This window comes from Benincasa hispida, chromosome 5, assembly GCF_009727055.1.
Source record: "Benincasa hispida cultivar B227 chromosome 5, ASM972705v1, whole genome shotgun sequence".
NCBI classification, from domain to species: Eukaryota; Viridiplantae; Streptophyta; class Magnoliopsida; order Cucurbitales; family Cucurbitaceae; genus Benincasa; species Benincasa hispida.
In genome coordinates this window covers 27,737,642-27,809,730 of record NC_052353.1, presented here as the reverse complement: position 1 = coordinate 27,809,730, position 72,089 = coordinate 27,737,642, and the positions used below count along the sequence as shown (strand labels likewise).

At 33.2% G+C, this 72,089-nt stretch overlaps 1 protein-coding gene and 2 long non-coding RNA genes across 9 annotated transcripts in view; 1 reads left to right on the top strand and 2 right to left on the bottom strand.

Moving 5' to 3' along the window:
• Positions 1 to 260, bottom strand: part of LOC120078111 — a 3,006-nt gene extending 2,746 nt beyond the window's left edge. Inside the window, exon 1 of the long non-coding RNA XR_005481923.1 lies at positions 1 to 260. This exon is cut by the window's left edge and continues 2,187 nt beyond it. This is a non-coding gene — a long non-coding RNA (uncharacterized LOC120078111).
• A 20,742-nt stretch (positions 261 to 21,002) lies between these two features.
• LOC120078201 (heavy metal-associated isoprenylated plant protein 35-like) lies at positions 21,003 to 23,959 on the bottom strand. Its single transcript, XM_039032424.1, has 2 exons — positions 23,509 to 23,959; positions 21,003 to 21,407 (listed from the first exon to the last, which is right to left on the bottom strand). The coding sequence occupies exons 1-2, from the start codon at positions 23,858 to 23,860 to the stop codon at positions 21,280 to 21,282; spliced, it is 480 nt and encodes a 159-aa protein (XP_038888352.1). The 5' UTR covers positions 23,861 to 23,959; the 3' UTR covers positions 21,003 to 21,279.
• Positions 23,960 to 48,278: 24,319 nt separating this feature from the next.
• On the top strand, positions 48,279 to 62,442 carry LOC120078270. Of its 7 annotated transcripts, XR_005481968.1 has the most exons (5): positions 48,279 to 48,807; positions 52,713 to 53,142; positions 53,276 to 53,737; positions 57,404 to 57,697; positions 61,751 to 62,439. It is a non-coding gene; the product is annotated as an uncharacterized LOC120078270 (long non-coding RNA). The 7 variants fall into 7 exon arrangements; XR_005481971.1 differs by lacking the exon at positions 57,404 to 57,697 and having other exon boundaries at positions 61,751 to 62,442; XR_005481967.1 differs by lacking the exon at positions 61,751 to 62,439 and having other exon boundaries at positions 57,404 to 57,870.
• The last annotated feature ends 9,647 nt before the right edge of the window (positions 62,443 to 72,089 follow it).

The window sequence follows — 72,089 nt, the reverse complement described above, 5'->3', positions numbered from 1 at the left end:
GTGCGATCATAACAGCAAACAAACAATTAGGAAAACAGATGAAACAAAAACAAGAGCATAAAAATTGGAAGAACAAAGTATGGATTTTGGTAGCGTTGTAGTTGATCGCAAAGCAACAGCGAAAAGATCTTCAGAGATTTGGAAAGATCAATGACATAGAAAATTAGTTTGAACAAAATGAATCAATGTCGTAAGCCGCGAAGAACAAGCATGGCTGATTCGATTGAAGGAAAAAGAGAAAAGAAATGAAGCCAAGCTTTTCATACCTTAGCGGCTGCGCCATTAAACCGTTTAAATAGAGTAGGGTTTTCATCTTTCTAGGGCAACCAACCAACTCTCTCTTCACAATTGAGAACTCAGAATGAATGCTTTAAACAAAGGCAATTTTTTGTTAAATTACAATGTTAACGGAGAATTTTTCAAAAATAGAAAAATAAACCAAACTATTTATATAAAATAGTAAAATTTTAATCTCTTTGACCAACACGGATAGAATCTAGTGTTATCATTAATAGAAATTTATAGAAGTCCATCAGAGTCTATTAGCTTTTTTTTTCGCTATTTCTGTAAATTGTTTGTCATTTTCATTTTCTTTTTCTTTAAGATAATTTAAATTTCTTGCTTTGACTATGAAATTTGGATATTGTTTTATTTTAGTCCATAAATTTTTATAGGTTATAAGTCCATTTTAATTCCTAAATTTTCATAGAAGCAACAATTTAATCCCTAAACATTGATTTGTACTGATGATCTAGTCTTATACTTTCAATTTTGTAACAACTTAGTTCTAGAACTTTACTATATAATAATTTAGTCCTTGTAATTTAAAATTTGTAACAATTTAGTCTCTATGATAAAAATTAGTGATAATATTTTATGAGATTTCTTACCTAACTAAACCGATAAACTAATTAGAGACTCAATATTTTTATAAAATATAAAGTCTTCATCATAAAATAATAAAAATTAAGATCTAATTTTGTTGAATTTTTTATGCTAGGGACCAAATTGTTACAAATTTGAAAGTATAAAGACTAAATTGTTACTAGAGTTTAGAAACTTTGTTATAGGATTGAAAGTACATTGACTAAATCGTTACAAACCAAAATTCAATAACTAAATTAATACTTTCATGAAAGTTTAGAAACCAAAAGGTTGTTTAACCATTTTTAAAATATCTAGTCCTAAAACTTTTAAAATATTTGATTACTTTTAGTTGTTGTAAGTAAAATTGTGTAAACTAAACTCTACCTTAATTTTTTTAAATCATTTTTTTTAAAAAAATAAACATATGCTGCTTATTGAGTTTTTGTTTTCTTAAAAAAAAAAAAAAAAACTAATAATAATGCTTGTTGATACTTATTTGTCAATCTGTTTATACCAATATTGATCGGCTTATTTGTCAATCTGGTCATCTAAATTACATACCACCCAATAATTCTATTAATAAGTTTACAGAATTTTGACAATAGGGACCAATATAAATACTTCTTAAGAGTTTAAGGATTAAGACAAATGTTTTGAAAGTTTAGAAATTAAAATATAACAAAATTCAAAGTTCATGTATCAAAATATGATTGAAACCAATTTTCTTTTGGACCTTTAAAATTATAAGGGAAAATTATAGAAAATATCAATGAACTTTGTGCTTTGTTTCAAAAATATCCCATATCTTTCAAAAGTTACAACAATAACCTTAAACTTTTGAAAAATGTTAAAAAATACTCTCCCCTTAGTTTTAGATAGAAACCATCTTTATTTCAAAAACATCTCTTAACTTAAAAAAATTTCAATAATATCCTATACTTTCAAAACAAAGTTAAGGAATTCCTTTATCATTAGTATAATGGACAGAAATTGTTAGAACCCGTTTAAAAAATGTCTCTTAACTTTAAAATATTGAATTAATACCTAGTTCTTAGAAAAAGTTACAAAATGCATGCACTTACATTTATCGTTAGTATGTGGATGAAAATTGTTTATCTACATTCATCACCTCTCTTTTCATCATATCTTTGTCCCCTGCTTCAATTTATGATCTAACATTTTCTTATTTTCTATTTCTTCTTCAACACCCTCTTATTCTCCTTCTTTCATTCCTCAATTCTCTAAGATTGCCCCTTCAATTAAGGTATATAGGATAGCAAGATGAAATAAAATAATGAAATTAACAAAGAACTTAAATAGTTTAATAAGGTTATGCATGGGTAGTTGATATGTATTAATATGTCATTTGAGTTTAATACATAAAGAGGGAGACACAAAAAGAATTTGGGTCATCATTTGAGAACAATTAATAGAAGGAAAAAGAAAAGAAACATGTGCACTATAAATTTTTGTACTAATGAAAGCTTTGTTTATCTTATTAACAATTCAAATTAGTCTATTTGTTGTAATCAGTTAAGAAGGTTCTCTATGTTCGAGATAATATTCTTTTGTTGGCTCTTTTAATATTTGACATATCATCACTTTGTTCAGTTTTGAGAGAAAATTTTGATTTGGAACTTTGTGAAATTTTATATTTTAACTTAAATGTTGGGTTTTGTTTGATTACTAAGACAATGAGGTAATAATTAAACAAATGGAGAAAAAAATTAATGTATCAATATGAAAACAGGATCATATTGACCGGTATGAATATTCTTTAAACTTTTTTTGAAGGGTTAAGGGTATTAATGTAGCTTTTAAAAGTTCAAATATATCTTTAAAATAAGGTACTAATGGTTCTTTTCATATACTAACAATAAGGATATTTTTAACATTTTGTAAAGTTTAAGGGTGGTGTTGAATTTTTTAAAAGTTAAAAGACATTTTTTAAACAAAGTATTAATGCTTTTCATCTAAAACTAAATTCTAATAATGTTGTCTAATATTTTTTGAAAGTTGAAGGATATTTTTAAAAGTTTAAGGATATTTTGAAACAAATTACATAGTTCAAAGATATTTTTTATAATTTACCTAAATTATAAATTTATTCTTTGGATTTAAGAATTTTGTAAAGTTCAGATATTTTAATAGAAAGTTTAAGGTTTAATAAGACATCAAATTTAAATTTAAATCTAAATAATTAATTGATTTTTAAATTTAAAATTCAGGAATCTATTAGACACAAAATTTAGAATTCATGGATTTATTAAACACAAAATTGAAAGTTTAAGCTCAGTAGGCATAAATTGCAAATTTATATTTAGACCCTACTTGATAACCTAGTTTTTTATTTTTAAATCTATGCTTATGTCACATCCTTTTTCGAGATTACCTTTTTCACCCAGAAGGAGGTGTGAAGACAACAAATACCACTCTTTTATGATACGTACTGTCCGTTCTAACCTGTTTTACCTAACCTTACAATTAACTAAAGATAAATTTGAAGGATCTCTTATCCGAAGAGTTTCATGAGCACGTTCGGATCGCTCCGATCTCATTGTGACCGAAATACACATTATACATTCAAAACACACGTCTCTTATACACATCTAGATGTGTATAAGAGACAGATCTCATTGTGACCGAAATACACATTATACATTCAAAACACACAGTTAAGTAAACAAATCTTAATTAACGGCATGCTATGAACAACAAAATAACAAGGGAATGAGTGTCATACCAGTTGAAGACAATCTTCAATCTTTGGAACTCAACGCAGTGGAACCTCCACGCGATCTACCAACGCCCAACAGCAGCGTCGACTACATAGCACGAACAACAGCACAACACAAATGTTGTGGGGATGATGCCACCAGAAAAGAGCCTCGGGTATTCTCGGAGTGAAAACCCAAAGCGTGGTCTTTGGTGAATTTGGTAGAGGAAGGAGGAATACCAGATCGTGTAGGCGATAAGCAAGTGGGAGAGAAGAAGACACTATCACATAACAAAATGCTTATCGTTTGAGAGAAGCAACACGATCGTGTAGGTTTTACTTAACGATCGTTTAGGAAATAGTATACGATCGTTTAGTAAAATCGGCACACTATACAATCGTTTAGTAAAATCGACACACTATACGATCGTTTAGAGAAGCTATCTGATAATGGGCAGAAACGCACGTTATCATAGTGCTAAGTTCTTAAACAATGTTGGATTTCGTTGATGAAATATGTCAACTTGCATCCATTAAGAATCGTTTTCATGATATTGCGGTCGCACGCGTTTAGCGTATTAGAATAGTTGATTTTTGTATTTTTGTGTAGAATATGCGTTAATGCAATGCAAAGATTGCGATCATAGGAATTCATTGGTCGAGTGCAACTTCACTGCAAGACTTTGCATTGATCGTGCTTGCAAACATTCGTCCAAGAAGGATCGCCGCAACTTCGTCTGCGCAACATGGTGGGTGCATCTGAGTGAAAGGCCAATTAAGAGTGATGGGACAGAAAGCTGATGATAGTCGAATCCAAATTAAGTTAACAGCCAATAACGGTCACAAAATACATTCAACTTTATCGGTGGTAATTATTCGGCGCATCAATCAGGAATTAAAGCTGTCCCATTTATACAACCAGGAGAGAGAAGCTGCCTTTCACCATGGATGCTCTATAAATACCAAGGGCATTCTTCAGAGAAGGGGTTAAGTAGTTGATTAGTTTACCGTTTAGTTCACGCTTCTGTTAATAGTTTCCTTTCCATTTTAAGGCAGAGCAAGAGAAGAGTGATGACGCCAGAGATCGCTCAGGGCAACTCGAGAGAGAACCTTGGGGCGTAAGGGCAGAGAGTGGGCCAACTCTCGCGAGAGCGAGATTATATTTTGAGCACGAGTAGAAACGGTGTAAACACCTGGCAGTAAGAGATTGCTACCAGGCTCTTTATTCTATACTTGCATTGTTATTCTATACTTCATCTTTATACTTATACAATGGAAGTTCTATTTCTACATCTGTTCACTCTCTTAATATGCATGAGTAGCTAAACTAGTCGAATGGGTTGAGAAGAACTAAGCTAACATGACCTAGGAAGCTCTTTGCTTGTGATTGTCTTATTTTATGTTGTGTAAAATACTCTTTAGAGTTACTCGAGAGAGAGTCTAAAGAAAGAACCTAATGTCTCGAGAGAGCTAAGTTAAAATCTGGACTCGAGAGAGCAATATTAGAACTGCAAAAACAAGAGATAGGGACTTAGAGATAAACTCTGTTTGTCAACCTGCATCGCATGCATCCTAGAGATGGAAATGATATTATCTGGTCGCATATTTGTGTGGATGTCATGTTATCATCGCATAAATAGAAATAGAGGTTTAGGTGTAAACCCTATAGACTTGTCGCATATATCGCATGCGTTCTAGCCTTAGAAGCCGTGGTATTCGCATCGAGAGGTAGTTTACTGCTGTATGCATGTTGCATGATTGCATAGCATGAACGCATTCTAGGGAGTGTTAGCCGAAACCCTTCTCAACCCGTTCACCGCATATTCATCACATCTCCCGTTTATCAACTCTTTTCAAACTCCGCCGCATTTATTTACTTTTTATCAACGCAACGAACAAAACCAACACTTTATTTATTTATCCGGTTTCCGTTAAGTCTTTATAAAAATTACCAACGCAATCTGTTTTCACAAGTCCCTGTGTTCGACCCTGGACTTACCAGGAAACTCAGAGGAATTTATACTTGGATTCCGTTGGAGAAACTTGAATGCACAACACAATTCTATCAATGTAGAACATCCATATTTCCACTTCATAAATACAAGCATCACTATCTGATCGTGTAAGAACAAGTGTGCGATCATTTAGGCACGAGGTGGACGATCGTTTAGGCGCGAGGCGACTATCGCATAAGCTCTCGATTCTTTAAGCGATCGTTTACTTTCACCAACGCGCGCTTCACTTTTTCTTTTGGACGATCGATTGAACTCACTAATCAAAATGAAACAATTTCATTTTAATTTCATCGGTTACAATCACCTACTCATTCCCACTAACCCATGTCCAAATGTGATTGTTGGGTTAATTATCATATAATTAACTAACTAAAATATTAATAAATATAATCATATTATATTTTTAACCTATAGTTTCATATCACATATCTACTATAGTTTTTTCTCCTCTACTTGATATAAATCATATTTATATCTAATTTCCTTCATAATAATGTATCTCATACATTTAGCCTATTATATCATATATAATTAACTAGTCCAATTATATCATATATAATCGAACTTCCTCTTGTCAATTTGAACATTTCAAATTAACCCAAACATTGGTTCTCGACTTTATCTGAACTGCCCAGGGGACCTAATGAACCTGTGGCTCGAAGGTCCAACGGTCCGTGAATAGCTGACTAAACTCTTTAGCCACGAGATCCACCATCTGTTAACTATCAGGCATTTCACTAAAGACCAACAACTGAACTCTTATTATCACAGATATATTTCTCTGTCCATCGAATATAACAAATCATAAGTACGATGACCTTTCACATATGCTCGTAAGTACAGCTGGGCCAAATTACTGTTTTGTCCCTGTAGTTACATCTCACTCCTTAAGTACCATTGATTCTTCTAATGAACAATACAACATAGTCCAACTATGTATAAACACCTCTCGGGCTAAAAGAAGGTATATGGCACCACATCGTTCAAGCCTCGGAATCAGCCCTTAAGAGAACTATCTATCTACTTACCCTTTCCTTGGGGAATGAGTGAATTCCATCTTGTGTAGCTGAGTTTCCAACTCCCAAATCAGACGAATCCCCAAAATGGTAGGTTTGAATCGGCGACCTGGCCACTCACACCCATACAAATCAAAGGACCGCCTTCAATGGCAGGAGTTCCCAACTCACTCAGAATTGAGGTCATGTTACCTATGGTCATCCTAGTGAAGTGAAGTCTCTTTCATGAATGGTGTTATATAATAAGACGTTAACACTTCATGGTTAGGACTTATACAAACTTTTTGTATAGGACGCCTCCGCTCACATGTCCCCAACACAAATAATTAGGATCAGACCATCTGTGACAAGTCACAACACTTGTGACCATTCCACAATGCGGGTCGCATCCGTAGCGTTACCAGGATAAGGTTTTTCTCCTATATCTATATACTACAGTCCATTTTGGTTATCACTCAAGACATGATCCACTTGTATGTCACCACATACATGCTTGAGTCACATACAGATAACCAGGGATTTTATGTTTATTGGTTTGTGGTAAAGCAAATAAAACAAGTAACTGAGCAAAATATAAGATGTGAAGTAAATATCATATATTATACAACACAAGCGTTCGTACAAATTATTTACAAACTACAGGACACGAGACTTTAGGGCATTAACCCCAACAAAATTAACTTAAACCTTTTTATTACAAAAAACTAAATGTTTATACAACTCTCATACCTACTATAACTTAAACAATTCCTACTCCTAATTTACAGAAACTCATAAACAGTGGACTTAAATCTTGAAGTGTGGCAGACCTCGACTTCGCGTGACAACCGAAACTCCTTCGCTATTTGGGAAACCTAGTGAGTGACATTTTATGAACAACCTTTTGTGTTCAAAACATTTTTGAAAACTTATAACAATGCATGCTTTAAAACTTAATTAAGAAACTCTTTTCGAATGTATGAAATAGAGAAATACCTTTTAACAAATGTTTTAGAATCTCATTCAAACACATGTTTAAACTTCTCGATAAAGCATTGCATGAAACTTAATTAAATGTGTTAATGTACATATATTTAGTCTATGTGGTTAGAGAGGTTAAAGAGTCCTTAGGTTTGGTTGAGTTTTTCTAGGGTCTATTCTTAACGATACAACAAGTATAGAAATACATTCTTAACATGGTATAGAAATACCCTCTGCTCGTTTTCCGTCCATTTATCAGATGCATGTCAGCGTGCAAGGTCTGTTCTCCATTTGCTCAAAGTTCGCACAACCAATCAGTTCATGCCCAGATCTAGGCATCCCGTACGTGCCCAGATCTTGTTTGTGCAGCCCGATCAGAACCCACCCAACTCCACTGGCCAAGTCGGGCATCTCCGTTCTCCGTTCGCGCCTAGATCAAAACTTCCCAGATTTGCTCTCCGAGCTGTGCGTCTTCGTTCTTCATTCGTGCCCAGATCAAAACTTGCTCACCACTCCAGCTGATCCACCGTGCGTGTCTATTCTCTGATTCACCACTCCAGCTGCATCTCCATTTTTAGATTTGTTCTTACCAATCAAATCTAATTCATTCTCTATGCACCAGATCTATGTTAGCTAGCATAGGTCCCCGTCGTCAACCGTTGATTCACCAGCCATCAGTCATTTAACGTAGGTTCAATTGAACTAGTATCCCTGAACGCTCCGCACCAACTACATCGAGTCGAGTTGATTCTTGTCAAGCTGAGCCAAGCTAATTTCTTTAAACCGAGTCGAGCCGATCCGTAGAGACTGAGCTAAGCCGATTTGGTCAAGCTGAGTTGCTAAGCCAGTTATGAGTTGAGCTAATTCTGCCAAGCCAAGCAGCTGAGTTAATTTTTTTCTCCCCATCGTTGAGCCAAGACTTCTCCCCCAACTGCCGAGCCATGTGGAGAAAGATCATGTATTTCACCCTATTAGTACTATCCTTGATGGAACAAATTACCTTACTTGGGCCTATCAAATGAATAGTTTTTTAATTGGGCGTAAACTGTGCCGCATTGTCATAGGTGATATTCCTCAACCAGTTAGGTTATCCACCGAGGATGATAAGAAATTTGTTGAATGGTTAGAGGATTGGAATAGTAAAAATCATCAGATCATCACTTGGCTCGATAATAGGTCTATACCAACCATTCATGTTCAATTTGATGTGATTGATGATGCCAAAAGTTTGTGGGATTTCCTATCTACACATTTTCAGTTTGTTGGTTTAGCCCATTATTATCTATACAACACTCTTGTTAACCTTACTCAGGAGACTGGTTAATACGTTAACGACTATTTGGCCACACTTCAGCCAATTTAGACATAATTGGATCAAGCTAAAATCAGTGCTGATCATCTTTGTCTTATTAAGGTTCGTATAGGGCTTCGTCTAGAATACGAGTCTATCTGTGTTGCTTTAGTGCACTACAGTCCTCTTCTGTCACTAGACACAACAATTCAAGAAATTCTGTTTAAGGAAAAATGCCTCGACCTCACTTCTTCTAAGCAATTTGAGGTTGTTCTCGCCAGCACTCATATGCCTAGTACTTCTAGAGCTCCCTTCTGTAAAAACTATAAACTTACTGGGCATAAATTTGTTGACTGCCCAAAAGTCGAGTGCAAATATTATCACAAACGTGGCTATATTTTGGACAATTGTCCCACATGACCACCTCGACCTCTGGGACATTCTTCAAAGTCAAGGCACTTTAAACCTTGTTGTGCCTCTACTATGCATGCTGCCTCCTCTACTGAGTCTGAACCTTCTCCATCTACCTTTCAAATGAGTGACTTATAGGACTTGCTTAAACAAGTGATTTCATCTAATTCCTCCGCTCTTGTTGTTTCCCCAGGTAATCGGTGGCTTCTTGATTCTGCTTGTTGTAACCATATGACTTTTGGTTTTTTTTCTGACTACATCCACTCCTGCAAATCTCTTCCTCTCTTTTATGTTGCGGATGGTATTGTATGACCATATCCCATATCGGCTCCATTGACACTTACACGTTACAGTTCTCCAATACTTATTGTGTTCCAAACCTGACCTTTAATCTTACATCAATCGGACAGTTGTGTGATCTTGGCATAACTGTTTCTTTTTTTCTATTGGATGTCAGGTTCAGGACCGACAGACGGGACAGACAGTTGGCGCGGGTCGCAAAATGGGATAATTGTTTGAGCTCACATTACTTCATTTGTCTCATTGTTCTCTTTCTGCTCTTGTCACTAACTCTGCTATATATCAGTGGCATCTTCATCTTGGTTATGCTTCTTCTGAAAAATTCCGCCATTTGATTTCTATTAAAAATTTGAATAATGTTTCTAAGTTTCTTCTGTTTGATTGTGTGAATTGCAAACTTGCTAAACAACCTGCATTATCCTTTCCCCAGTCCAATTCTATATGTGATCAACCTTTTGACTTAATTCACTCTGACATTTGGGGCCCTGCTTCTACTTCTACTATCACTAAATATCGTTATTTTATTTTGTTTATTGATGATTTCTTTCAGTTTACCTGGATATATTTTCTTAAACAACGTTTTGCCTTGATATATTGACTTTGCTAATATGATTCACACTCAGTTCTCTCGTACAATCAAAACTCTTTGTACAGATAACGACTTGGAGTATAAAGACTTCGATCTTTTTTCTTTTCTCACCCAACAAGGTACTCTTTTTTAGCACTCTTATCCCTATACCTATCAACAGAATGGGTGAGCGGAACGTAAACATCGCCACATTCTGGATTTTGTTTGAGCTCATCTTTTATCTGCCTTTTGTCCCCCAAAATTTTGGGGAGAGGCTGCTCTTACTTCTATGTACACAATCAATCGTCTTCCTTCATCTGTTCTTCACAATGTTTCTCTGTTTGAACGATTGTATGATACTCCTCATGATTACTCTAATCTCAAGGTTTTTGGTTATGTCTGTTTTATTCTTCTCCACCCCCATGAATATACAAAGTTAGAACTACATGCGCATCTTTGTTGCATCCTTGGCTACGGAACCGAGCACAAAGGTTTCCATTATTGGGATGCTCTTTCTAATAGATTGTGCATCTCTCATCATGTCACTTTCTGGGAGCATACAATGTTCTCTAGTCTCTCGATCTTTGATGCTTCTCTTTCAGGTCCTTTTCTCTCTCTTCTTGATGGTTCCATTGATCTTTTTCCTTCACCTGCATCTTCTGGTAATACTGAGCTTGAACAATTTGTGACCGTCTCTATTGATCCTGATCTGTCATCTGTCTCACCTGTGGAGTCTGAACCTACTTCTGACCTTGCTTCTCCTGTTCGACACTCCATTTGGGTAAGGGCACCTCCCACTCACCTTCAAGATTTTCACTATCTTTCCACTATCAGTTCCTTGGTTGAACCTACATCTTTTCATGAGGCGAATACTAGCAAGATAGGAGTGATGAACTTCAGGACTTAGACAAGATGTGCACATGAGACTATGTTGACTTGCATCTTAGTAAGAAACCCATTGGTTGCAAGTGGTTCTACAAGATCAAGGCTCACTCTAATGGTTTTATTGAACGTTACAAAGCTCGACTGGTGGCAGAAGGATACTCTCAGGAATATGGGATCGACTTAAAGAAACTTTTGCACCTGTGGCCCAGATGACATCCATTCGGAGTCTCTTAGCCATTGCTGCAGTCAAACAGTGGCCTCTATTTCAGATGGATGCCAAGAATGCTTTCCTTAATAGGGCTTTATCTAAGGAAGTCTTTATGCAACCACCCTCAGGTATCTCTCCACCATCTAAGAAGGTGCGTTTCCTTCATCAATCATTGTATGGGTTGAAGTAAACCTCATGGGGCTGGTTTGCAACTTTCATTTCCACCATTGTTCAACTTGGATTTATGTCTAGTTCTCATGACATGACACTTTTTACGCGTCAGATAGACCATGGTATTATTATTATTATTCTTTATGTTGATGATATGATTATTACTGAAGGTGATCCTCATGCTATTTCTAATTTGCAACACCACCTTGGCGAGCACTTTGAGATGAAGGATTTAAGGTCACTTAGTTACTTTCTTGGTCTTAAGGTATCAATGAGCTCTATTATCTATTCATTGTCTCAAGCGAAGTATGATTTGGACTTATTGGTGCGTTCGGGATCACTGACTCTGTTAAAGTCCCGACACGTATTGACCCTAATGTTCATCTGACTCCGTTTAATGGTGTTCCTCCCAAAGATGCTACTCTCTACCGTCAAGTTATTGACAGCCTTATTTATCTAACAATGACTAGTCCCAAAATTACATATGTTGTTCACATTGTAAGTCAGTTCATGGTGCCTCTCGAACCATTCATTTTACTATTGTTCTTCGTATTCTTCGTTATGTCAAAGGGACTCTAAAATATGGCCTTCAATTTTCATCTCAGTCCTCTCTAGTATTATCCGGCTACTCTGATTCTGATTGGGCTGGTGATCCTACTGATCAAGGTTTTACCTTAGGTTACTGTTTCTATCTTGACGACTCTCTTATTTCTTGGCGGGGTAAGAAATAGAATGTTGTCTCTTGTTCTAGTACGGAGTCTGAATATCGCGCCCCGGCTGATGCTACGTCAGAGTTATTGTGGCTCCATTGGCTTCTTGTTGATATGGGAGTTCCTCAGTCGTCTGCCAATATCCTTCACTGTGACAATTATAGTACCATCTAGATTACTCATAATGATTTTTTTTCATGAGCACACCAAGCATATTGAGAATGACTGTCATTTTTTTCGATATCATCTCCAGAGTAAAACTCTTCTTTTACGAGTTGTTTCTACTACTGAGCAACCTGTCGATATTTTCACCAAGGCTTTGTTCCTTGGGCACTTCCTTCCGCTGCTTGACATACTCAAATTGATTCCTACTTTACCACCTTGAGTTTGAGGGAGGGTGTTAATGTACATATATTTAGTCTATGTGGCTAAAGAGGTTAGAGAATCCTTAGGATTGGTTGAGTTTTTCTAGACTCTATTCTTAGCCTCTTGAAGTTGTATTTATACCCCATACTTCCTTGTACAATACAACAAGTAAAGAAATATATTCTTAACAAAACACATGATAACACATGATAAAACAACTATCAAACCTGTACCCGAACATTTTTGGGTTGGACCAACTTAACACACCCAGGCACTGAGGTGGAACCAACTCAACACACCCAGTCATTGAAGTGGAACCAACTTAACACACCCGGTCTTTGCTAATGTGGAACCAACTCAAAGAATAGAAGTTGTCATACGTACATGCAGAGCTCAAGTATTTTATCTTGGTACTAAATCTATTGGTTTGAAAACCTCTCCCTTAAACCATCACTTTTCAGAAGATCGCATGAGAATTTAAAACAAGCATTTGTATTTGAATTCATAACACATGTTGACAAAAATCATATTTATCAAATATAAACCTTGAAATAACTCATAATCATCATTTATCATCAAATACTTGTAAAACATTGCTAAAATACATTTTTCTTTTATGAAGGGTCATACACAGTTGGCCGGCAAGGATTTCTCTTTTTCCAAGCCTTCCAGGCTTCCTAGTTTCTTCTTGGATTTCCTGTTTCCCTCAAGCTCTAGATTGTTATGAATTTATCCAATTTTGTCAAAGAATCCAAGATTATGGCTAAAAAATAACCTTAGAATACTTTTTTGGCCGTAAATTTACCTTACCAACTCCAACAGATGCAAATCTAGGCTTCTGATGACCAATAGCAAAAGTGGGCGCAAAGATGACCTTTCCAGACCTGTTGGGCAGATAGTGTGCCCTGTTGAACATATAGCCAGCTTCCCCAGCTAGGTTCAATGCATAGTATCACACCCCCTCCCAGTTTACCCTCTAAAACCAGAAGATGATATGACGACAACAGTTACCGACCTAGGTGCCGGCACGTACTGCCTAACTTAAGTGAACCTGCTCAAACTTGAATATGCAATGACTTGGTACAAACACATCCATGAAATTAAATAGTGCAAGTCTTAATCATAATTCTAAAAAACACAAACAAGCATATGTCCAACGAAAATAAGATGACCAAAATAACATGTGTCCCAAAAGAGAATAAGTTTCACAAGTCTTCGGTTCCTTTCCAAAGTGTGTACATCAAAACAAGTTTAACCTAAGCTTCTTCCTAAGGTCCTCAAACTTTGGGTGGCAAGCTGCAGTGGATTCAACCACGAGGGAACTGACCGCTACCTAGAAAAAGGAAAACATTTAAAAACGGTGAGCTGGTTGCCCAGTGAGTGACACTTAGAAATACATTTCTTCTCAAACCTTTCATAAGCTTTAATTTAAAATAAATAAGATGCTGAAAAATAACCTCAAGAAACTTGCATAGTATCATATATTAATCATAGCATTATCATCAATCATGCTAGCAAACCTTAGTTGAGAACGAGCACTCATAGCTCAAGCTCCCAACATGCATTCAAGGCCGTGAGACCCATACTTCAGTCCCTTAATGAAGACTGTGGCCAGAAGACCCATACTTCGGTCTATCATAAAGAACTATCTACGTGCACATAGAGTATACTAAGTACCGTCAACATATTAGGTACTTTCTTGGATACCTTCTATACCTTCAGTACCTGGTACATTGGAAACATAACATCCATGGGGAAATTCTAGCATCATTATCAGCCACATGCATGCTTCACAATTAATAACATGTAGTTGCATTTCTTTTTATACATTCTTAACATACACTATGATTAACAAAACTCATTTCAAATACAAATATAACTTTAGTTGCTTGGAAAACCATGAACATTAGCATGAAATTCATTTGAATCGCATGTCCCTTTCATGGACATATTTGAAAAGATTTAGTCACTCACAAATCCTTGGGCTTGGTTCTTCCTAAACTTTGTAGGCCTCTCCAATGGATGTAGTTCCTACACATAAAAGAATAAGAGTTTAGTTGTTACTTGGCCTCCCTTTTGAGACTACTTTTTAATTAAGCTCATACTTGGCAATGGATTGCCCAATCGTCCACATTTTCCATATTCAAATTCTAACGTAAATAACTTGAAAATTGAAACTCATTTCATGAAAGTTCCTTCTCCAAACATGTTCAGAATTTCGTTACCAATGTTACCTCAAAGTTTCAGCATTGGGTTTAACTTGGGCACTCGAATCTTTCCTGACGACTCTAACTCCAACTTCCTGTTTGAGTAAAGATTCTAGGTTACTTCCCCATATATATATAACTCGAAACCTAGATCTTTCTTGCCAAGGTTTCTTCTACAAACTTACTTGGAAGGGTGTCCACGAGAATACCTTAAAGTTTCAGCTCGAAAATCCAAGCAGTTCAGTTTAGATCCATGTTTCTTCGTCGAGTGCCCGAAAATGCTCAAAAAAGAACCTCCGACTCCTCGTTCCTTCTCCGGCCTTCTTTCCAGTGACATCTCCCTTTCAAATGCTTGATTTCAACAACTAAACTCAAAGATCCTTCCAATGATACCAAGTTCGCCTTGTTTGCTCGAGTAGAACGTCCAAAACGAACCCTTGAGGTCCTCTTCCTTTTTATACTAATATCCAGCCCTTCAACTGAAATCTCCTTAAGCCACCTCACCCATTAATGGAGATCAAGGGTCGAGACTAAGTCATCTATCCAGATAACTAAAAGAGAGGTATGAAACTGAGCATTTAAATCTGAGTGTTTCGTGCAACTCGTTACTTGCTGAGGAAACTCGATGGGAAGATGTCTTTACTCGACAGAAAATTCCAAGGCTCTCTGTCAAATACTTGATGGAAGGACTCGCCACTCGATGGGGAACTTGATACTGGGAGCTCGTTCGACACACGCCCTTACTCGACGCTTGAACTCGACACGCGAGCCTTCCTCGTTGACCCTCGAAACTCACCTCCTTCCTTGCTCACAAATACTTGACACTCAGCAGCATCTACTCGATGCTTGACTCTTCTCGATCACTTATACTCAATGCTTGCTTCCTTCCTCACTCACTTATACTCAATGCTCGGTGACATCTACTCGATCCTTGCCTGGTGCTTAGTTGATGTTCAAGCATCCTTCAATATGATCAACACTTAGCCAAAATTTCCCTTTCCAAGCCAGGATGATGTGAACGAGAGCTAAGCTACCTCACTTAACCATTTTCTCTAGTTTCAAACTCATCTTTTACTTCGGAATGTACCAATCCAAGTTAACTTAGATACTTAACCCAACATTTTGCTTAGCTTAACAGTAAACATCGTCAAAATTGGAAAAAGTAAGGTGCGGGTCTTACATATAGCCCTTCAAGTTGGACGCCTAGATGAACTCATCAACTCATACCCAGCTTGTTGAACACATCTCAGACATCAGTTAGGTGCATAGTATGTTGACAGACAATGTCGATGATGGTCAACCTCCTTTTTCTCACCTCAACTTCCTAAGTTTTTCTTTTCACACCTTCCTCTTGAGTTTCTTTGAGAGCTTCACAAATTTATGAGGTGAAATGAACTCTCCTCATGGTATCTATAGCCTCATCGCCTCATCTCTTTGTTTGACACCTTCCCCTTCAAATTTGTCTAAGTATCAACTTCTAAAGCATTTTCACCTCAGATTTGGACACCTCAATTGCATGCACTAACTCATGCATCTAAGTGTCAGGTCTTACTGTTCCTTCACCTTAAAGTTCATCACCTCCTCCTATACTTAGCCAAATTTTCTTCTTCTTTCGTCACCTTCTACTTTCAACTCCTATTTATGTGGCTTCACTCTGACTTAACCTCCAAGCAATTATATTGAACGCATAGTTCCTACTCCATGCACCCAACCCTTTTTGTTTACATTGGACACATGGTTCCATATCATGAGCCCAACTTTTCCTTGGTTTTTGTCTTCTTTTCATAGCATGGTTTTCCCCTTGATTATTTTCCCAAATGTTCAAGCTCACTTACCCTCCTTACTTTCCAAGTATGCATCCAAGCATAACTCTTCTATGCTTCTAAGATGTATCAAAGCTACTTCTTGAGGTCCTGCATCCAAGATGACTTTCTCTCCTCTTGTTTAGGGTTGATGTCTAGTGACACACCTCAAGGTATGCTTCCAAACTCCTATCTTCTACGTCTAAACTCCTATCTTCTCCTAGTATGCGCCTAAGTATTCTCATTTTCTCAAAGCATGTGTCCAAGAAGTTTTCCTGAGGTTTCTTGGTGCAAAACTCTTCAAGGTAGTTGTTTCATGCTTCGATTATGCTTCTCATGTGTCAAAGAACGTGTTCAAATAACCTAGGCGTCCAAAATATCCTTCCATTTATCCAACATAGTCCTTTCATGGACTTACTGACTTTGATGAGTTGAACCTACTTATGTGTGTCCAACACTTAACCAAATTCTTCACCCTAGTCAACCATGCGCCCAAAAGTCACCTACTATGCGTCCAAATAAATGTCCAACATATCCTTCTTTCATTTATGTATCCAAGATCAATCTCTTAACTAATGTGATCTACTAGGCGGTCCAATACAGTGATCTATGGTCCAACTTAAACTTAGACATCCCGATTAGTTCAACCATGTGTCCAAGTGGTCTTTTCCTTGACCATACTTTTGTTTAATGTTTCCAAGAAGTAACATAAGTTCCCTTGATAAGTATTTTCTTCGTCTATAATGTTTGAGCTCAACTCACTTCAACTATGCTTCCAACCTTGATGATGAGTTGAATCTTCTCAACTACGCTTCCAACCTTGGGATGGTGAGTTGAACTTCCTCAACTATGCTTTAAACCTTAGGATGACGAGTTGAACTTTATCAACTATGCTTCCAACCATAGGATGACGAGTTGAACTTTCTGATTTATTCTATGAGTTGAACTTCCTCAACTATGCTATGAGTTTAGTCCTACTCCTTTCTTACTAACGCTTGGTCAATTTTTCACATATCCATTGGGCTTTGCGTTCAACACTTAGCCAATTTACTCCTCTTTTCCTTATAGGCCAACACATAAACTTCTTCTATAAACTTTTCTCGGTTCTAAGCATAGTTTGAACACTTAGCCAAGATTCTGACTTCAACCTACTACGTTTCCAACTTTTGCATTCCAACCTTTTCCTCCCAATACTGGACCAAACTTTTCTCCTTCTTCTCTTCTAGTCTAATGCATACTTCACTCCTAAGTTCAACCGTATTGTTACTTTAGACACAAAGTTTAAATTTAAGGATCTATTAGATATTTTAGAAAACGCACCACATAAGTACAAGCCTCAAAGTTTATGAACTATACTCGTAATTCAACCATTTTGAAATTAATGGGTATTTGATTCTTTAAGTGTGTCATTATTTTTTTTTTAAGAAAAATACATTTTTTGTCCCTAGGTTTGGGGTTTAGTTTCCATTTAGTCTCTAAGTTTCAAAATATTCCACATTTAGTCCTTAAGTTTTGAGTCTTGTTTCAATTTAGTCCCTAGATTTCAAAATGTTACAATTTCATTTTTGAGATTTGAGTTTTGTTTCAATTTAACCATTTAGATATGAAATGAAATAAAGGACAACTAAACCTCTCCTCATCGTGAATGGAGGAGTATACAATCATGAATTGCATGTTTTCAGGTCAAAGAACTAACCTTAGGGAGATTCCAAAGATGCAATACCATGAACAAATTTGTTCTCCTCTCTAGAGATGTGGCAAAAGAGAAATTTACTTTGGTTCATAGGTTTAGTCCCTGGGTTTCAAGATTTATACTTTTAAAAACCTAAATTTTTCACATACACATTTTTTGTCTTCAGTGTTAATGTTTATTAATTAACTTAAAAGAATTAAAAGAAACATAATTAATTTTCACTATTTTTCAACACTATAAAAAAAATTAATTTAAAATTTCACTTCATAATTAATAGAAGTTGGTTTCATTTGAAAGCTTCTCATAAGTGATGTTTCTCCATGATGGTATATATTGTACACTTTGGACGTATGACTTTTTTTTTTTTTTTTTTTTTTTCCAACTAAAAATAAAAGCAACTTAGACACTGTTTTTGTTACCATTTGGTTTTATCCAAAATGTCTTATACCATTGGAGATAATTGTCCTTACTTATATATCCATAATCATCCCTTTATCTAATCAATGTAGGACTTTGGTTGCATTCCTAATTGTGTATGATTGTAATTATGATGGTATTTTTTTTAAAAAAAAAAAAATACTCTTTTTAAGTTTTTTTTTTTTTTTTTTTTTTTTTTTTTTTAAAAATAAGAGTTTGCATTCCTAATTGTGTATGATTGTAATTATGATGGTATTTTTTTTTTTTAAAAAAATACTCTTTTTAAGTTTTTTTTTTTTAAAAAAAATAAGAGTTTTTTTCTATATAGAATAATTTCAAGGTTTTTATGATTGATTTTTTTAATATGAAATCACCTTTATGTCATGGGTTTGATCCCTACAGATGGTGCCCGACTATTGATTACAAAATCTGGATAGGAAGACTCACTAGACCTTCACATGCCCTCAATGGTAAATTTGTAATTTCAAATAAGAAACATGACCTACAAATCAAAAGAAACAAGAACATCGATGTGATGCTTGCCACAGAGCCTCTAATGCATAAGTCTATAATCAACAAAGGGTTAGAGCAAGATAGAAATCGAACGACCTGATTACCTTGGGTGATGTCTATCACATCCTATTTATAAAGGGTTAGACCTAGAGTTTCCTAATCCAAGAAGGATTTAGGAATGTTGTTTTGACCCAGGCATAGGGGTAAAAATTCTAAGCCACTAGAAGCGGGCCACTACAGGAGGGACTTGGCTTGCCAAAGGTTGAGGTAGGGAAGTTGGACCATTTGCCCAACTTCCTCCCTCTTCTTGGTCTCTTCCTCTCTTGGCCTACTGGCTAGTTTCTTACACTTCTTTGGCACCACCCTCATGTGACCTTTATTATTCCAATTTTACTCCTAGCATCCTATTCTCCTTAGCTCAGGATTCTTGATTCAAAATTAATCATAACAGTCCCTAAAATTTAGCGACTATTAAATAATAGAAAAAATATATACTTTTGGTCCTTAAAATTTAAATTAGGTTATAATTGAGTTCATGAGTTTTCAAACTTAAGAATTTTACTTTTGAAGTTTACATTTGGTTCTATTTTGGGGTTTCTTTCACTTTTTTCATTAATTACTAATAAAATGCATATATGACACATATTTTTCAAAATTATAATAACAACATAATTTTTATTTTTATTTCACCTTGTTTGCTGTTCTTCCCCTCCTCCTTCTTCCATCTTCTTCCTTCATCATCAATGATGTTGTCGTTGCCCCTGTCTTCATCATCTTCTCCACTATCTTCACCATCTTCTTTCTTCACTAAATAAATTTGGTTTAAGTCGCATTTTTATTCTTGAGTTTTCAAATTCAACAAATTTACTCATGAGGTTTACATTTAGAAGAATTTTTAGTTCCTTAATTTTTTCATTAATTACTTACCTAAAGCTGACACGACACCTATTTTTATTCAAATTTTTTCTTTTATCATATTTTTCTAAACTTAAAAAGCTCATCTTTTTTCTTTTTCGTTCTCTCCTCTTCTTCCTTTCTTCTCCTTCTTTCTTCCAAGTTGTATCCAAATCATCTCTCATTGGTGGCTACAATTTATTTCTTCTTACTTTTTCTTTCTTCCTCTCTTCTCTACTTACAAGAAGAAAAACGACTAGTTTTCTTTTATTCCAAATATGGGAGTTCATTTCACATGTGGAACGAAAGAGAAACTTTTTTTTTTCTAATAATATTTTCGTGTGAGAATAAGAAAGAAGGGAAAATTAAGGAGGAAGAGAAAAATAAAATTTCAATGGTCGGTAAATGATCTGAATGGAAGAAAGAAGAAGATAGAATTGAAGTGATAAGAGGGAAAAAGGAGAGAAAAAAGGGGGAATTTTTGGTTTTATTAAGTTTAATAATTTTTAAAAAATAAAAAGAAAGAGAAAAACAACAACAAAATTGATTTTCTTCTTCTAATTAACCTTTCTTATGCCTACCAAAAAGAAATGGAAGAATGAGGAAAATAATCTTACTTATTGGAATTAATAAAGAGCCCCTTGAGAATCTTTAGAGATCGAGGTCTCCAAATCTATTTCTACTAATATCGGTGTTGGGTGTGTTTTGTGAACTTCACTCATTATTTGGTCCAAAGAATTTAGGAGTCCCACTACTAAAAAAACATCAATTTCTTACCTTATCAACTCTTTACATGTTAATTTAAGAGTTCATAATTTTCTAGACTTTATAATTCATTCGAGTTCACTATTCTACTTCTTGTCTCGAATACTTCTTAAATTGTTTATAACGGTCTAAACTATTCTAAAAAATAATTTATGAAAATTTTGGATTAATAACAAGAAATGGAAAGAAAGGTAGGGAGGAAAATTTATAATATTAAGGCAAAAATATCACTAACATCATAAGAAAAGTTGATTCCAATTCATAAAACCAAATGATGAACTAGTAACATATCCACCCACTAACTCTTAAATTAATTTAGGACCAACATTAATAAAATGGATAATTTGTCCAACAAAAAGATTGAAATTACACATAACTCCTACTGGGATCTTACAAATTACACACATTTTCTTGCTTTTGGTGTCCCATTTTGGTCATTTCAATCATATTCTCTCTCACAGTCACTGTTCTGTCACAGCCAGAAGCCATTTAATTATAAAGTGATTAGTTTAACATTGGCCATAACTCGGCTCTTTTCACCTTAGAAATACTCTCCAAAACACCCAGCGGTGAAATATGTCCCATCACAGTCACTCTCTTGGCCTCAAGATCTATGCTGAATGACGTCACTCCTGTCAATTGCCAATTACAGTCGTAAAAAGATATATGAATTTCACTTTCATCCCAAAATATTCTTGTTTTACATTTTTTTTTTCACTGGAAACTTAGGTATACGTTTGAAGGAAAGACTATTATAAGAATATAATAATCAAGTGATAATAAATATTATTTTTTAATTTTCGAATTAGCTATAATTAACTAGTATTTCAAAACCTTCATTTACTACCGTATTTATTATTTGTTATGACTTTTACTATTTTACCTATGGTGTTCATGAGTTGGATTGGATTGGGTTGATAAACTTTTTAGACCCAATCCAACTGTTGGGATTGTAAATTTCTTCAATCCAAATAATCTTTATTAAAAAATGAACCCAACCCAATCCAACCATGAAATATTTGGGTTGGGTTGGTTCGGGTTAATCGGGTCATTTGTTTAAAATTTTGTTCTAAAAAGAAGCCCAATGTATATATATACATAAATCTTATTTAATTATTTTTATATATTAAAATAAAATTTTAAATAAGATTAACAACTCAATTTTAATTTATATAGTGAAAATTTTCTTTCTAAAATGCAAATAAACTACTTTTAAGAGTTGTTGAAGAATAAATTATTAAAAAAATTATTGAAATTAAATAAAATTAAAATCAATATATGTATAAATAATTGTGTTATATGTAATAAAAAAATATATTTTAAAGTAAATAATAAATTCGGGTTGGTTTGAATTATATTAGGTGAACCCATGAGCCAACTTAATCGATAAAATTTTCATTTATTTGAATCCAACCGGACCCAAATGAGTTGATAATCAAACCCAAATCGCACGGATTGGGTTGGGTTAATTGGTTTTTTCGGGTCATCAGATTTTTTGAATCCTCTAATTTTACCTTCATCAATTTTTTATTCTTTGTTATATTGTTTATTATTTCTTTCTCGAACTAAAGTAGTTTACACTTCAAACACATAGTATTATAATTCAAACTAAAATAATCTACCCTCTAAACACAATTTATTATAACTCAAATATAACAATCTAAAACTAAAATATCCAATTGTTTATCCAACGTTCCTTAAATGGTTCTATTTTAGTTTTTTTTTTCTTTTAAGTTTTAGCAATTACTAAACTCGAAAATTAAGGTCAAAATCTCGGTTGGAAACCAATGAAAAACATAATATTATATATGTATTTATTACAAAAGGAGAAACTTTTGAACGTGGTTAAATCTAGTGTAGCAATAATAAGTTTTACATATATGTAGAATAAACAAGGAACTTTTTAAATATAAAAAAATTATTTAAAAATATTTAAAGTTTATAGTAAAATGTTCTAAAAGTATATAAAACTTTTGAAATTTTTTAGTATAAATATTTTTGAGATTTTTCTATTTATAAGAATTTTTCAATAAAAAATGATGATTTCTTTTTATTTAAAAAAAGCACTAGTAATGAAACTAAGAGAATGATTAAGGCACTCGTAACCATTCAGTTTTTTTTTTTTTTAAATTAAGTCTATAAACATTATTTTCATCTCCGAATTTCTTTATTTGTTATCTACTTTTTACCAATAATTTAAAAAATACGCTAAATTTTGAAAACTAAAAAAAAAATTATTTTTGTTTTTAGAATTTGACTAAGAATTCAACCATTGTATTTTTTAAAAATATAAATTATTTTAAGAAATGTGGAGGAAATAGACTTAATTTTAAAAAAAGTGTGATAAGATGGAGCCTAACTATTTAAACATAAATCTTAAAATATAACTAAGATGTTTTCTACCATGATCAAAAGTTAGAAAATAAGAGAAAATAAGTATATGCTTGTTGGGCATATTTTGCTTTATAGTGTAAAATTTTTTAGCAAATAATAATAATAATAATAATACCACTTTTATTATAAAGAAAAACTTTAATTATACTAAATATTTGGCGGTTATACGTTGATGCATCCTTCCATACATCTTATATGGGAGAGTTAACATCAATATTAAGAATAAATCATTAATTTTTGAAATTTCGTGAGGGTCAGAAAATATTATATCCATACAATTGAAATTTTAATCTTGAACCTACAAAATAGAAATAATATCATGAATATGATTTACTATACCTTCCATTTTGGCGAGATGTCTCTTAACTTTACTAGCACAGCCTTGACAGTGAAGCGCCACCCTCATAACCACCACATGGAAGACATTCTCCGGCGGCGGAGAAAGCATGACCGGCACTGATTTCTTCATGTTGGTCTGCGTTTCCATGCTCCGAACACTCAAGTTCGTCGACTCGACAAGCTTCGAGTACTTCACAGCATTGCTCACCAACCTCGCACGGTTGCTATTGGCATTATGAACATAGTCAGCTCTAGCCAGCCTTCTCGACACGACTGCGGAGCGGGGATCGGCGGGGATGCAGACTGCGGTGGCTGCTGGAGAGTGGCACATGAATCCACCAAGCTTCTTCATGGTTAATATGGTAAAGTAATAGAAGAAACAGAGGCAGAGACAGATTTATATGATGAAGTTATTGAGGTTGTCTTTTTCATTGAGGTTAATGGTGATCAGAGAGAGTGGCAGAAATGGCACAATGCTCTCTTATGCATTTTTATTCTCTTCCTGGGTTTGGATGGTGATTGGTTGGACCACACACATAATTATGGTGTATTAAAATTTGAAAGTTTGTTTTTGTTTATTTATTATTTCACTTTTTATTAATTGAGAGGATAGAGACGACGATCTTTACGATGATATGATATTATCCATTTTAATTTAAGTATAAATCTTCATGACTTTACTTTTGATTTCATCAAAAATGCTTCGTTTCATTTGATGTAGTTGTTTTCATTTCTATATATCCAATGATAATCTCTTTATCTAGTCATTGTAGGACCTTGTTCACATTTCTAACAATCCTCCATTCAAACATAAAAGCATATGCATTATAAGTCTTCTCTAAAATAGTCATTTTTCTATCTAATTCTTATTCAAGCCAACTCCTCTTTCGTAATATCACACTGCCTATCCAATAAAACTCAACGATGGATCACACTATGATTATATCTTCTGAGTTTTATCACTATTTTGTTCGACACCAAGGATTCTACCAACTTAGCTATACAGGGCACCATATTGATACCACTTGTTAGTTAGGATGCAATAACCCTCATTATATCTCTACAGTTATATGACATTGTCTATTTTAGTTATAAATACTTATAACTATACTTTTGATTTCATCCAAAAGATTGATCCACATCTTAGAGTTGATAGGTGTGTGTCCTCACATATATATATATATGTATGTGATAATCTCCCTATCTAATTATTTTAGGATTTTGGGGGACATTTCAACATGAATTTCTTTAGGTGAGGGCTTGGGATTTGATGAAAAATACACTTACTAATCTGATATTAGATTTAGCTAACTGAAATTTGAGGGTAGGTGACCTAAACTAAATTGATGACCCAAAGTTGAACTAGGATAGGTTTGATCCAGTAATGTATGGCATCGTTCGTTGGATTCTAACTGATCAATTGTGAACTTAATACACTCAGTTCGATTGACATGTATACAAACTTTTTTCTTTAAATCTTAACTTGAATTTAGAGCAAGTATTCAAGGGTTTTTTTGAGTAGTTTCAAATTGTTGTTCTACCATAATTAGTCGTTGTATTCGCTGACAGGATCATTGTAGTCTGTTTGCAATCCGTACAAAGAAAATAATTGTCTTTGAGACAACGCTGTGTAAGAGTGCCTTGACTACCTATTGAATGTCCATAAGATCTTAAGATTTCTCTCTCTCTCTCTTTTTGTTATTTCAGTTTATAACCCTTTTTATTCCATCTAGTTTACTTTTTATGTATACAATGTCTATATAGTGTTTTTTTGAACAAGACTGTTAGCTCGGGATTTATCGTCGCCTATAAACCTTTATTAAGCAAATAATATTTTTAATTCACCGAACCACTACTTATATTACTAGGTAGCATAAGCGGCAAGTACGAGATCAAACTATAGGAAACCCAAGAATTAAGTCTCCTCAAAGCTAAATTTAACGAGGGAAAGCAATAAAAATTGAGCGATCTTGTTTGGATAGAATGATAAAAGCACATGAAATTAAAATGCAAGGATAAATATAGACTATGAATTGGATTATCTGGCTTCTAGAGAAAGAGAGATATTCAATATAATTTCAATAATCGAATGTATATGCATCCGAGTTATGCGTGCATAACAACTCGCTCAATACGACCTAACTCTAGCCTCTACAAAAGAGGACAACTAGCAAGGATCGTGATCAAGGTTGGAAAGTCATCATTTAATTAGTTACATGTTTCTAAATTCTATTTTGTTCGATAGTGTGTCCATATAGAATTCTAATTAAAAACATGCGCATTACGATTTAGGATTCTATTGTGTCGATTAGTTGGATACCCTAATTAATTAACCAAATTTATCTTTGAACCTAGCAATTAATGCATCCTGGGAATAGCCATCAAATGCACAATTAACTAATGCTACTTAGGTGATTTTAGCTAGACAAAAATGTGACGAAGCTAAGAATCGATTAGCTAGGGAATACATGCTTATGAGTGAAAAGTCAACAACATCAACATACATATCGAAATTAAAATTGATTCACAGAAAGCATAAATTCAGAATACATAAAATTCAGGAAACAGAATCTCAAGAAATTAACAAAGAATTCTTGCTCTAAAAACTAGATAGAAAGCTTACCTCATTGGTTCATAGACCAAGCAAAGAAGACGATCTAATCCATGCTTACAATTCAAAAAGAAACTAAAGTCCTAATCAAACGATGCAAAAAAGATAAAGGGAGGGGAAGAAAATGAAGCCTCTCCTCGGCCTCCATCAAATTTTGCACCATCTTCTGCCCTAAAATCGAATAAATCAATTTATACTATAGTTGCAGCATAGCAACATTGTTAGAAGTGTTACAACGCTCCAGCCACAGATCAGACCTCAAGCGTAAGGTAAGCATAGGGTGAGCGTTGCTACTCTGATGTGTTTTGGGCAGGCGTGCACACGTGCAGTAGACTCCCTTCAATATCCGGAGCATCGCTACATTGCTCTGCATCCTCATATTCTATCTTATAGCGTAGCATTGCAGCTATTGGGTTGTATGTTCTAAAACTCTCAGTTTGTAAATATTAAACATATTCTATTTTGCAATAAAGATGTTATTGAGGTATATTCAATAAAGTTGTTATTAAATATGTAAATTGCACTTGTAAAAGTATAAATCCAATAAACTAAAGAACCTCTGACTATAACATGAATACTTAAACTTTATGTAGAGACACAAAAGTGGATCAAGTTTGAGTATATAGCCAAAACGGTCCATAAGTATAGGGATAGGGTTGGGTACTTTATCCTGAAAACACTATGGATGCGACCCACTTTGTATTTAAGACAAATGACGTGATCCTGAATAGTTCATGTAGAGACATGCGAGTATGGACATCCTATGCAAAAGAAGTTTGCATAAGACCGAACCACGAAATAGTTACTTTTTTTTTTTTTTTATAATATTGTCAACTATTAAAACTAGATTTTCTAATTTGATGACCTAAGGTAACTTGATCTTAATCTTGAGCTAACTATGAACTCTTGTTTATTCGGGATTATCCTTTAATCTGCATGAGTGAGAGCGGCTCCAACAGCGCCGACTCAATAAGCCTCTCATTTTAGGGGTAAGATCGGATAGATAACTAGGGAGATAGTTCTGAAGATGAAATTCACTTCTACTCGATTTCAGGGTTAGTAGATAGGTTATTCCCTTAAGTACTGGCTTTTAGTCTTGAACAAGGGACTCTGCCCTCTCCATGACTGAAAGGGACCCGTTTTATTAGTAGGACCATAAACCAATTGTTCATTAGTGGATTAGTTGAGACTTAAAGAGCAAGATGTATTACAAAGGTCAAATGGTAATTTTGACCCAACTGTAATTACGAAAAATTGTGAATGATCGACTTACTAATCATGATTAAATCATGTGAAAAGAAATATATCTACAGTGAGGATAGTGCAACTACTGGGCTTTAATGGAGTGTCCTGATAGTTAACAAATGTTGGTTAATTAAGTTAAAGAATTTAACCGTTAATCTCAAATTTTTAGAGCTCATGATCTGTAGGTTCATCAGGTCCCCCTGCTAGCTCATATCGAACTAAACCTTAGAACAGTGTGACATGTGAGTTTGAAGTGTTCACATTCAATTCAGAGAATAAGCTTTAAATATATGCGGTCAATACTACAGAAATTGGATTACTTGACGTTTTTCCAATGTCAAGTAAAGGGTATATTTGACACTTATAAAAGCGTCGAGTATTCGAGTGTCAAGTATAGTGTGATAACTTGACTCCAAAAAAACGTCAAGACAAATGTTTCTTAATACAATTTTCGTGTCAAGAAAGATAATACACTTGACATTGGTGGTATGTCAAGTTTATTGATTTTTGACATTGATTACGTATCATATATGATAACTCTTTGATGTTTTTTATGTGTCAAGTATATGTCTTTTTTTTTTTCAAATTAAATGCCCAATCAATATTCTCATTTTCTGCCTTGCATTCCAACAATACAATTACATCAACTAAATAAATATATACATTTAAGATCTATCAACTCAATATATTCACTAAAAATCCATATGTTCAACTATGACCTTTCATATGAACACTCCTCACAAATTACAACAATATTTTTCTTTCACATGTACATGCACAAAATAAAATCTCAACTATTGCTTTTGTATACAAAACTCAACTTTCAACAAACACAAAAGTGAAAATTTGTTTAATAAATAACCTCTCAACAAAGTATATTATTTAATCTATACATTGAGCTTTGAAGTCTAAAGATCAAGAACTAAAGGTCAGACAAGCCATGTTTAAGCAAGTCAATCTACAAAATAGAATAAAGGGCGATAACATCAAATTTCAAAATATATAAATAAGTGTTAAGATACAACAACAACAAAAAGTCACGCACAAGAAAAAATATACATGATTGGCTTACTTTATGCAATGGAAAAATATCATACTCGAAACTTAAAAAATATCTACAACTTAAAGTTATAGACTTACTGGGATTTCATTCATTTTTCTCTTTTGACCATATTAAGCCTCAGGAGAAACAATTACCTTTCATTGCAAAACAAAGAAAGATGAGAGAGATTTGAGAAAATATAATAAAGAGGAAGAAGATTATCAACATATCAAGCATATGCTAAAATTTAAAATAGAAGAATGCAGATACCTTTCCCCCAACTTTCACAACTTTCACAAAAAATAGAGAATATTGGAAGCCAAATCTTATCTACAAGCAATAAAAAATTTCTTCAAAATTTCATTCACCAAAATAACCAATTAACTCTAAATAGATTATCCAAAGTGTGGCTTCATTCGAATGCCACTTCAAAACTACAACAAAGTAATCCAACCTACGAAAAGTTCAATAATAATGGTTACAAAATGCAAATTTCAGCAACTATATAACAATTCCAAAAGAGTTTCAAGGCCTTAATACCTATCAAAACATCCAAACATCGTTAGCTTTACTGGAGAGTGGCTCCAATCCCTTGAAATCTTTGAATTGAACATAAAAATTTGAAAATAACTCAATTATTAGACCAATACTTCAATAGATAACAAAGAACTTTTAATACTAACCTCCAAACTTACCAAAACCTTGCCAAGATCGATCTCAAACCTATTGGACAACAATTCAACTCCTTCCAACACTTCAAAATCAATCTCATCATCAAACATTCAAACAAGCAAATCATTACAGAAGATGGTACATTAGAACCCAAATCACAAATTTATTCAAATACATCCAAAACACTTACCTGAAGTATTTTCTCAAATAGAGGCTTCACTCGAGCCTCAACCAACTTTCCTTAAAAAAATAAAAGAGGAACAAGAACACTCATACATCGATTTATTTGTTCAGTCTGAATATACATCAAACCAAAGTTTAATAACAAGGGTTTAAGCGGTTACCCTTAATCCAAAAGGGCCCAAGTTACTAAAAGTTACCAAAATTTGCCAAAGTCAAAACCTTGCAACCCTGCACAACACGCTTCCAATCTTTAAACTCCGCTACAACCTGAATCTATGGCCCAAACATAATGGGTTTTTATCAAAACTAACCCAAAATCAAACGATAATCAAGATTATGCATATAAACCCACAAAATTACCAAGCCTTACCCAAAACAAGGATTGAGGGCGTTCGGCTACAAATCTGGGCAGGGCTGAAGACTCGCAAACGACATGCACAACTGGGCTGACGCGACTAAGCAGACAGCGAGGGAGAGGGCTGATGCAGCTGAGTAGACAATGGAATGAAAAATCAATAACAGCGGCGCGAATGGAGGTAGGGGGAGAATGAAGGCTGATGACAGTTAGGGCTCTCGGGTGCACAGAAGAAGAAAAAAAATTGGAGGGAAGGGAAAGGTCGCGTGAGTGAGACGGTGAAGGAGGAGAGAGAGTTTTAAATTTAAAAAAAGAAAAAAAAATATTATTTTAATAAAAGAAATAAAATAATAAAACTTTATTTTATTCCATTCCATTATATTATATTTTATTTTATTTTATCATTTTCCTTCAATACACAAATACATATAGTTAAAATCCTTTCCTTTTCCTCTTTAAAACCCAAATTTCAAAATAAAAGAATTCTCCCAATATAACTTTAATTTTTTTTTTTGACATTAACTTAAAAATCAAATTAATTCGGCATAAAACCCAAATTTTTCTTTAAACGAACTAAATTTCAAAATTAACAAAAATGTCCTCAATTATTACAAAAATGCTGAATTTAATTTACGAATGCACCAGATGTTACAGTAGAGGAGGGAGAGAGAGAGAGTTATCGTGGGGGGAGGGGGGCGGTTGCAGCGTGAGAGGGAGAAGAAGGGGGATTTTCTAATTTGATAATTATTTTTTTTACTTATTTAAAATAATAAGTTAATTATTTTTTTACATTTTATTTGATAATTTTGGTAGGAGGGAAACCAAATTTGAGAGGGAACTGAATGGGAGAGGGAGAGAAACAAAAAATAAAGATAAAAAAAAAAAATTTACTTTTTATATTTTACTTGACATGAAAAATATGTCAAGTAAGAGCTTCTTATACTTGACACGAAAATCGTATCAAGCAAGACCTCATATTACTTGACACGAAAAACGTGTCAAGTAATGGTTCGCGTGAAAATATCTGAAATATTCCATCAATCTTCACTTTTTTAACTCTTTTATTTGACATTTTCTTTCCTAAAAAGTCATTACTTGACGTTTTTTCCAAAGAAACGTCAAGTAATTAAGAACTACAATTGTCAAGTAATGTAGATTTTGTAGTAGTGGGTATATTTAACGGTGTATCATTCAATTAGAAATTGAATGATAAAAAGAGACTTTGAGATATTTAAATAAGATTTTTAAATATCAAAACTATGAATATAGATTCATTGGGATTAATGTTGGATTTAATAGAGGTTTTCTTAAACATAAGTAAGAATGATGTTGACCAAAATGTCCATGAGCTTGTTTCTTTCTATTTCTTAACCGCTAACGACTACGTTGTTCCACTGCATGATTCTATTACGTTTCTTTCATTCTGGTTCATTTTCTATCTCTATCAAAAAGCTTTGTGGTCAAATGTTGATTTCACCAAGCTCTGAAGGTCAAAGATCAAAAGTTGACTTCACTAAGTGTTAAATTCTAAAATTACTTTGTATTAATTTTGAATTAAAATTGTATTTAATTAAAATTTGATTGAAGTCAAATTTTGACTCTAAAATAGTCAAAAGTCAAAGTGTTGAGTTCTCTTAGTGGAAAGTGTTGGGAATGGTATCCTATATCTCCTTGTAATCTCGTAGTTTGTAAACTTTGTATAAACATATTGTTATTAATAAAATAAGTGTTATTTTATAAGCATATACTCAATCTAATAAATTAAGATTCGAGGTTTTTTTTTTTATGTAAATTTAAATAAGTATGTAGAGACATACAGGTAGATCTTGTTTAAATGACAACATAAATGGTCTGTAGTAGATGGATAAGGTTGAGTACCTTATCCTGGTGACACTATAGATACGATCTTTTTTGTAGGTATTACAAATGTTGTAAAATGCTACAAATGATCTGATCCTGATCATTCATGTGGAGACATGCGAGGGAGGTATCTTATACAAAGAGTTTGTATAAGACCGGGCTACGAAATGGTTAGTTTCTTTATATAACACAGTGAAAATAGAAACTTACATTTCACTAGGATGATCATAGGTGACATGACCTGGATCCTGAGTGAGTTGTAAACTCCTACTCATGAAGGCAACTCTTTGATTTGTATGGGTGAGAGTGGCCAGATTACCAACTCAACAAGCTTACCATTTTGGGGATTCATCTGATTGGGGAGTTGGAAACTCAGCTACATAAGACGGGATTTACTCCTTCCCCAAAGCAGAGGTAAGTAGATAAATTGCTCTCTTAAGGGCCAATTTTCAGGTCTTGAACATAATGGTCACACCCTCTCCTAGCCCGAGAGGACTTAGTCATAGTGGGACTATGACTTGTTCATTAGAGGAATCAATGGTACTTAAGGAGTTAGATGTAACTACAGGGGAAAAACGGTATTTTAGTCCAGCTGTACTTATGAATAATTTGTAAAGAGTCATCGCATTGTTGATTGGTTATATCTAATGGACACATAAATATATAGTGCAACTTTCGGTCTTTAGTGGTGTGCTCGACAGTTAACGAATAGTGGATAATGTAATTAAAGAGTTTAATTAATTATTCATGTACCGTTGAAGCTTCAAACTAGTCCCCTTGGTAGTTCAAAAATATTTTATTGAGAATCAGTTTTTGGGTTAATTTGAATTGTTCAAATTAATAAGTGAGAATTTAATTATATATGATATAATTAAATTAATTCAATTATATATGATAATTGATATAATGTATTTGATACATTAATTGGAGGAATATATATTTGAATGAGATTCAAATAGTTGTTAATTTAATATAAATATAATTTATATTAAATTCTATAAAATAGAGAAAAAAAACTAGAGTTTATATTGTATGTGATGCAATATTTAAACTATGGGTTATAAATATAATATGATAAGTTGGTTATCATTATTTATATTATTTATTATTTTGAACAATAATCCATTTTTCTCTAAAACTACCTTAGTAGGTAGTTATGCAATTTTATGGCAATTGGAATAAAATGATTTTTTTTTTCATTTTCTCCCAAGATTGATAAGAAAGAAAATAACAACGAGAACACAATGCGATAGGCTATGCGATAGTCTACACGGCAAACAGAGAGCATATACGATAGGCTCTTTGTTTATGCGATAGGAAGTCTTGACTTTGCGATAGTCTACACGATCGAGAAGCTTGTTATACGATAGTCATCTTCTTCAATCGTCTTCCTCCTCCAAACTTACGAATACTCTCTTAACCAAAATAGACAGAGCCCACCACTCCTGGGTTCTCACCCTGAGCATACCAAGGAATCTGGGTGGTAGTGTTCTCTTGCCATTTGGTTCGTGATTTACTTGAAGAAGGTCTCCAAGATCTTGTTGTTGTTTGTTCGAAGAGTTCGTGACCCTTCGAGGGATACAAGAAGAACTGTCTTTCAAAGATGATTTCCCTTGAACTATGTATCTTATTTGAAAAGCATGCTGTAATTTACTTAGTTTGCATAATCTGTCTGCGTTTACTGTAAATTTATGTTTCAATCAAAATGGAATTTGGACGATCTGCTTCCGCTCAAGGATCTCTTCATGTTGAGATTTCCTTCAGAAAGATTCAAGAATGTTTTTTAGTGAAAAAATCCAACTTTTAGTGAATTAGTGAGTAATTTATTTTGCAAAATGTTGATTCCACAAAATGTCACTTATCCCACTAAATTGAGTGCATTTTGAAGTGTCAAAATTTTGTCAACTCAATTTTGCATGAATTGTATGTAATTGCTCTATAAATAGGATGCTTTCATAGAGATTAATTCTTCTTGGCCATTTGGTGAATTGTAAGTTAGTTGAAAAATAAATTCTTCTTGGCAACTTAAAGATTCTAAAGGAGTTTTAGAAATTAAGTCCCCATTTCTCTCTTAATTTCTATACTAAATTCATTCGTACAATGTCACTCATCGGATCCACTATTCCATTCTAAGGTCAGAAAATAGTCGGGAAGACTCTCATGGTGGCTCACAGCTGTTTCCTGAGGAGATTGGAGTGGAATTGGTGGTCAATTTGGAGCTACAAAAGTTGTAACTCAAACCCTAGTTTCAAAATTATTTGCATGCGTGTTTTATCTTTAAAATTAATGAATTTTAGAGTGTCTAAGATCCAAATTGTTTCTACATGCGCGTTGTTTATTCTAACAACAACGTAGTGATAAGGTCATGACGCTGCGTGCAATCAGCTCTTTTTTGTCTTTTAGCGTAGCTCAACGCTGATGGAAGGTTGCTACATTGCACACGTGGGTCAGTTTGGTCATTTTTCCTCCTTTGAAGTTTGGATGTTCATTTTAGCTCCAATTTGCTTCAAACTAACCCTAATTGACTCATAATTGTTGATCCTACCTCTTTAGTACTCGATACCTATAAAATAGCATAACTGATATGTAAAATCCATTAACGAGTCTTAATTAAGCCTTAGGTAAATAGTACTTTTATAAGTCTACCAAAGACCTAAATAGATAAACGACTATTTAGAAGAGGAATTAATATTGGAAATACAACCAAAATCCTACGTGGACTAAATAACAACCTAATAGAACATAATATCAGTATGCCCACTATATCCCATCTATCAAGCCAAATTTGTCCGCCCAACCCTAATCAAACATCACACAATAAGACAACTCTAATTGTTGCACTTTTCTGTCCTAATTTCTCCTCGAACGGATAGCAGCAAATCAGACTTCATTCCTACCATTGGATATATATATTTCCTTTTTCCGATTCTTGTGCCTATGTATTAGTCGTTAAATCTTCTTTAATAATGTTAATCAACCATTTTATCACTTGTTCGTCCAATGGAAAACCATGCATTTATCAAAAAAATTGCATGAGATTCCTTTCAAAGTTTCAGCATAGCACAAGCTTAAATAAATGCATAAGGAGTCTGTAGGATTGTTATGTATATCACAACAAGATTGATGATAGGTTTGATGGTTTATTTTCCCTATATATAGATTAAGGATGAAAAGATCGCGAAACTTCATTGAAACGTCGTCAAAATCAAGGTAACGATAGAAAAATTAGTGGGTAATGTCGTTTTTGTCGTATAAATGAGTGAAAAATCGACGATATATCAGAAATATAGTCGATATTACCGATATTTTGATTTTTTAAAAAAAATTCTGCAGCATTTATAAAATATCAAACATGTTCTTCTCAAGTCCTCATCAAAAGGACAAGGTGTTTTTGTTGCCAGGTTGGTGTGGTTATGCTATCATACACGCGCTCATTTTTTTTTTTCATTATTGTCCCTCTCTCTTCTCTCTTCTCTCTTTTTCTTTTTAATCTCTCAATATATTTTTTTTTTCTTTTTTCATGTTCTAGCTTTTCTTTTTATTAATTATTGTATAATTTTTATTTTTTATATTTATAATTTGCTTTCTTCTCTCTCGTTCACAATCATCATATCTCCTCTCATCATTTTTTTTAATTATCTCACTATATACTTTTTCTATTTTTGTATATTGTATAGTTATATTTTATTGCTATCCTTTTCCTCTCTGTAGTCCATAATCTCAATCTTATCTTAACCTCTTGTCTGTTTTTTCCTCAATATTTTTTTCTCCAAATTTTTTGTTTTGAAAATTTGATTTTACTTCTTATATTGAAAATTGATAGTAAACTAGATCAATTATTCTTATGTTTGATCGTAAACTTGACCATTAATACACTTGATTGTAAACTTTTGAACTAAATATTCATTTCATAATCATTTTGGTTTTCACTATTATCTATTATTCCATCATTAATCATATTTGACTTTTAATTATTGATTTATAGGCTTAAGTCATAATTTATTACTTAATAAGTTTGTTAAATTTCACTAAAAAATCACAATAATTATGTAAATTTTCTTGATATTCATGATTTTTCTCGAAATATTCATCGATATATCTGTAAATCTGAGTTACTGATATTTACATCGATAATGGTATTTTTGTCCTTGTAGATGATATGCTCATTAGCTCAAGTATGATATTCATGAGTTGAAGAATCTTTTCATTGTTGAGTTTTATACAAAGAATTTTGGTGTTTCTCAGAAGATTTTAGGTATAGAGATCTATATGAACAAAGATCAGACCATGCTTTTCTTGTTATAAAAGGCTATATTCAAAAGACATTGTCCAGGTTTGACATGTCATCATTTAAAGCTATAGATACTCCTAATACTACAAATGCTCGTTTGTCTATTGTGTTCTCACCACAGTCTAAAACTCAAAAGGAGTATATGTCACGAGTTTTGTATACTAGTGCAAGAAGTTTGATGTTTACTATGGTTTGTACTAGGTTTGATCTCGCACATGTTGTTAGTATTGTCAGCAGGTTCATGGATCAACCTGGAAAGGAATATTAATAGGCTATGAAGAAGAGGATTTTTTGTTACCTTAAAGATATGTCTGATGTTGGTCTCATTCATAGGAATGATAGAAAGTGTCTAGTGACTAGTTATTCTGATTCTGACAATATTGAAGATATTGTTGATAGTAGGAGATCTATAATTGATTATGTATTTCCTTTAGATGGTTATGTTATTAGTTGAAAGGAAACTTTACAGACCTACAGTTACTTGAACTATTGAAGTAGATTTACATGGCATTGACATAAACTACTAAATAGGGAATATAGAGAAAGAGCTAATTAGTGATCTTGGTACATCATGATCATATTATTGCGTAAGGTGATAGTTTGAATATAATATATCTAGCCCAAGGATCAAGTTCATCATGAGAGCACTATGCACATAGACGTAAGATATCATTTCCTAAGAAATGAGCGGTGGGTTAGAAAAGTCTGTGTACAGACCTACCGCAAAGAAGGAGTTGGTGAGAGACCGGCTTAGGCAACTATTCGACAGCCGGGCCGTTCTAGTGGCAAAGCAACCACATAGTGAAGGTGGGTATCACCTGAATGCGGGGGTATTCATCAGGAATGCCTCCAAGCATACTTAACAACGTTTTATGTTGCATCTGGTATATCTGTTAGCTGTAATTAATAGAAATCAAGTCAAGATGAATATTTATTGAAATACCTTAAATATGTTATCTGACACTCTAAATGACCAAATACGGTGTTTTGTTATATGTTATTTACGATTTATGTTATTTACAATTTTTCCCAAGGGTTTAGAGGGGTATGCTATATATAAATAATTTAATTCTAGCGGCACTTTTGTAATATGTAATTTGATATTTCTCTCTAATAATAAAGGTGTTCCCTCCCTCTATCTATAGACGTAACTAAGACATTGTTACTGTTAAAAATTGTGTCGATTTCTTTATTGTTTATATTTTTTATTTTTCCTTGATTTTCGATTGCAGTACATTATCAGTTTTTACTACCAACTAAAATTATTAGGAGGATCAATGGCTGGACACAATGGTTGAAAAAACTTTCAACGTAAAAATTCAGTATCTATGATTGTGTATATATTTTTTAGTCAAATGGATTCAACAATTTTTCTATATTCAACAAAAAATTAAAAAAATCTAGCGAAAGAACAATTAAAACCAAAATGAATCCCGGCCAGCAGAGAATTCGAAAGAATAATCCAATATTTGAAAGATAAAAAAAGAGTAGAAAATATGACCTAATATATATTCACAAACTCAAAAAACAATGGAAAATAAATCAAATAATTCTATTCAACATCACCAATAAATTTGCTAACCTAGGAAAGAAAAATATATAGGAAAAAAAGCAAAACCTAAACTAATATTCGAAAGAAAAAAGAAAACCCTAATTTGGGACTTTCATATATTTTTTTAGGAGATAATTTCGACTTTTCCTTATTGTTTGGATTGGATCATATATATAGCTAGACTTGCAAAGTTCAAATAGTGTCATTAATTTGTAGTATTCACAATTGTATTCGCTTTGTCTTGTAAATGTCTCTTATAATTATCAATAATACTTTTCAAAAGTCAAAAGATTTTTGAAGGGTTTTTCAAATGTGCAATACACTTGTCATGGAGCATTTCTAATGATATGGCAACATCACTCGCTTTCTAATTTGATGGAAACCACACATTATGGACATTATTTTTTCACCAAGATCCCTTCACAAAGGGGCTTTACACAATTGAAAATTTCCCCATTTTTGTCAAAGGAATCTTTTAGTTTTATTACGAATTTTCTACTTTTAGTACTTATGATTGAGGTCACCTTTACCCTAATGAAAAGCTAATCAATCAATGGTAATGTGAAAAGTGAGCCTCATTTCATTACTTTTGGTACTATTTACTTGTGTTCTACATCCGTACTGATACGTGGAGCTCACTCCAAATCTGTAATAAAAAACGCAAACTGATTGACGAGCAGAATATGCTTAATCTAATTGGATCTAGAAAATTTCGTCATATCGTTACTATTAGAGTTACCGTTATGATTACCATTATTGTTAAATTTTCAAAGGAAAAATTATGAATTTTGACATATTTACTGTTATCATAACTATTTGACCCTCGAAGATTAAGGTAACGGTAATAGTGACAAAACTCATAATTCTAAATAGACGCGATAAAAAAAATCCAATTATATTTACGATTCAAGTTTATTATAATTGATCCATAAATGGAATTCCATTAGGCTACACCAATTTTCATTATGGTTTGGTAAACGTGGCCTAAATATATAACAAAATTTTTCAAAAATTGCAAATATAGTAAAATTTATCAGCAATACCTTTATCATCAATAGGCTCTTATAAGTAATAGACTCTATTGTTGTTAAATTCCTATCAGTTATATAATCTATCACTGATAGACCCTGAAAACTTGATCGAAATTTTAATATATCTCAAAATTTTTTTGCATTGTGTTATATATACTAATATCTTGGATTTAATTGTCGTATTTGCAAATATCTCTACTTTTAAAATATAAATTAACCTGAAATTTTGTTTTGTGTAGCGTTATTCTTGCAAATGAGAAAAGTGTAACTTGTGATTTAATCAAAAGCACATTTGTCATGCTCAAACCATTTCTCAATTGGATCATCACACCAGATAATAATATTAAACTTCATTTGTAAAAAGTGATCAAATAATTAATATGATTTTGGTAACGATTTCGTTTTTAGTTTTATGTTTATGAAATTTATGTTTGTTTATCCTCTTAATTTTTTTTGTCATATTTTTTTTAAGAAATTATATTTGTATTCTTAATCAAATTTAGAATAAAAACAATTTTTGAAAATCTATTTTATTTAGAGGTGGCTTGATAACTAATTAGTTTTTTTATTTTTATTTTTTAATTTAAAAAATAGGTTATTTGTTATCCAATTGAGTGTTTTGTTTTTCAATCTTAAAAATATTTTCGAAAATGTTTAGAAATTCCAAAAAAGTCGTTTTTTAAACTATATTTTTTCGTTTTTTAGAAAAACTGCTGTATAGCGGTCATGAAGCTTGTCTGCAATCTTATTTAGTTTTATTCTTTCCTTCTAAACAAACATAAAAATGTATATATATTTGAAATTCTTTCCATTTCCTCTTCACAATCAAAATCTAAAATTAAAAGTCAATTCCCCAATTTAAAATTAAGTCTCAAAAATCCAAAAATTGAAATTTCAAAATTCAAAAAATGTCCTCAAATATTAGAAGATACTGAAATTACATTACGAATGAATTCGGGATGTTACATTCTCCCATCCTTAAAGAACTTTCATCCTCGAAAGTTCATTCCTAAAAAACTTTGAGCAAAGGCTCACCTCCCATCCCATCTATGACTAAATACCTTTAAATTCTATGTGACCACACTACCAAGGTTACAACCATATTTGATTGTGCCAGCGAACCTGTCATGCCCTCTCTTTTCCATGCACCAAAATAATAGCTTTGCATAGGGATAACGGAACATACATGGTCTCTTATACTAATCAAGCATACAAAAGAATGCAAGCAACATAGTCTCAAACCACACTAGAGTGTCAAGGTCTAGAATTTAATTATACCTTTCACCACAGTGTCCGACCTCTCCATCTCCTGTCAAGTTGTAGCATTGTTCCTATTCCATTGTTGTTGTCCGCTTGAACCCATCTGGTTTGAACCCGAAGGTTGGTCCCTACCATTTGTAGTGCTCCTACTAGGACACCCATATGCCATATGTCTTTCCTGTCCATAAGGATAACACACACCTGCACTGGCTAAACAACGATCCCGATAATGTTTTCTGCATGAGTTACAGATCATTTTTCCTCTTTAATAGCTGCAAGTTGGAGGCCTTGCTGCCCCAAATGTTGTGGAGTTTTATCTATGTTTCGATTCTCTTGCTGAGGCTCCGCAGTCTTTTGGTTTGCTTCCTTTTTCTACCCTACAGAGGCCCCGATTTCGAACGACTTCCTATACTCTTCTCCTTCTTGGGAGTCAGTATCAATCCTCACAGTGGCCCGAAGTATTGCAGTGTACGTCTTGAGGTCCAAGGCATGCACCATACCCCACAACCCACTCCTTAGACCCTGAACGAATCACTCTGTCCTTGTTGCCTTGGTGGCTACTAGGTCAGAGGCAAAGTGGGACAGCTTATCGAATTCCTGCTCATATTCCTCTACTGACATAACCCCTTGCTTCAAGTTCAGGAATTCAACTTGTTTATTGTATCAAGTGTTGGCCGAGAAATAATTTTCATAAAAACATTCTTTAAACTGATTCCACGATGCTAGCCCTCCGCTTGTGTCAATCATCTTCTCTACTGAACGCCACCATATTTCCGCATTATCTGTCAACATAAAAATTGCACATCGGAGCTTGTGCTCTTCCGGATACCTCATATAGCAAAAGATCGTCTCGATCTAGGACAACCACATCTCTGCCTTCATAGGATTTCTATTGTTGGAGTTGATGTCCTAAATCTCGTAGAGTCCTATAGTTTGTAAACATTGTTGAACAAGCTTTTTATATATTTAATATTTTATTCATTGTCTATAAAATATATGATATTTTAGTTGCATTAACCACAAACAAATAAATTAACATTCGAGGTTATCATTGTAACTTAAACATGAATGTAGAGACATACGAATGGATCATGTTTAAGTGATAACTTAAATGGTCTATAGTAGATGGATAAGGCTAGGTATCTTAACCTGGTGACACTAAGAGTATGACCTGCTTTGTAGGTGTTACAATTGTTGTAAAGTGCTACAAATGATTTGATTCTGATCATTTATGTATTAGACATGCGAGCGGAGATATTTTATACAAAGGAATTTGTATAAGATTAAACCACGAAATATTTAGTCTCATTATATAACGTCGTTTATAATGGAGTCTTACATTTCATTAGGATGACCATAGGTAACATGAACTGAATCCTAAGTGAGTTGTGAACTCCTACCTATGAGGGCGGTTCTTTGATTTGTATGGGTGAGAGTGGCCAGATCGTCGACTCAACAAGCCTACCATTTTGGGGATTCGTCTGATTGGAGAGCTGGGAATACAACGACATAAGATGGAATTCACTCCTTCCCTGAGGTAGGGGTAAGTAGATAAATTGCTCTTTTAAGGGCTGATTCCGAGTTTTGAACAATGTGGCACCGCTCATTCTTCTGGCCCAAGAGGGGTTTAGTCATAGTTGAACTATGATCTATTGTTCATTAGAGGGATCAATGGTACTTAAGGCATTAGATGTAACTACAGGGGCAAAACAGTAATTTGACCTAGTTGTACTTACGAGCAATTTGTGAAGGGTCATCGTACTGTTGATTGATTATATCCAATGGACATAGAAATATATCTGTAGTGCGAAGCATGCAGTTGTCGGTCTTTAGTGGAGTGTCCAATAGTTAACGAATGGTGAATAATGTAATTAAAGAGTTTAATTAATTATTCATGTACTGTTGGAGCTTCAAACTACGGGTCCATGAGATCCCCTTGGTAGCTCAATAGGATTTAGTTGAGAATTAGTTTTTGGATTAATTTGAATTGTTCAAATTGATAGAGGGATTTAATATATATGATATAATTAAATTGTTTCAATTATATGTGATATAATTTTCATAATGTATTTGATACATTATATCTTAATGAGAGGAAATAAATATTTGAATGGGATTCAAAGATATTTTCTAAAAATTGGATTCATAGTTGTTAAATTTAATATAAATATGATTTATATTAAATGCCATATAATAGAGAAAAGAAACTATAGTTTATATTGTATGTGATACAATATTAAAATTATAAGTTATATGTTATATTTGATACAAATATAATTTAATATATATATATATAATATGATAAGTTAGTTATCATAATTATAATTATATTATTATTATTATTTTGATAATAAGGAAGGGAGTTATAACTCCCTTCTCCATCTTTTCTCTCCACCCACATTAGTGGGGGGTGGTTATTCTATTTTGGCAAAAGAGAATAAAAAGAAAATGGTTTTCTTCTTGTTCTGTACGTTGATGCAGTTGAACAATTGAGAAAAGATAGAATTGTTATGTATCTTTGAGTGTTCTTGTGAAAGTTCTCAATCTTCTTCTTCCTCCACATTAACCTTTTCCTCTTAACCAAAATAGTCAGAGTCCAGAACTTATGGGTTCTCACCCTGAGAATACCAAGGTATCTATTGTGGTAATTTCCAGGTTTTTGTTTCAAGGTTATCTTGAAGAAGGTCTTCAAGTTGTTCATGTTTGTTCGAGGGACAATCATGAAGAAAAGGTTCTACAAAGGTGATATTTCTTGAAACCTTTTCTTATAAAGCATGCTATAATTTAATTTTAAATGCATATCCTTTTGTTTATTTACTATAAACTTTGTATTCTATAATTTATGTAATTTGGCCAATCCGCTTTTGTTCAAGGTTCTCTCATACGAGTTCCTTCATCAACGATCCATTGAAGGGGTGGGGTTTAAACTTTCTGAAATCGCTTAAGTGTTTGGCCTCACGGGATAGGTCATAGCTGTTCTGATTTTGCGACTGAGTCTGGTGCAACTGAACCTGTGGAAATTGCTCCTGCTGAGTTTGGGTTGTGGCGGTCTACCCTGCCATTGCACTATGGATCAAGTCTTGTATCTTTTCCATCAGGGATGATGCCACGACTTCCCCAATTCTTGCTTCCATCACCTTCTTGTCAACTTGAGCCACAGGTGGGTTTGAAGCTGTCGGGATGTTTTGACTTCCACTGGCTCCCTTTTCTAGCACCCCCTTCGGGGAAGGGTCCTAGACCCGTGGGTGCTGTACTTGGGAGTCTCGAACCCCTCCTCTAACTGTCCTCTTTGCACTAAACTTAGGTGCCATGTCGTGCTAGGAAGCCACAGATCAGTTTCATTGATTCCCATATCAAGAAAACATGTTTACTAAGGCATTACATCAACTAGTCTCATACACATATATTAAAAACTTTTTATTAGTAAGATATACCTGGCGATGAAGAAGAATCCGTTATTGGACCACAGGGACTATCTTATAACGACCCGACCCCCTCTAGGACTTTAAATCGATTTTTTTAAAAAAAAATAATTTAAAGTGATCGTGTAAAAAAAAAAAAAAAAACTTGTGTTTATAATTGCTTTTCTAATAAACATTTTGAAAGCAATTTCAAGGGCACATCAAAACTTATTTTTATGAAACAATTTAAAGTTCTTGTAACTAAAATATTCTTACAAAAAGCACTTATGCTAAACACCCCCTTCTCTATATATGTTTCATAATCAATTTTAAACCAGTAAATTAAAATGTCAAATCGAAATGGCTTAAAAATTACCCAAAAAACACATTTTTACAATTCCAAACATCATATCAAACTAATCAAGAATATACTTTTAATCCCTCAATTTTAGATTTAATTTCATTTACGTCTCTAATTTTCGATGTGAAAATATAGCTTGTGAATTTTGAGTTTAGCCGCATTCATATGACCTAAAACTAACATGACGCTTATCTTTTTACTAACAATATATATATATATATATATATATTTAATTTTTATAACAAAAAATGTATTTCTCAACAATTTTCCCCCATTTTCTCTCTTCTCATTCCCCTCCATTTCTTTCCCTTCCTTCCTTCAAAGCCAGGAGCCCGTGAAAGGAAACATGCAAAAACTCAAAGGCAACATTATCGAGTTTGAAAATTCATGGACTCATGGAACCAAACCCAAAACTTTGAAGATTAAAAATATATTCTTCTCAAATAGTTTTTTTCTATTAAATAAATATGTGAAAGAAACATAGGAGTGTGTTGAGAAAAATTGTAATGCTTTTGTTTTATATGTTTTTTTTTTCCTTTTATATAAAGAATTTCTTCCACATTATTGAATCACAGAAAAATGGATAAAAAAAAGTCAATAGTGTGAATATAGTATTCATAATAAACATGTTATCTAGTTTAAAAAACATAAATCTTATTTACTAATTTAATCTTTTAATTTTTTTATAATTTTTCTAAAAGTAGCTATCAAGATTGATATTTTATTGATATTTTCATTGATACTTCCATAAAATTAAAGTAGATATTTTTTTTTTTTTTGTTAATATAGATATTTTAAACTTTGTATATCATAAGATTTTTGTTTTTTTTAAAATATTATGTAAGATGGACAAATCAATTCTCTGACTTTGAAATTAATAGTGCAAATACTATGCTAGTTGAGATATGTTCATTTTGGTATAATCTAATCTCTCATATTATGCTTATTGTTTGTCATGAGTAAGGTTTAAAATGTCGATGTCATAGATATACCGAATCTTAATTTCATGGAAACATCCATGAAAATATTGATAAAATGTTGATGTCGATGAATATTTCTGAAAAAATTACAAAAACAAAAATTAAGATAGATACTTTTTGTTAATATCAACATTTTAAACATTGGGTCATAAGATTTTTTTTAACAATATGTGGGATGAGGAAATCGATTCTCTGACTTTTAAATTAATTGTGCGAGCACTATATTAGTTCACATTTTTTTCATTTTTGCATAATATAGTGTCTCATATTATATGCTCATTGTGTGTCATGAGCGAGGCTTAAAATGTTCATGTCACAAAAATGAGGTCTTAATTTTTACATAAATATCAATGGAGATATCAATTAAAATATCGATGAATATTTCTTAAAAAAATTATAATAACAAAAAAGAAATTTCAATTAGTAAATAAACATTTTATGATTTTTAAATAAACTAACAAGTCTATTTACATTTATATACTTTAGTGATGTCTTGTTACTTGTTTTTTGTTATGTTTCGTGATTATTTCTATGAAATACGTCAAATGATATGATAAAACCTACCAATTTAAACTTTTGGGTCAATTGGTGATTTAAGAAAATAATGAAAATATCGATTCACTTCTCATGTCGATATCAAATGCATGAAAATATCGACAAGAAATTTCAACCAATTGCAAGGTGTCACGTCATAATAACCAAAGCTAATCCTATTAAATTTTGGGCCAGTTAAGAATTATTGACCCAAAATTCAAATTTGTAGACAAACAAATGGTTAATTAAGAGATGCCACATGTCTTAAATCTAGTCATTTGATGACCACAATGGGCTCATCAACTTCAATAGTGATTAAGCATGAATCACGATCGATAAATTGAGTTAGAGGTCTCTAATTACACTTTAAATCTTAAATTAAATTGGGTCGAGTAATTAAAATCGTTCAAGTCAAAAGTTCAACCTAATTCAAACCCATAACGAAAATTTGAGTAAAAAAGAAGATTGGTCCCAAGCCCAAAAGCACATGAGCACGATTGTATCCCTCTTTATTGTTGATTAATGAATGGGTTGGGGATATGATGATGGTGCTAAGGAGGTCTCAACCTAATTGAGATATTTCGGTGCATCTACTAACCCTGATTGTATCTTTTTTTTTTAAAAAAAATTGGTTTAAATTAATTTTTTTTTTTTTGAAAAAAAAAAAAAAAAAAACACATGAGCACAAATCCATGTTGCCCATGGAAAATCTCTATAAATAGAGGCTTTGGCCTTTCATTTTGGAGGAGAAATTTGACAACAAAATGCTGAAGCTTTAGAGACATGAAAATTGAAGTTCTGAAAGATTTCAAGACTTTGAAGTTCTTAACGATCACAAGATTACAACTTTTTGAAAATTAAAGATTTGGAAGATCTAAACTTGAATTCTAGATGACTGAAACTCAAATCGATATCAAGTTTACAGCTTACTAAAAATTAAAAACTTGGGAGTTTAAACTCTATTCCACATTTGAGAGAATGCATCAAAGGAGTACATACTAAAGACTATACCTACTTTACTACACATAAATACAAATACAAATATTATTTTCAATTAATTAAATCTTTTCGAAAATCTCGTCGTACATCGACATGTGGATATAAAATTAATTTGTGGCTACGAGTTAATTATGATGGGATTGAAAAATTTAAAAAGAAAAACAATCAAAGTAAAATAAAGACAGGACGGGACAAACTTTTGGAAGAGACGACGTAGTAAGAGAAAAAGATAAATTTACCGAATTGTAGTTGAGAGTACAGTTGAGATGTCACAATTAAGGATGTCCATGTCAACCTCTCTTATTCTTTTCAAATTTCCATTTTACACTCTTTAACTTATTGGCCTTCTCAGACCCAAATAAACACAATTGCTTTATATTGGTTTGGCATTTAATTGTGATGAGTTTTGTTATTATACCTTGGCCTCTTTTAGGAAATTATCCTAGGTCCCTTTTTTTGTGGGGACCTTGTCTTTAGATGCAATTCAAAAGTGAATTTCTTCGTCCAATAGTGTTTCTTTCTTCTTTTGGCTGGTTCATAAGATTTGGACTTGAAATCTTTTCGTGGGAAGACCTGAAAAAAATGAAGAAGATGAGAGATGTGATATAGAGTTTGTTTAGATTGACTTTCTAAATTCTTAAAAATATTTATCAAAAGATTTGAGTGCACACATGAACATCATTTGTAGTATAAGAGTTATACTTAGTTGGGCTATTTGCAAATGCATGGTTTGCATATTTACTATATTGTGATTGAAATTGTTTTATTTTCTCTTTATCTCTCGAGTGTTTACGCCTATTTTTATTATTTTACTTTCATTTTGAATTACTCGTTGCTTATTTTCAATTACATATAAAACCTTCACATTTGTCTACAAACCTTGATATGTTTTTTTATAAAATCGAATTTTTGTGTACTCCACTTTCTTGAGAATTTGATGAGAGTTGAGACGAGTCTCTTAGTTTAAACATATACTATCAATAAATAGTATAAATGGACAATATCTAAGAATCGAATCCCACTAAGAATGAAGTACAAGAATTCAATTTTACAAGCCCGCCTGATCAAAAGTAACCGAGATAAGATGATTGGATTAGGTGTGTGCATAAAGTAAAATATAGTAAGTAAAGATATTGAAATAGCTAAGAACAATAAAATGAGAACAATAGATAGATAAAAAGATCAATGAGGGAAAGAGGGTTTCAAAACAGTTTCTTCTCTAAAGAAGAGTTGTGCCCAAAAAAACCATTATGCACTCACATCTTGCTCTTGCAAGCATAGAGGGATATTAAGCAGTATGCGATTGGAATTGCGCTTGTAGTCTGCCATTTCAATACTTATCACCTTGAACCAAGTCTTACAGCTATTCAAGTCTTTCTAAGATGCTTTTAGAAGACTAAACAATTAAATAAGTACTTCTATATTGAAACTTGATAAATAAATGTAGAACTTAAATTGGTCTCTCTTGAATTCTCAAAACTTCTGTTGCTCCATCTCCGCAGGGGCAGAGAACCCATCGCTGTCTCGGCTGTGCTACCGGAGGCTCTGGGGAAGTCGGAATAGGAGTATATTTTGCCTTATTTCTAGAGTAAAAAGGCTAAGTCTTATGTCTAGGTACTTTTCTATATTGCTTTTGCAAAAACCGTTTATTATGGCCAAATTCCTTCGATATCATCAGATTTGACATGGTATGTTAACTTAAACGATCAAGTTAGATTAACAACAAAAGCAACAAGTGACAAATATGGGAGTTTTCTTCAAATCTCGGGTTTTGACATATTTTGAATTCCCTAGAAGAAGTTCTAAAAGAAAGGAAAAATACATAAAGAAGAAATAAAGGAGTGTTTATATTGAAAGAAAAATAGAAAGATATAAAGTGTGCTTAGAAAAAGAAGACCAAAAAATAACAACTAGAACGAGGAGTTGATTAGAATTAGAATGCATAAACGAAAATAAAGGAAAATTAAGGACTTGTTTAGTAGGCATTCTAAAAATAGAAATTTGAAAATAAGCTTTTTAGTGAAAACGACTTGTATTCCAATTAAACAATTGTTCAATGTGTTTGATAATTGATGACCACAATACTTATGGATGTTAATTCATTAGAGTTTGAAGTCAAGTGTGTGGCAAATAGTAAAAGCGAAGCATTCCACATATTGTCTCCCATGAGACTAATAAAATAATTAAGTTATTTTATGACTGAGTTTGATAAACGGGCCCAAAAAGAAAGGAACTGTCAGGCCCAAAAACAAGCCCTTTTACTGAGCTAAACCAAAAACATAAATTTAAGGTGGTAGCTGACGTGTGTGGAGCTCCTTAGGCCATGTAGCTCATCAACAAACATGTGGTAAGCTAAATCTCCATTCTTTTACTTCAATTCATTGCGTCAGAAATAAGAAAATGAAATGAAAATGTTCTTACCTTTTTTCTCTCTTTTGTTCATGCGAGAGTTAAGCCTTTTGATCCTAGAGCTCTCAACTTCTAGTGAAGAAGATGAACATGTAATAAAAAATTTAAGGAGATGAAGGAAAGATAAACACAACAATGTATAGTGGTTCAGTGATTTAGCTCCACCTACATCCACTTTAAAGAGATCCTCAAGTTTTTCATTCAAAGACTTCAAGATTATAAAAGCATTCAGATAAGATCCTCTTCCACACCTACTTCTCTAAAAATACTCACTGATTTCTCACAGCTAAAAATGAAAACCAAACCATACATACATTCTTTACACTTTGTTTTTTTTTCATACAGATAGTCGAGGAACAGAAAACAGTTTGTAACAACTTGCTAACTATTTTCTGTTTGTTTGAACAGGGGTTAAGAAGACAGAGAGCTGAAGAAGAGCTTGGTGTTTTAGGTTCACATTTTTAATAAATCTCCCTCTTAAAGCAAAAACACCTTGAAGATCTTCAATATTCGGTAATTATTTTCCTTTATTTAAGTTTATTATTTTGAGTAGACTTAGACAGTGATCAAACTTAGGTCTTGGTAAGGCTTTGGTTAATAAATCAGTTGCATTATCTTTTATTCTAACCTTCTGTATGTTGATTGTTCCCTTCTCTATAATGTCTCTGACAAAGAATAGCTTTACGTCAATGTGTTTTGTTCTGTCATGGTATTGCTGATTTTTGGTTAAATGGATTGCACTCTGGTTATCACATAATAACTCTACTAATTCTTATATGTAGCCTAGTTCAGAAATTAAACCTTGTAGTCAAATTGTTTCCTTAATTACTTCTGAAACTACTATAAATTCAGCCTCAGTAGTTGATAGAGCAACTACTGATTGTAGGGTAGACTTTTAGCTTATAAGGTTTCCTCCTAATATAAAGAAGTAACTTATTAGGGACCTTCTTTTATTATTTTCCCCTGTAAAATCTGGATCAACATACCTCTCTAGAAGTAGTTTAGGTTCATTAAAGGTTGTATATAATAGACCTATGTTCACTGACCCTACTAGGTATCGAAATATCCACTTGGTAGCTTACCAGTGATTTTTGCCAGGGTTGCCCGTGTATCTACTAACCAGACTTGAACTATAGGCTAGGTCAGGTCTAGTGCACACCATCAAATAAATCAAACTCCCTGTGGCATTAGAATAAGGAACATTAGACATAGTTTGTTTCTCAGCTGGATCCTTAGGGGAGTCATTGACAGATAACTTGAACTGTTGATCCATAGAAGTAGTTATTGATTTAGCATTAGACATAATAAACCTGTCTAGCACCTTTTGAGTATAATGACTCTGAGATAAGAATAATTTCCTTCTACTTCTCTGTGTTGTGATCTCCATACCTATGATTCTTTTAGCTGACCCTAGGTTCTTCATTTCAAATTCAACCTTCAATTAATTATTAATTTCATTCAGCTCAGAAATACTTTTCCCTGCCAATAACATGTCATCTACATATAAATAATAATAAATAGATTAGACTACCATTGATAAGCTTCTTGTAATAGACATAAGGATCATAAAGGCTTCTCATAAAATTTATTTTGTTGATGAAGACATCAAATCTCTTATACCTGCACTTAAGAGATTGCTTCAATCTATATAGGATCTATTCATCTTACAAACAAGTTCAATTTTCCCTTGAACCTCAAAACCCTTAGGCTACTCCATATAGAGTTCCTCCTTCAAGCTTTCATGTAGGAAAACTGTAGTAACATCCATCTATTCTAATTCAAGGTCTTCACAAGCCATAATAGAAAGAAGAACCCTGATTAAGGTGTGTTTCACCACTAGAGAGAAGATCTCTGAATAAAACTCCTTCTTTTTGCTACCTTTGGCAACTAACCTGACTTTATATTTCACTTCTTAATTGTTTTCTCCCAAGAATTTCTTCTTATACACCCATTTACAAGGAATCACTCTTTTGTCAAGTGGTTTATCAGTCAGCTCCCACATATTATTTTTGTTTAGTGAGTCAATTTCACTCTTCATAGCTGCAAGCCATTCATTTTTCTCTTCACTGTTAAGGGCTTCCTAAAACCTGTTAGGTTCTTCACTGTCATTATCAATAGAGTGAATATAAATGCAATCAAACCTTGCAAATCCTGGTGGTCCTTTTTTCCGTCTCTTGAAAGAAGATAGTCTTCTAGATTCTTAGTTTGCCTTTCAATTCTATCTTCAGAAGTGCCTGGAACATCTGAGAGTTGTACTTGTTCATCTGTTGTTACAGAAATTTCAATTCTAGGATGAACTTCAACATATGAGCTGGAAAGAGGGTCAAACTGATCTTTCTTAGCTGATTGCCTTACTGTTTCAAAATCCGTATAGGACTCTTTCTCTTTGAAGATTACTTCTCTACTGATTAGGCTTCTATTAGAGCTGAAGTCCCAAAATTTGAAGCCTTTTACTCCTTTTATGAACATACATTTCATAGCTCTAAGTTTTAACTTGCTTTGTTTAATATGAACATAGGCAGTGAATCCAAAAGGCTTTAGGATTGAGAAATCATGGGGTGTTCCTCTCCATTTTTCTTTATGGGTTTGCATATCTACAGAAACACTAGGGCTTCTGTTGATTATAAAGGTTTTTGTGGCTAAAGCTTCTTCCCAAAAGCCCCCTGCTACATTTGCTTCAGACAACACGCACCTAACCCTTTCCATCAGTGTTTTATTCATTCTCTTTGCAACTCTTTTCTATTAAGGAGTATAGGTTATTGTCCTGTGTCTAGTTATTCCAAACTCAACACAAAGAGAGTTAGAATTATTCCCTAGAAATTCTAGGCCATTATCAGTTCTGAAGAATCTAATTTTCCTCTCAATTTGAGCTTCTACCTTGGTCTTCAAGTTTTTAAAACATTCAAAGGTCTGATCTTTAGATTTAAGAGAATAAGTCCACACTTTTCTAAAAACATCATCAATAAGAGATAGAAAATACCAGGAACCTTCCTGGGAAGGAGTTGTTGCAAGACCCCATAGTTCTTCATGAATATAGTCAAGGATGGCCTTGGTAGAATGGACCTCTTTTGTGAACTTCGTTCTCTTGGACTTCCTAAGCACACAATATTCACAGAAACTGTGTCTTTTAGTGCCTCTAGACTGAATCAAATCTTGCTTCAAGAGCTCATCTAAACCTCTTTCACTAATATGTGAAAGTCTTCTATGCCATAGCTCAAATTCACTGTCCTTCTCAATTTCTGACAGTAGAGCATACTTAGATTGATTAACCGTCTTCAAAACATATAGACTATCAATTTTCTTTCCAACAAAGATTGTCCTTCCCTGTTTTTCTATCTTCAAAGCATTTCTTTCTCCAATGAATGTATAGCCCTTATTATCAAGCATGCCCAAAGAGATGAGATTTCTTTTAAGATTTGGAACATGCCTAATATCTCTTAAAAGTACTCTCTACTGTCTAAGAGTTTTAGTAATATTGAGCCTCTACCAGTGATCTCACACTCATTGTTATTCCCTTTGTAAATCGAGTCTTTTTCCTCTGATTTGTAATCAACAAACCAGCTCCTTTTGGAAGTCATATGATAGGTACATCCTAAGTCTAAGACCCAGTCTCCCTCCTTAGTTTCAGAGTCCATGGCCTTCTTGTTTGCAGCAGCAAGAACCTCAGTGTAATAGGTTTCCTCTCCAGCAGGCCTCTGATTTCTCCCATACTCCCTTGAATTCCTTTGTTCATCACTTCTGAAGTCTCTATTTCTGGTTGAATCATCTCTACCATATGGCTTATATCTTCTGTTATCATCTCTTCTCTGATGCTTTCCCCTTTCAAGGTAATTTCTCTTGAAATGCCCTTCCTTATGGTAGATAAAGCATTTCAAGATTGACCTCTCTTTATGCACTTTCTGATTCTTGTTGAAAGAGCTCTTCTTAAACTGATTCTTGCCTTTAGTGAATAGGGACTCAGCACCACCAGCACTCGTTCCTTCTGCTTGCAACTTTAATTTCTACTCCTTAGGGCTGTAATGACAGTGTTTAATGTCACAATCTCTCTTCCATCCTTCAGAGTTATTTTTACCTCCTTATAAGTGTCATGTAGTGAGTTAATCAACAAGGTAACTTCACTTTATGCTCCTAATTTCTCCCTGGATTGATTAAATTTATTTGTAAGTCTCTTGAATTCATCTAGATTTTCATTCACGGGCTTGGAATGATTCATCTTGAAGGAGAAGAGCCTTTCTCAGATGTACAACTTGTTAGAAAGATTTTTTTTTTTTTTTTTTTTTTAAATCATAGAGATCCTTTAATTTCTCCCAGACTTTATATGCAGTATTTTCATTTATAACTTGTCTGAGAATACTATAAAAAATATTGAGTATTAGAGTTCCATGTGCAATTTTTCCCATGTTTTTGCTTATCTTCAGCACTTAAAGAGGTAGGCAGAGACTTCAGATTATCCAAAGCTTCCAGTTCCTTTTGTGAGATCAAAAAGACCTTGACCTTTTTTATCCATGGTGCAAAATCTCCAACTCCATTGAACTTCTCAATTTCGAATTTAGTAGTGGCCATTCCAAGAACTTTAAGAATCTGATTTGTGTTATCTCAAAATTTTCAAGAAATTGGTCTATGATCTCTCAAGAGGTTCAAGAAAACAGATTTGAGGCTTCAAAAACACCAAGAAGCTATCATATAGCTCTGATACCAGTTGATAAAAATGGACCCAAAAAGAAAGGAACTTTCAGGCCCAAAAACAAGACCTTTTACTGAGTTGAACCAAAAACATAAACTGAAGGTGGTAGCTAATGTGTGTGGAGCTCCTTAGGCCATATTGCTCATCAGCAAACATGTCATAAGGTAAGTCTGCATTCTCTTACTTCAATTCATTGTGTCAGAAATAAGAAAATTAAATGAAAATGTTTTTACCTTTTTCCTCTCTACTGTTCATGCGAGGGTTAAGCTTTTTGATCCTCGAACTCTTAACTTCCAGTGAAGAAGATGAACATGCAATAAAAAATTCAAGGAGATGAAAGAAAGATGAACACAACAATGTATAGTGGTTCAGTGATTTAGCTCCACCTACATCTACTTTAAAGAGATCCTCAAGTTTTTCAATTCAAAGACTTCAAGATTACAAAAGCACTCAGATAAGTTTCTCTTCCATAGCTCCCTCCCTAAAAATACTCACTGATTTCTCATAACTAAAAATGAAAACAAAAACCTTACATATATTTTTTACACTGTTATTTTTATACAGATAGTTGAGGAACAGAAAACAGTTTGTAACAACTTGCTAACTGTTTTCTGTTTGTTTGAATAGAGGCTAAGAAGACAGAAAGCTAAAGAGGAGCTTGGTGTTTTTGGTTCACATTTTCAATAGGTTGTTCAATACAAACCAATTAGGAATGGATCAATAGGTGATTTTGAGGGTTGGTTTCGAATATTATTAAAGGTAAGCAATAATAAGAAACAGGGATTACAAGTTATGCTTCAACTTATAGATAAACTGTCTCAGGCTATGCGGTTGCATCGTAATTGCATCACTGTTCTGCGAACTAAGAAAAACTCTTATTCAGTATTGTTTTGAAAGTTCTTTTAAAAGACTAAGCAATTGATCCTATATCTCTATAGCTAATTGAATCTTAGACGAATTCATGCAATCTCTTAGTCTTATGGTTGTCTTATATCAAAGAGCACGTGACAACCTATGTCTAGGGTTTAGTCTCATATTCTTTTGTAAATTTCGCTTATACGTCAATTTAACCTAGCAGGACAATAATATTTCAACAAAAGAAATAGAAAGTATGAATGCAATATAATGGGGACGCATTTGCTTAAGCCATATAATCCTTAGGGCATCTACATGAATGAATCCCTTAAAAAATAAGCCCATAAGTAGATTTAGGATGAACAAACGTCACTAAATCAAATTTTATGGGTTAAAATGTAGCAATTCAAGAAATGAAATAAATTGAATAAAAAAAAACAATGAAGAACTAAAAGAAAACGGGCTGAAGAAACATTAACAATGATCTTTGACTCAAGCCTACACAACTAAGATGCCCTCTTGAATGAATTCAACCTTTCTCAAGGTAAATTCTACTCTAACCTACCACTTTGGAGATTCGTCTGATTAGGGAGTTGGGAACTCAGCTACATAAGATGGAATTCACTCATTTTTCAAAGTAGGGGTAAGTAGATAAATTGCTCTCTTAAGGGCTGATTCTGGGACTTGAACGATGTGGCGCCACACACCTTCTCAAGGCCTGAGAGATGTCCACTCATAGTAGAACTATGATGTATTATTCGTTAGAGGAATCAATGGTACTTAATGTAGGATTATATCAGCAACATAGGAAGCACAAGGATCATCTAAGCATTCAAATTCACTAATTTTGATAAAATATTAAGCATGCTCTTGTAGAAAAACAAGTAAGTTTCAAGACATATCTCTTGTTGAACTTCTTCAAAGCTCCTTCTCGACCTGCTATCTTCTCCAAATCTTGTTGTAGACCGCCTCAAGATCTTCTCCACTATTCTCTTGGTGCTCTAGATTGAGTTGTGGGACTCAAAATAAGCTTGAATCAAGGGATGAAGGAGAAATGCTCACTGCAGTAATCTTGTTGAAGAACCTTTCTTCAAACCGAATTTTCTCTAAAATTCTCTATAGATTGCATGCCCGATTTTTCCTGCAATCTCTTCATTATATTGCAGATCAACGTGCAAAGGAGAGATTTGCATGAGTTGCAGCTCATGCTTGAAGAAGACAAGGCAAGGTTGAATGCATTTTGTGTGAGCTACTTGAAAGATGGATAATGGAAAATCAACATTTTCCATTTAAGTGTTTTGTTTTCTAATTTTCAAATTTTATCTCAAAAATAAAAATTTGATTTTATAAAACCTATTTTGATTTTAAAAATGAAAATTTTAATTAATTTCATAAATTAATTATTAAATAAAACTTAATTAATTTAATATTTTAATTTCATAAATTAATTATTAAATAAAACTTAATTAATTTAATATCAAATATTAAAATTAATTTTAATACATATCCATATTTATATATTTAAATCATATTTAAATATATAAATTCTCTATTTCGTTTAGTTCTTAAATTAAACATGTAATTATATCTCATTATAATTACTAATTCTCTTAATTTTAATTTGAACGTTTCAAATTAACTTATCACGCTATTCTAGAGCTAGTGCGTTATGAGCTAGTAGGGAGACCTCGCGGACCTACAGATCATGGATTCCAACAATCTGCGATTAATTGGCTAAACTCATTAGACCAATTAATCTTCATTCGTTAACTAAGGGGTCATTCCACTAAAGCCCATAGTTGCACTCTCGTCACTGTAGATATATTATGTCCACATGATTTAACCATAATCATCAAGTCGACCTTTCACAGGTTGTTCGTAATAATGGCTGGGTCAAATATATGTTTTACCCCCAAGATTACGTTTTATTCCTCAAGTACTACTAATCCTCTAATATAACAACTGGTTTGTGATCCAATCACTAAACCAAACTCTCTCAACCCAGTGAGAGGGTGGGACCCCTTGTTCAAGACCTGGATTCAGTACTTGAGAGAACAACCTTTCTTCTATTCCTAAATCGGGTAGACGTGAATTCCATCTTGCACCCTATGTCCTCAGCTATCTATCCGATCTTACACCTGAAATGGGAGTCTTATTGAGCCGAGGCTGTTGAGCCAACTCTCACCTATGCAAATCTAAGGGCAATCTCGAATAAATAGAAGTTCATAGTTAGCTTAGGATTAAGATCGAGTTACCTAAGTTATCTAGGCGAAATAGTTAGTCTTAAACAGTAAACAACATTATAAAGTAAGAGTGACTTATTTCTTGGTCATGATCTTATGCAATCTCATTGCATAGGACGCCCCCACTTCTCATGTCATAACATGTACGAATTAGGATCACATCGTATGTAGCACTTTACAACTCTTTGTAACAATTACAGAGTAGGCCACATCCAATAGTGTTACCATTATAAGGTACCCAACCTCATTCATGTACCATAGATCATTTTGACTATTTACTCGAACCCGATCCACTTTTATGTCTCCACATAAAGTTCAAGTACTTATACAATAGTCATGGGTCTTAGTTTATTGGATTTAGACTTTCATACAATTTATGAGATCAATAACATGTATATTGATTATAAAAGATGTTTATTATTTCACAAATTGCGAGTTTTTAAGACATAAAACCCAACACTTAAGGAGTTAGATGTAACTATAGGGGCAAAACGGTAAATTGGCTCAATTGTACATACGAACATCTGTGAAAGGTTATCATACTGTTGACTGGTTATATCTGATGGACATAGAAATATATCTATAGTGAGAAGAGTGCATTTTTCGATCTTTAGTGGAGTGCCCGACAGTTAATGGATGATAGATCTCGCGACTAAAGAGTTTAGTCAGATATTCACGTACTATTGGAGCTTCAAGTTACAGGTTCATAAGGTCCCCTTGGTAGCTCAATGGATTCAAGTTGAGAATAAGTTTTTGGGTCAGTTTGAAGTGTTCAAACTGACAAGAGGAAGTTTGATATATGATATGATTAAATTGGTTCAATTATATATGATATAGTTGACATGATGCATGAGATACATTAATTGGAGGAATTTGATATAAATATGATTTATATCAAGTAAAGGAGAAAAGGACTATGCTTTAAATGTTGCACTATTAAAACTATAGGTTATAAATATAATGTGATAAATTAGTCATTATATTTATTTATAATTAAAATAATTATTAGGTAATTGTTGGTGGTTTCTCCTTAACCGTGCGTGAAAGTGGGAGGTTATATTCGGTTTTCATAACTGAAGGATAAAATGAAAAAATTTTCATTTTGTAAGAACCACTTCATTTTTTAGTACACAGCCATCCGTTTAACTCACGAGAGACTGTATGACAGCCTTCTAAGCTTTTGACTAAACGTGTACAAGCGCCATTATATAAACGATCGTGTAGCATTTTACTAAACAATAGTATGGCTAGTGAGTTTCACTAACGATTGTATAAACAATCATGCCTAATTTCCTAAATGATTGTGTACCTGCTAAAATTTTACTAGACGATCCAGCACAAAGTCTATACGATAGACATTATACTCTTCCACTTGCTTGGTCGTTGAGTTCAATCGTTGTTTCCTCCAAACTCTACCAATCCAACAGAGCCTACACCTCCTGGATTCTCACTCCGAGAATACCAAAGTTACTGAGTGGTGGTGTCTGAAAGGTTTCCTGTTCATGGAGAAAATTGTTCGTGGTTGACCAGACGATCGGGTTGGCGTTCTAAGCGACAGTGAGAGATTATTGTACCAGACTCCACGAGAGCGAGAAAAAGTTAGAAGAAACGTTCTTCAAAGGTATGTCTCTCGTTATTTTTGTATTTAATTTCTAAAGTACGCAGTAATTTGATAGAAGATGCATAACTAGTTTGTATGTTTGTAAATGCTTGTAATTCTGTCACAATGAATTTGAAACGATTTTGCTTCCGCTTATAAGTTCTCTTTGATAAGAGTTCCTTTACATTCTTCCTTGATGACTTCTCCACCTTATAGATTCAAAGTGATTGGGTGATGACCAAAATCCACGTTCCTTCGAGCCCTAGTTGAAATTAGAGTCAAAGCTAGAACGATTAAAGACTAAAAGATAAACAACAAATAATGAGTTGTGAAATCTGTGTTGACTGGGTCTAAAGCACGATGCATTTGCATCTGGGCATTTTCCTGCAAAAGTACAAAAAACCTCAAATGAACTAAAAATGGTCTAATTCATTCCGAAAACCCCTAAACGTACTGAAAATTGCATATAGACATGCATTGACCTAGTTTGATTGATTTGGGACCTCTCAGAGTTATAACGGCATACTTAAGACCTATTTTATGCATGAAAATTAACTAAATCAAAGGCAAAGAAGTATATAAATATGACATTTATCGATAATAATTTATATTCTCCACTAGCTAGAGTTACCACTAAATATTTGATTGAAATAAACTTTTATTAAATTAATTTTTGTAGCATTTATAATTAATTTATTAACATGTTTTATATTAAAATTTTATATAATTATTATTTTGTTTCATATAATTTATGATACATGGTAATACATATTTTAACCTCAAAGAAAAATGAATTGAGTTTACAATGTTAAATACTATAGTTATTAATATTTTTATCTCTTATAATATAACTTTACATTTAAAATTTTTTAAAATTTAGATACACCTAAAACATAAAAGATGTTTTCAGAATTTGCATTATTTAGATATAGAATCAGAAAACAGTTTTAGAAAATAGAATCCAAATTAATTACCAAACACATATTACTAAATGAATCTGATAATCTAAAACATAATTCAAATTGTCTACCAAACAAGTTCTAAAAACTTTAGTTGTATAAAATAAACTTTATTATTAGAAAAATGAAACAATATAATTTGATGAAGTTTAAAGAATAACAAGAATATAAAGCTAAAAAATTAAGAAAACAGTAACTAATTAAATTTCACTCAAAAGAACTCATAGGATTTCTTTATCTTCTAGCTTATTCATCCTCTTTCAAAGAAAAATAATAGGACTTTCACCTTCTTCCTTTTGAATTAGGTGTCCATAGAGAAGTTAAAAATCATAGAAAGAACTCAGAGTGATGGCTACAATGCTTGACAGAAACAAAAAATACAGAAAATTAAAAGGCCAAACAAAAATCATCTCTAAAATACAATTGTAATTACAATTATATCCTTAAACTTTTAATTTTAAAAGTTGTGCCCTCAAACTTATATAACCATTAAAATTTGGGCAAATAGGACCTTGAAATTTACATAATTTTATTAATGGTAACATTTGCATAAGTTTGAGGGTTGAATTTTAATCGTTTATGGGTCCAATTTCAATAATTACTATAAGCTTGAGGGTCCAATTTTAACACTTACAGAAATTTAGGGGCCCAATTTTTATAATTAAAACACTACAAGAAATAATGGATAGAATAGCTAACGAAAAATGTTATAAAAGACCTTTCATAGTCTTTTTCGAAGGTCTTGACAACTCATGTTATTAAAAGCTAGGACTTTTATAGCTTTTTGTAGCGTTATAATGGATGCTATAATAGAGTATGGAGATATAGCATGTATACATGGTTATGAAAACATCTAATAGCATTAGTCATTAAAGTTATCTTTAACATTTAATAGCTTTCTCTCAATGCTATCTTTATTATATAATAGCGTTTTCTTAATATTTTATTTGAAATATGATAACCTTTTTTTAAGGCTATTATTATATCATATATATATAGCTTTAATCTTATGTTAAAACAAACAACACTGAAATTATGTCCATTTACGTTACAAACACTTGTTTTAATTTAAATAGACATATGAAATAATTCACAATGTATGCATTAAATACAATGACTTCCTTTCATTATTGAAATTTAGTAATCAATTTACATTAGAAACTAAAAAAATTATCCAATAATACAAAATATATATCAAATGTAATTTTCAACTATATAAGGTTCACAAAATATAGAATTCAACAAGTTTTGAGGATTATAGCATCATGGAATTGAGCTTCCATCTTTATCTTCATCTACCTACATAAAAAGTGAATTAGCATCAGATTGGTTCCCAAAACCACAATTGAATGTCAAAACTATATAAAAAGTACATAATTGTCATTTAGACTCTCAAAACAACCTAAAAGTATGTGGTTCATTAATAATCGACAAAGTTACGTAAACACAATTATTAAATCTTTAATTACCTCTAAATTCATGAGTCTATCATTCATTTTAGCTATTCTGAATGTAACAGGTATATATAAGCATTAGTTAGGAAGGATAACTTGACATTAAACTTCATAGATCATTGAAATAATAAATGTCACTTATTTTGCAATAATAATATAAGCAATGGTCATGAACTCTAAACATATGAAAATAGTAATAAAATAGAAACAAAGGTACACTGAATAAATATGTTAAAAACAAATTCAGAACAATATGTAAAATATGGAGATGTTTTACAATTCTAATAATAGATTGAAATTAGAGTAAAGTGTAACTTGTTTACCCATTAAGAAGAAAGCAAAAAATAAGCATGACAAACATGCTAAAATAATACTTTAATTTCCTACCTGCGGTTCATTGAAAAAAGATTCCACTCTTGGCTATAGTCACGAACCTATAAATAATAATCATGGTAAAAACAGAGTAATAAATAATTAAAGGTGAGAAGAGAAATAGTGTAGAACAAGAGAGAAGAAAAGAAAATTGTTATCAAAAGAATAAGAAAGCGATAATTCAAAATGCTCTAAAAGATGTTTTAAACTAAAATTTGAGCATTTGTATGTTATTACTCGCTTTAAAAGTCTCTCCTATTCGAATCGGTGTAGAATGCCTTATCCGTAACCACATTTGTTGTCAATCTTGTGATGACTTCCTTTCTCACGAGAACCATTATCAATAAATTCTGGACTTTTACACCAAAAAAGAGCATTGAAAATGGATGGATAAATCAAGAACATCTCTAAGGGGTCTTTCTTTTCCATTGAAAATCCTAGAATTTCTCTCATACCAAAATCTTCCAAAAAAATTGTTTTTGTTAATGTTGTCCCATAAGAGCCCTTTCGTTGCCTTAAAAAATTACGTTTTAAAAATTAGCAAAGGAAGGAAGAGTATAATTACTAAGCATAGGTTGAACGCATAGGCATGATTGATGCAAATTTTAAAATAGATTGTCTACTAAAAAATCTTTCAAATCCATGCGTTAATTAACATTTATACAAAGTTCTAAGAATATATAAACATACAACTTCTCACAACTTTTATTACAAAAAAGTTTAGAAATATTTATTACTTTCAACAAACTAAGCACAAAAAAAATTGATCAATTCAGCACCACAACAATTCACTAAAGATGCAACCAAATTCCCACATATTTGGATAACAATATCAACCAAAGATAGTATATTGAGGCCAATCAACTACAGTAAAAAAATTCATGTCCTAAATGACTAATTACAACACCTACTCATACACAAATTTAAATCAAAATCAGAATATGTGAAATTTAAAAATTTATACAAACTTGTCTTAAATAAATATAAACTCCTTTAATTAATAAGTCAAAAGCAAATCACGTACCTCACTCTTTCAAAAATTAAGAATAATTTGTATACCTCTATCCTGGCCTGTAAAAAACTACTCAACTGAAGGGAGAAAAAAGAAAAAAAATGTTAAAATCAAGAATCTAAATTCCACAACACAAGATAACAAAGTAATCAATAATAGTTTTTTCAAATAAACGAACTTATTAAAATGAAAGAGGTAAAGAAACACACAATAGATGCAAAATAACAATACATATGAAAAAACGTTGCATCTATTTATACAAACATTTATTTTGCAGATGAGCATCAAGTGGGGAGCATCGAGTGGGTTTTGTTTTGCGGCAGATTTGGATGAGCATCGAGTTCTGGACTAGATCGAGGACCAGATCAAGACTTGGATCGAGTTCGATCAAGGATCAAGTTCTACACTGGATCAAGACTTGGATCGAGTTCGATCAAGAATCGAGTTTGATCAAGGATCGAGTTCTTCACAGTGAAGATCAAAGATCGAGTTTTGGACCGGATCGAGGATCAGGTTCTAGCATAAAATTTTTAGACTAGAGTTACAGAATCATCAACCATTAGAGGAAACAAAACCCAATACATAATTGCATTCTATTTAGCTAGCTCAATCTCCTTCAAGTGCAGAAACTATAATCGAACAGCAACCAAACACAAATAGTAATCAATTGCCAATGGAAAAACGCAAAAAGGAAAATCTAAAATCAAATAAAAAAGAAAATGAAAATGGATCTAAGTATGAGTAAAGAGAGGAAAATCACACTCACCAAAGTTGCTGCAACCGACAGAGACGATGGAAAATCAGTCGTCGAAGTAGAATGCAGGCATACATTTTAGGGAATTGCACGAAGTTGATAATGATAAAGAGAGGAATGAGAACGATATGGGTTTCAAGTGTTGAAAGTTCTAATTTGAGAATATAAGGGTTGAGATTTGAGAGAAAGAAGATTGGTATTTTATGTGGAGAGACGAAGAAAGGAAAGAAGAGAAATAGAGAAAAAGAAAGGAAAGAAGAGAAATAGAGAAAAAGAAAATATGGGTTTTGTTTGTTTGAAGAAGGGGTGAAGTGCGCGGCGGCCAAAATTTTGCTTGTTTGGGCGGATAACTACGAAATTCCAAATTTTGATTTTTAACATCTTCCCTTTCTTTTTCTTTTTCTTTTTTTTTTTAGAGTTTCTTTAGCCTATTTTTAAAAAGGCTATGTTCAAGAACTATAATAAGTCATATTTGTTGTAGTGAAAGTTTGAGGCAATAATTGCCACTATCTCCATATTTTAGGGGTGATTTTTACAATTTATCCAAAATAAAATCATGGAGATCAGAGTTTGTGTAGAAATGAAAATGGAGTATGAATCTTCAAGGTTGAGTTCTTCTTTTAGCCAAGATTGAAGTTTATAGACATCTAGTCTAGGCTTTATAGCCAAGTTCAATGTGTACGTAGGGGCGGATCTATTAAGGATCAGGACTAGATGTCCCCTCAAATTACGTTATTATATATATTTGTATATAGTTTTTTTTATTAAATATAAAATATATGTGATCTTATTGTATATATTTTATTAAGTTGTTGCATTGATGAACTTCATTGGTTGTTAGTGCACGCTGGAGATTCCTTTTATGCTTAGGACTATAGGTTTCAATATTTGGATTGTTTTTCATGGATATTTTTATTATTTTTATTATTTAATTTTCTTTTTAAGAAAGCAATAACTTCTTACTTTGTAATGTAGAATGAATCTGCTAACCCATATTTTATAGCCTCTAAGTTTTGAAAATTATGACCATCAAACTTTCCATTTTTTACTCTAATAAATTTCTAAGGAATGTCTAATCAATCTTTAAAGTTTTTATTCTCTATATATAATAGATGTCACAAATATTAAAAGTGTTTAAAAATTAGGGTTGTTTTAAATATAGTAAAATGAACCAAAATATTTATAAATATAACAAAATGTCACTGTCTATCAGTGATAGATATTGATAGATGATAGACACTGATCTGATAGATGATAGATATTGATAGATATTAATAAATGATGATGAACAATGTCTATCATTGATAGATTGTGACACTTTGCTATATTTGTAAATATTTTTAGCAGTTTTATGATTTAAAATAATTTTTCTAAAAATTAATCATTTTATTAGAAAAAATTATTTTTATGTCTGATTAAAAAACTTAATTTTTTTTAAAAAAATTGATTATTATACATAAACTTTTTTTTAACATTTTTTAATATGCAAGATATTTCATTGGATGCAAATTTTAATAGGCACAAAATCGGGAATTCATGAACCTATTAGATACTTTTTTTTTAAGTTTAGTAACTATGTATAGATACAAAACTAGAAGTTCATGGACTAAACTTAACTTTGTATAAATATGTGCACTTGTCATGAAGAGGTTATAGATCCACCATTAGTTACATGTAAATGATTTTGTGCCCCTCCTCATATGAAATCCTGGATCCGCCACCGTGTGCACAATTGCCTTCTTACCGATGGCCAAGACTCGTGTTGAATAATTGAGATTTGGACACAAAATCTGTCAGTAATAGATTCTATCATTAATATGAGTTTATCAAAAATAGACTTCAAGTATTTATAAATTTTCTCTATGTGATAGAAGTCTATTATTGATAGATTTTACTCTTGGTGATAGAAGTTATCGCTAATACAAGCCTATCAATGACTAGACTTTGTATGAACTGAATGTAAGTTGTACTATATGTCCAAATCCTTTTTCTATTGTGTTATATCTTCTAATATTTTGAGTTTATTGCTATATTTGCAAAGGAAAAAGGGCACACAATCAAATCAACATATTTTGGTTCATTTCTAGTTGTCGTCACTTGATTACGTTAGAATTTAGAATTTTGTAATTTCCTCTTCTTCATCTTTCCCAAGTCAATCACTTAAAATATTTTCGAATTTCAAACAACTCAATTTTTCGATTGTGCTTTCAAAACAATAATAAATAATTGTTGTTTGTTTGTTAATTTATATTCTCTTCAAATACATTTAAAACATCACTTTTAATTGTTAACGTTTCTTTATTTTATTCACCTTCTAGAAACATTTGTTTGTATTCATATGGGTTTTTCAATAAATTTGAAATAGAAGTAATTATTTATTGACGTTACCTACTTCTATAGACACGTAAAAAAATATCATACAAAACTTTTCACATTATTCTATTGGCTTTTATTATAAGAAAATTTTCACAAATAGTAGACATAACAAAAAAAAAAAATGTCGATAAACTTCTATTAGCGCCTATTACATAGTATCAATTATAGATTTCAATCAGTTTCTATCAACTGATGGACTTCTGTTAGTCTCTATCAAAGAAGATTAAATCTTACTATTTTGTATAAATATTTTTTCTTATTTTTTTATTTTTGAAAAACCTTCTTTATCATAAGTAACCATTAAAATTTAATGGTTCATGATTTAAAAAAAATAAAGTAAAATTATAAGCCACCACTTGACCATCTTATTGATAGAAAAATTAAAAAAAGAAAAAAAAAACATTAACAAGTATGTAGTATGAGGTAGCTTTGATAGTTGATTTAAGTAATTTAGGTCACGTTTACTAATTCATCATGAAAATTGGTGTAATTATAATAGAGTTTTGTTGATAAATCAATCGTAGTGAACTAGAATTGCAAAGGTAACTGGATTGCTTTTGATCACGTGTACTTAGAATTATGAATCTGTCATATTTACTGTTACCATGACCGTTTGACTCTAAACAATGACGGTAACAGTAAAAGTAACAATACATGTGGCAGACTTGTCATACTATAATAGTACAGTAGCGATAACGGTAGTAGTAATGGTAATGATAACATAATTTCGAAACACAAACCGATTGATCGTCCTCTACTCGTCAATTAGTTTAATTTTTTTTTTTTAAATTTCAAATTGGGCAGTAGGCCCCATGTATCAGTACAAGTATAGAAAAAGGATAAATAGCAACAAACGTAATTTATTGGGGCCCACCTTTTAGATTACCATTCATTTATTACTTTTATGTTGGGGTAAACATGACCTTAATTCCAAATCACCACTCAATATTTTTTCTCTTTTTTTGGAAAAGTTAACTTTTTGGTCCCGGAGTTTTTTAGTTATAAATTCATTAAGTTCCTATGTTTTTTAAATGGACTTTTTTAGTCCCTCATGTGGTGTTTGGTCCATGGGTTTGGAATTAGGGGGATTTGACATTTAAAGCCAAACCCATGTTTGGACACTTGGAGTAAAATTCCCAAAATTAAGAAACCAAACCCATGGTTTTGGAATATATCTTTTAATGAATGCCATAGGTTTGAGAAAAAATTTCCTTCATCTCCTATCTCTTATCAATGGTCGTCGAAGACTGCCGGCAACAAACGTCGGTCGACTTCGTGATCAATCGTCAGTGATCGATCATCTTAACCATCGATGATTGATTGCCTTAACCGTCACCGTCAACAGGCGACCATCTTGATAGTTTGACGATCGGCCATTGTGACCATTAATGACCAAACATTGTGATCGTTAACGATCGACTATTGTGGCTGTTAACGATCACTCATCATGAAATGTTAGGACGAGTGGAGGTCAGGTACTGTAATGCTCCGAGTGTGTTTCAAATAAAAATGGGTCTTTAAGCAATATGCCATCAGTAATGAATAGGTGTTTTCCAATAACACGGGGAGATGAAGTTGGTTTGTCATTACTCATCTCCAACTTAAATAGTAGATCGTCAAAATATTTTGTCTGATTTAACAATATGCCCGATTTCAGATAGTGTAGTTGAATACCCAGAAAATAATTTAACTTCCAAGTCTAAGGATTTTATTAGTTTGGAGGCCAGAGTGCCATCATTGTTGGTTATTATAATGTCATCAATATAAATGAGCATCAGAACAATAGAGGTATTTATTTAATAGATAAAAAGAAATGTATCAGACCTTGAGTTCATGAAACCCCAAGATAACAGTGTGCTTTTGAGTGTATTCGTCCAAGCATGTGGTGCTTGTTTGAGGCCATATAGGGCTATGTGTAAGCGGCATACATAGTCAAAGAAGTTGGAGCTAATGTAGCTAGAGGGTTGACGCATATAGACCTCTTCATCAAGTTTTTTTTTTTAGGAAGGCATTATTGAAAAGTCGAGTTGACGAATCACCCACTGATTTGAGACAGTGAGGCTGAGAACCACACTTATAGTTGAAGCCTTAAAAAAAAGACTAAATATTTCAAAGAAATCTATACCCGGAGTCTGATGAAAACCTTTAGCAACGAGTCCTGCTTTGTATCGTTGAACTGATCCATCCGCATTTTGAATTATTCGAAATATCCCTTTATTTCCAATGATGTTCTGATTAGATGGAGGAGGAACAAGGTTCTAGGTTTGATTTCGTAGAAGGGCTTGATGCTCATCGTCCATGGTGGCCTTCCACTAAGGTGTGGATAAGGCATCAGAGATGCGCATTGGTTCCATTGAGGTCCAGTCGTGAGAGACTTTAGAAACTCACACCTAGGGCTTGAATATTCCAGCCTTCACTCTTGTGATCATCAGGCGAGAAGGCTGAATAGGGTTTGGGATCATCTGATGAGATGTGTGGGGAATAGGGTTGGTAGACGGAGGTGAGGGAAGTGATTGAGACTAAGACGAGTCAGAAGATATTGTTGGGGAGGAATGACTTGATGGAAGGAAGTTTTGACACGAGGTTGAAGGATTAGAAGTGGATGATGTCTCATGTGAAGTAGTGGGCTGACAACTTGGGCCAGAAGGAGAGAGAAATGATTGGTCCATATGAATATTTGTGGAGGATGGGTGGCTAATGGGTTCAGATGGACCTAAAGATGATGATGGGCTTGAGTTGGGAATTGATTGGGGGATTTGGTTTGGGGCTGCAAGTGAAGTTAAGGGTAAATGTGGTTTATCAGGCCAAGTTGAGGAATTGGTTGGCAGGTTGGAGGTGGGCTGATCTCTAGTTTTGGGCTGACGAAATCCAGTGGAGAAAGGAAATTCTGCTTCATTGAATATTACGTGCCTGGAAATAAAGATTCTACAACTATTGTTGATGCACTTATATCCTTTATGTGAGAGGCTTGGTCTCAAATAAACAATTTTCATAATGAAAGTCAAATTTATGATGTTGATAGGGACGAAGGTAGGGAAAACAGGGAAATCCAAATATACGTAGATAATACTCATTTAATTTTTTCTTTAATAGAACCTTCATTTATGCTTACCAGAGAGGAATGGTGTGGAAAGGTAATTAATCAATTGAGTTGTTATAACAAATGCATCCCACCAGAAATCTAATTGTATAGAGGCTTAGGCCATTAAGGTGAGGCTAGTTTCCACAAGTTGTCTATGTTTTCTCTCAGCTCTTCCATTTTGTTCAGATGTATGAGGGCAAGATGGTCTTTTTCCAATGCCTAACTGTTCGCATAGTTGTTGAATTCGTATGTATTCTCCTCCATTATCAAACTGTAGAGTCTTCACTCCTAGATTAAATTGAATTTTCACCATGTTTAAGAAATGTTTGAAGGCTATCAAAATATCACTCTTTAATTTTGAGGGATAAACCCAAATTAATCTGCTGAAATCATTAAGGAACAAAATGTAGTATCTGAAACCATCAGTGGATAGCATTGGAGTTGGACCCCATACGTCGGTATGTACAAGTTCAAATTGTTTTGATGCACGAGAGGTAGAGTTGGGAAACAACAATAAATGAGATTTCCCTAACTGACACGTTGAGCAAAATTCAGAAGTTTTATTAGTTTTAAATGACAGATTACATCCTTTGACTATAAATAAAAAACTCGTGAAGATAGGTGGCCTAAATGACGGTGCTAGATATCCTTTGATACAACACTATTAACTCTGTTTTTGGAATGAACAAATGCTGATAGAATATCCTTATTTTTGTTCTTAACTATCTTATGTTTTAACTTTTTCTCAGTGATATTTTCAAACTTGAATGCAGCAACCTCGTTCAGTTGGTATAGTCCATTTTTAAGGGTTCCCTTTAAAACCACTTGACCCGTAGCTTTGTCTTTTATAAGACAATAACAATCGTGAAGTTCAACATAAACAGAGTTGTCTTGAGCAAGTTTTGATACACTAACTAAGTTCTTAGTAATTTCAGGATCAAACAGAACATTATTTAAATTAAGCAAAGAGTTTCCAATGATTAGAGCAGAGCTCCCAACAGAAGCTATATTTAATTGTTCTCTATTACCCACAGTTACCAACTCATTACCTCCATATTCTTGAGGATTGTTGAGGCTGTTATAGTCAGTAGTGACGTGATTTGTTACACCGCTGTCTGCATATCAGTTTGCATCAGGAATACCATCGCAGTTGGTCATAAATGGATTGTTATTCTACGTAGTCACAAGAGCAGTAGGGAATTAACCATTGTTAGTATTAGATGAGTTGTTACCTTCATTGTTACCTTTTTTTTTGTTATTAGTAGGGACAAATTCCTTCTCATAGCGATGATGACAAACATAGGCTGAGTAACTGAATTTTCCACATAGGTTGGATGATTTCCACTTGACCTGCCTCTCCCACGTCCTCTGTTTCCATTTTGAGATTGGCCTCCATGATTTCCATTGAAAGTCGAGCATGCCCCATAGTTTTCATTGGTATTCTGAGGACGTTGTCCTCCAGAACCTATTCCTTTACTAGCTATATTGATTGATGGGTTGAAACCGATACCATTTGCTCTCAGCAGGTTCTAATAGTCCAGCCTTTTTACATAAGTCAGTTCATATTGTATTTCCAACCATCACGTTTCTAGTCTCCCTTGTAATGTTAAAACCACTGGGTTGTAATCTTTATCTAGTCACAAAAGGACTTGAGAAACAAGGGCTCGAGTAGGAACAGGGCTTCCCACTTGACCTAAGTTATTAGAACGCAATTTCATCAAACGCAAATATTTGGACATACGAAGATTACCTTTTCTTTGTTGTTGGAAGGTTTGCCTAAGATTGTCCTCTTTTGCTCTTGATTCAACACTAAACATCTTCTATATTGCATTCCAGAGGTCTGTTGAATGTTCTAGCCCATCAGTTGTGTAGCTATTTCAAGAGTCATTGAGTTGTAAAGCCACCCAAGAAGCAATTGATTTATGACAATCCAGGCCTTATAATGAGGGTTGATGTTGGGTTTTATGTCCTAAAACTCATGATATGTAAACAATGGAACTTATTCTGAAAATTCAATAAAGTTGTTATTGAATAGATCTATTTCTTAAATAGAAATCTAACAAACCTAAAAGTCCCTTGGCTATTAGATGAGCACTTGAACTTTATATGGAGACATAAAGGTGGATCAGGTTCGAGTAAATAGTCAATATGATCTATTGTACAAGATCGAACCACGAAATGAGTCACTCTTACTTTATAACGTTGTTTATTATTTAAGACTGACTATTTCAAAGCGATGACCTAGGTAACTTGACCTTAATCCTGAGCAAACTATGAACTCCTGTTTATCTGGAATTACCCTTAGATTTGCATAGGTGAGGGTTGGCTCAACAGCGCAGGCTTAATATGACTGCCATTTCAGGGGTAAGACTGGATAGATAGCTGGGGACATAGGGTGCAAGAGGGAATTCACTCCTACCCGCTTTAGGGATAGTAGAGAGGTTGTTCCCTTAAGTGCTAATTCTGGGGGTTGAACAAGGGATTCTGCCTTCTCATTTTAGCATGAGAGGGACTCGGTCCTGTGATTTGATTACAAAAAAAATGTCCGTTAGGGGATCGGTGAGGACTTAAGGAACAAGAGGTAATTTTAGGGGTAAAACAGAGATTTGACCCAACCGTTATTACAAACAATCTGTGAAGGGTTAACTTACTAATCATAGTTATATCGAGTGGACATAATATATCTACAGTGAGGGGAGTTCAATTATGGGTTTTAGTGGAGTGACCCATTAGTTAACGTATGGGGGTTAGATCAGTCTAATGAGTTTAGCCAATCTCTGCGTTGGAGCCTATGATCTGTAGGTCCATGAGGTCCCCCTACTAGCTCGAAAATGGATCAGCTCTAGAGTTGCGTGATAAGTTATTTTGAAATGTTCAAATTAGAATCAAACGGAATTGGAAAAAATATATTTAAATATGATTTAAATATATGAAGATGAATTTGTGTAAAAATTAATTTAATATTGGATATTAAATTAATTAGTATTGTTTAAATTGTTTAAATAATTATTTATTAATTTTATTAGAAAATTAATTTATGAGATGAATCAATTAGAATGCTTAAAGATCCTGAATTATTTCGCTGCATGATGGTGTCAATCTAACAATTGGTATCAGAGCATCATACAAGCATTCAATTTGGTTTAATCTTGGTTTGGTAGGTGTTTTATATGAAAATATGAAACTTCTGTACTAATATGGTTTTCTAAGTTTTGGCCTTTAATTTCTCTTTGATTTCCCTTTTAAATTTGTAATTGGCTCTTCCTTGATGAGCTTTAATGCTTCCCAAGAGTCTGTAATTTATTTGGAGTCATTAGAGTTGAAATTAAGCTGTAATTCGAAGAAACAAGCGAAGAAGCTGAATTGCAGATTCCAGACGATCAGCCTCTGTTCATATCGTTGTTGAGCTTCAGTAGCTAAACAATCATTTAGCTTCATGCGTTAGACAATATGAAGGAAAAGCTAATCGATTGTGTAGCTTCGAGCGTTAATCGTTTAGGTGTTGTGCGCTAGACAATCGTCTACCTCGGGAGCTAAGCGATTTGTTGTTTTGCTATGTGATGGCACTACATGATCGTGTAGCTTCGGGTGGGAGCTAAGTGATGCGGTAAAAAGCTATGCGATGGAGCTGAGCGATCGTTTACATGATCGTTTACCTTTGATCGGGAGCTAAGCGATGCGGCGAAAAGCTATGGATGGCACTGAGCAATCACTTATATGATTGTTTACCTTTGATCGGGAGCTAAGCAATGCGTTGAGTTGCTATGCGGTCGTTTACCTCCATGCGGTATCTAAGCAATGCGTTGCAATGCTAAGTGATAGCATTAAGCAATCGTTTACCTATGAGCAGCAGCTGAGCGATGCGTCAATTGATATGCTATAGCACTAGGCGATCGCTTACCTCGGGCGCACGCTAAACGATCAAGACGTGGCGCTAAATGACGGGAGCTAAACAATCATGTAGTAAATTGTTCGTGCTAAACGATAGAACTATGCGATAGTGTTTGACATTAAGCGATCGTATAGCATCCTCCGATGCTAGACGATGACACTATACGATAGAAAGCGAACACTACACGATTATGTAGCTTTGTTAAACGATCGACATTGGTTGTTAAATGATCAAGCAAACACTAAACAGTCAAGTCAAACGCATGACGATAGTCGTCATTGCTAAACGCTCAGACTTGGCGAGATTTTGGGTGAGAGCAAGAGAAGTCGGTTCGGCCGGTTCTCTTGAGGTTCGGTTCGGTTCAAACTCCGTTGGTCTGGTTCAGACGGTTCAGGTCCGATTCAAGCGGTTTTGGAACGATTCGAGCGGTGTTGAAGCTATTTTTGTAATACTTAGGCTTTTGTTGGCTTTTTTTTGCCAAAACTAAAAACCAGTATGTGTTTAATTATTTA

Bases quoted from the DNA above. Each gene is read 5' to 3' on its own strand.
- LOC120078201 (XM_039032424.1), bottom strand. From the start codon at position 23,860: ATGAAGAAGCTTGGTGGATTCATGTGCCACTCTCCAGCAGCCACCGCA. The intron at 21,408-23,508 runs GTATAGTAAATC...GGCAATTGACAG, and splicing joins ACATCTCGCCAAAATGGAAG to GAGTGACGTCATTCAGCATA.